The sequence below is a fragment of the Triturus cristatus genome, chromosome 2_1 (assembly GCF_964204655.1).
Source record: "Triturus cristatus chromosome 2_1, aTriCri1.1, whole genome shotgun sequence".
In the NCBI taxonomy this organism is placed as follows: Eukaryota; Metazoa; Chordata; class Amphibia; order Caudata; family Salamandridae; genus Triturus; species Triturus cristatus.
The window spans coordinates 69,271,153-69,343,241 of NC_140581.1; the positions used below are offsets into that span (position 1 = coordinate 69,271,153).

General features: G+C 45.2%; 1 protein-coding gene across 1 annotated transcript; it reads right to left on the reverse strand.

The window, feature by feature from the left end:
- Window positions 1-3,170: 3,170 nt before the first annotated feature.
- LOC146863755 (uncharacterized) lies at window positions 3,171-55,614 on the reverse strand. Its single transcript, XM_085627902.1, has 4 exons — window positions 55,480-55,614; window positions 16,352-16,437; window positions 11,148-11,654; window positions 3,171-6,556 (listed from the first exon to the last, which is right to left on the reverse strand). The coding sequence occupies exons 2-4, from the start codon at window positions 16,395-16,397 to the stop codon at window positions 6,063-6,065; spliced, it is 1,047 nt and encodes a 348-aa protein (XP_085484028.1). The 5' UTR covers window positions 16,398-16,437; window positions 55,480-55,614; the 3' UTR covers window positions 3,171-6,062.
- Between the last annotated feature and the right edge of the window lie 16,475 nt (window positions 55,615-72,089).

Genomic DNA, 72,089 nt, shown 5'->3' on the forward strand with positions numbered 1-72,089 from the left:
CAATAACCCTAAGCTCCGGACTGGTGGCCTGAAGAAGTGGGAATGCTCCCAGCCCCTACTATGAAAGCCAAGAACCTGGGGGTGATTATGGACAACAAACTTACCTTTGGAAATCAGGTCAGCAGGGTTGTCTCTACGAGCTTCTTTCTCCTCAGAATTTTGAGGAAAATAATGTTCTTTCTACCAAAGGCAGCTTTAGGACAGCAGTCACAGTGCTCATTCTGTCTCGGCTGGATTATTGCAATAGTCTGTACTTGAACATTCAAATGAAACATTTGACCAGACTCCAGCTCGTGCAAAATGATACAGCTAGGCTGATTACGGGCACACCAAGGTTTGTCTCAGTGAGAAAGTGACTTCGACATCTTCACTGGCTCCCAGTAAAACAGCATGCACAATTCAAAGAGCTTTGCACGGTCTCTAAGTCCTTGAAGGGCAAGGGCCCTGACTACCTGAGACAATGCCTACAATGGTATGTCCCCAGAAGAATGCTGTGTTTTTCGGTAGCAAAGCAATTGACCGTCCCCCGAGTGAAAAAAGCCAACTGGGGTGATGGTAGTTTCATCGTCTGTGCTGCAAATGCTTGGAACAACCTACCAATGCATCTTAGGAAATCTACCAAGCTCCTTTCCGGCTGAAAACCTGGCTGTTTTGTGCATAGCCTTCTTCTCTCCGGCAACCATTTAGGCAGTGCTCAGGCATTCACAAGTAAGTGGTCTACACCAACGAGCAACTCTTGCCCTGGATGCGGTGCGATTAAGGAGGATGAACTAAACATGCTCTTTTTTTGCCCTGCTTACAGAAAAGCCAGAAAGTACTGGTTGGTACCCTTGTGCAAGAACATGGGCTTTGATAAATGTTCTTTTGCAATGAGAGTCCTTAAAACTGACACCTCACTGCACATAGTTTTCGCACTCTCAAAGTTCCTGCTAGCTATGTGGTCCAAGAGATGTTCTCTCATCACAGTGGCACCCAGGGGTGATTGTATATCATGACTGCATACCCTGCTTGATAATCTGATTTTATGAAATGTTTATTTTATCTCCTGTGGTTTTATACATGTTTTAACCGTTTTAACTGTAATCTTTTATGACTGAAAAAATGTCGAAATAAAGATTAAATGAGGATCCATTTCATGTAGCAAAATAACCATCTGTAGGCTTTAATATAGAGAAATAAAAATTGTTTCTAAAATGTGTATTTACTATAACATATACTGTCCATAATAAACAGATCTAACCTATGTCATGTGAAATATTGTTCACCTGGTGAACCTGGCAGGCTTCTAGCTGTTATAAGTGGCTTCTCACCATAAACAACCGAGGACTCATGTACTAAGCTTAGGTTTTCCGCAAGCCAATAATGAGTTACTAAATAACAGTTGGCAAAGTTAAGTACTATTTCTCCCATGGGGGCTTACAGGGCAAATCTTCCATACCCACTGTCTGTCGATGGGGTAACCAGCATCAAAATAATTGCCACTATGGTAAACTGTGAGATTCCATGTAACAACATATCTATATGTAGGTTTAAATAGAGAGTTCTACCCCTTAAAGCCTTTTAACTTTAACATATGCTTTCTACAATCAATATTTCAGACCTACAATCTTTTCATTATAAACATTCAAGCCAATAATTTTATCATTGGCTTGTCACCATGCCAACTCAAGCCTACTATAGTTCTTCATTCTCCGTATTGTCCAGATCCACACTATTTATATTTTTGTTGCACTTAAACAAAGTACTTTTCAGGGGTGGCTCCTCCTTTTGAGCGGAAGAGCGTCACCCCACTGAAATGCCTCCAGAGAAGAAAATGGATTCGCAATGAAGTTAATTCATTACCATTGTATTTTTTTCACCCCGTCCTGAACCAAGCATCAGGACTGGGGAGGGGCTGACTGGCAGCAGTACACGGGCAGGGCACATTCAGTTTAAAGTTTGCATGCCTTTTTGGCCAGCCATCTTGCGACGGCCAGCCACACGTGTACTTTAAACCTCTATAACCCATCTGTCTTAAGGCAGCTAGGTTAGAGAAAGCCAAAGCGTCCTGAGTGCTGTAGAGCGCAGAGCAAGGTTGCTCCCACCAATCCTAGCACAGCTCTAATGCTGGTGAAAGAAGCACTAGGATTGGTTTGCTAGTTTGGATCCTGCATGCCTACCTCGAGGAGAGAAGACCATTGAGGAGAACATCACGCCGTGCTCGCAGATAAGTGCTTTTAATCTTTTTTTTTTATGCCCCATCCGCCCTACCAACCTCGGGCCAGGCCGTCCGCTACTGGTACTCTCGCCTCCTTTATAGTTGTAAGCAAAATGTCCTTTAACACTGCATCTTCTGCATGATTGAGTGTGATCTGGACATTCATTATCTGAGGCTAAATTGCCTAGTCAACACATCTAAAGCAAAACATTTCTTTTACATCTTCTGTAAGCTTTATACAAGCCAACTCTCTGGCATTCAGTCATACATGTACACGTGTAAAGGAAATCACAGTTGGTAAAGGACAAGACAATCATTCCGAAGAGAGCCTAACAAGGATCATTGAATTCACAGTGGTTTTTCGGGTGGATCGCCAACACCAAAACCATTGCCTACTACCAAATCTGTGAAATGTATATCTATCAATATACCTGCTTATAGGCTGCACACAGTATACTAATATAAGGCAAGCGCTCATAAACTTGCAACCATCATGCATACAGATATAAAATTACAATTACGTAATGAAATACTCAATCTCTCTAGATGGGGTCTATAAAGAATTATCACATCAGCCTTTGCCAGAGTGGGCGGCCAATGCAATAACTTTTGCCCACTATTGTAATCTGTGAGATTACATGTAACTAAAAATCAGTCTATAGCCTGTAACACCATTAAATAACCAAGTATGACAAGCTTGCTGTCTTTAACATATGATTTTCACAATTAATAAGTTAGACCATCTGCCTTTGTCATAATGTTTAATAATAGGAGCACCAGACCAAAGTCATGGAACATAACATTTCCAGTGCACCAAACAGGCGTATAGCTTGTCACCCTAACCATCTAAGGCTTACAGTTTTGAGAGTAAGCTTTTCCGAAAGACAACCATCAGACATACAGTCATAAAATTAAAAAGGTTTACAAAATACTGTCTATCCAGATATGGACTAATAAAGATTCTTACAGAGCATGCCTTTGATATCCATGATTTATTATATTGAGTGACAAATACATGGTAAATGTGTGAGAATCCATATTACATATATGTAAGCTTTAAAATAGACCAGTAACATTCCAACCTTAAATGTCTAGAGACCTAAAAACATGATTTTCATAATATATATGTCAGGCCTAGTGCCTTCATCATAACATTTAATCATTGACAGTTCAGGCCACTAGTCATAATCACTGGTTTGTCACTATGAACTGCCCAGTCCTGCTTTATCCAGTGTACATTTTGCCACAAGCCAAAACGTGGAATAAAAGTAGTGTTTTAGTCGAAGAACACAAATTTGGCCTATTCACATCCAGTAGCCATAAAAACCAAGATGTGGGTTGAGTCCCTCTCTCAGTAAGACTTCCAATTTCATTTTCACAATGGAAAGAAATTCCATGTAGATTAGTGAAGCAGTCTTGTCACGTTGCAGCTGGGGACACTGCAGCTTTTGCACACGTTACTACATGCCTTTATCTTTGCACAACTCTGTTTATGCGTTTCACATGAGAAATGTCGGATGTGTTCATTCTCTGCTTGTTCCTGGAGTTTAGTCTGAACATTGTGACCAAGGTCAATAAAAAAAGCCCCTTGTTAATAAGTTCTGGTCAGGTCTTAGCACCTAGTTAAAACATGCCAATGCAGCTGCTGCTGGAAACCCGTACTTTTGATATTATGGGTATGTATGTTTAGGTAACACACACTTGGAGAGAGGCCTTTCCAGGGAGAAGAGCAACACACACCTGTAATGTAGAAATGCAATCTATGTCCTAAGGTACGGGGTCTGCTGACAAAGCCCAGAGATCTTCTATTATATAATAATACTTCTTCTTACCATCGGGAGGGAGCATAGGCACTGTAGTCCTTTCTCCATAGTCTTTGTATAATGACTTCTCCCTTTATGATGTATGGCCTTGCTGCAATGGTAACTATATTTGTGTTATGCATTTTTACACCTGTTGTGGCACGTATACTGCATTTTAATGCACGTTAGTTAAAGATAAATATTTTAAACTACCTTCTTGACTTTGTCAGATCTTATTGTGGACAGGTACAAGAATGTGAGCAAAAGGTATGTCTTGTTACAGCGATTCCTGAGAGATCCGGGAGTGTTGCTTCCTGGGGTGTCTAATCATTTGTTTTCTGTATGTGAGGAGGGGCGCGAGTGAGACTCTATAGCTAGTTGGTCCTGAGCTTATGGGCTCTAAGGTGATAGGAAGGCACAGCCCTTATGCACCGAGGTCCCATAATCATGCGCATAGTTCTGTGTATGTGCAGAATCCCTGCAACAGTCTGAAGTGCAAAGGTAATAACCACACTCCTCTCATCTGTGCTACTGCCACTGCTAATTATCATTATCTAAGACAGTGTCATATGTGTGCACATGAAGGTTTACGCTTGGGCAGCTTTCTAAATTAACAAAATGAGCACCTCCATGTGTAGGGTAAGCATTTTGTTTGTAGGAGCCCATACATTTTGCCTAATCAAAATAGGTGCTCCTTAGGTGACCAATATGAGAACGGAGCCAAAGCCTCTCACCAGTAAGTGCTCCTTAAAGTATGTTTTTAGATAAATCTCATAATGACAACAGCTGCAGTATCAGCTAGATCTAACAGGTTTGAAGATGAATGGTATGTAAGTGATGGGATGATACTTGCTGAGGTCATCAGGATCAGGTGTAGGGTTCTTTAGGAGTGGGAGTATGTGGTTTTTCTTGAGAGATTCTTAGAAGATGCTTTGAGTGAGGAAGGTATTAGAAATGGAGAGTACGGGTGAAAGGGAGTTCCCTGAGGGAGCTTTGATGAAGGGTGAGGGTAAGACATTATGGGCCTCATTTACAAAGGCCCTGCCCCACCGGGGTGTCACTTTTAATGATGCTCCAGTGGTGCACATTGCAGTGCCAAATCTACAAGGCTATGTAAAGCCACCTTGCGTGGCTTTTCATGGCCTTGTAGATATGGTGTGAGGCAATGTAACACAAGTCACTGTGTTGACTCACACTGCGATAGAGAGGCGTGCAATGGGTGTTACTGCGAGTGTTACCACGTAACACCCATTGCATTTGACAAATTCCCAGATTTACAATGTTCGGAAAAACAGAGAACACATCAAAAGCTGATGAGAAATAACTTTGTTTCTCCTCATTTTTTCCTGTTTCCATGGGTGCTGCATTTAGAAAAATACAGAATGAGGAAATCGCCTACATTGATTGTTTTTTTGTAGATTGGTGTCCCTTCCTTCACAAAAACAAAATCATTCTCACAATGCAGACACCCTTGCACCATGGTGCAAGGTGCCTGTGTTAGCGCTTGCAGTCCATTGAGCGGCAGCGCAGGGAAAGAGGACAGGAATGAGCCGTAGCTAATAGATACAGCACACTTCTGACCTTTTCTTTTGCTGTAGGGCAGCCCAGCAGGAAGGCTTTCAAAGCTGCTCTATGGCAAAAATATTGTAAATGAGGCCTTATCTTTATAAGAAGTGGCTTTGAGGGGGTTCAATTTGATGGTGAGATCTGACAGAGATAGGAATTTGAGTGTTGCTGGATTTTATGAGAAGGTGCAGGTGCAAGAGATGAAGCAGGGTTGGTGTTGTTGATGGGCTGTTGGATGTTCTGTATTCATTGACTGAAGAATAGGTCAATGGGATTGCATTTTTCTGTGGGATGAGGAACAGGTGGGTCTGGCAGGGTATTAATGCTGTGCTTGATTTTATGCCTTCTTTAGGCTATAGGATCTGGTCAGCTAGCAGCACATTCACAATTAAGGGGAGCAGTTTAGGAGATGTGAGAACCCCACCCAAAGGTATTGCAAGAAAATAAGCTGATTAGAGGGATTGCCACACACTGCAGTGTTTTAGGAACACACCGCCTTAGGATGCTGCAGCTTTCTTCAACCTACGGTTAGCCTTCTCCAGCTTACGTATGATGGTTGGTATTTTAGCAGAGATTAGGAGTGAGTACTCTGTACTACTTTCAGCCAGGGGGCGAACAGTCACTACGATTTCATCCAAGACTCCCGGCAGACCATCAAGCACTCCACTAAGCTCCAGGTACATATTGGCTGCACTGGTCTTGCCAGTAACAATGCTCAGCAAACTGGTGCATTTCCTCAATGAGATGAGGAATTTTTGTAACTTTTTATTCAGCGTCCTTTCTGATTTTAAGTCCTGTTGAAGCTCTTGAATTTCTGCTTTGTTATCCATAATCTTCTGCTCCATGGAACGGATTTCCTTCTTGTGGTATTCAAGTACAGATTCATATGTGAGCGCATGGAGCAGGTATGTATGATACATTTTTGAAGCTTTGCCACCTGCAATTTTTGCATTTCGAATAGCTTCATTTGCTTGACTCATCGCGATCCCACCTAACAGAAATAGAAAAAAGACTACATGTGTATTTGCACACTATAACACTGAAGTGTGTGATTGCATATGAACTATGAGATTATTCAGGCCATGCACTTACCAGTAGACAAAGCATGTAATTGTAGTTTTTAAAAATTTGGCTAAGAGGCACCTTTTAAAAAAAAATTCATATTTTGCTACTAGAATAGCATGCTAAATATTAATATTATAGCAAGCACAAGGAGATGATGGACGGAGTGCTGAAACTTTTCAGACACTCATCCCCAGTCACAGATCTGGGTTGAATCCATCATCGTTCTTTAGCTCACTTCACCACCCCAGTTCAGACATAACTTTGCCTCATGGGAACAGTCCAGCCCAAACTGCCAAGCCATGTCTTCCCTGGACCGGAAACAAGCATCCTGGGACCGGTTTCGGGCTAACAACACTCATCAGCCAGGCTAGCTTGAATCCAGAGGCAAAGTGAGCCAGTGACCCATGTTTGGGCATACCCTGACAAGATGTTTTAATGTCGCAGGTATAATTTGGCAATTCTACGTTACTCTTGTTATGCAGAATTACTTAACAATTCCACAGCTGCACTGGCGGAATTCATCTGCAGTGGAAGGTTTCTATACAGGGCTGGAAGAGGGATGCAAGTTTAATATGCAAAGTTTTTTAAACATAGAGGGTTGGCTCCTGTTTCCAGCCTGTTTAGAAACCACTTATTTACCCGCAGTGATTAGTGCAGAGTATGTAAGGGGTGCGAGGGGAGTGCACTGCTGTGATTTCAAAACAGGGCATGAAGGATGAAGCAGCACCTATCTGTCTGAAAATCACTGCAGATTAACCTGTTTAGAAACCACTGTCCATCGATGCATACCCCTCAGCGCCCGTACATACTCTGCAGTAAACACTGTAGAGTATGTTATGGTGCCAAGGGTTATGCAATGCAGTGCAGCAAGTCTTAGCCCAAATGCATCCTTACAGCCATTGTTTGGACATAAGGGTGCATTTTGAGTTATGAAAATAGTGCCAAAAGCCTATTCTGCCCAGTAGGAATTCTGCGGAATCTTGTGAAATGTTAATGTAATTCTACAGAATCAAACTCTGCCAATTTCAACCACCAATTGCAGGGAGATCTTAGGGATTGTGGGTGCCCTGGGCCAAACATATTTTGTGGGCCCGTCTTCAGGACAGCTTTGGATTAATGATCCAATTTCAGCTCGTTCATGCCCACTTGGCCAGGTCACTGACAGTGCACAGGCACCTCCATCCAGATTCTAAATGTGTTTACAGCTAATATTCAGGGATAGTGGTGTGTATTCTCAATATTGTAACACAACAGCAGCTCACTAATATCAATGCAAATAATCTCTATGACTCCTCCTCCCATTTCTCATTTGTGAGGACTCGTTTTCATATTCAAGAAGCTTTTTTGTAAAGCTGTTGCATGAAACACAAACACATTTCTCTGCAAAATTATGGATTACTGACCTTAGTAAATATTGGATTGTGGAAAACGTCCATAGGTGGACCAATGGAATGCCTTCTCAATTCAGCGCAATGCAAGGCACTGATTTGGGCTAAGCCATCCAGAGCCACTCAAAGCAGGTTTGCCTGGCTTAGGAAACCCCATTTAAAGGTTTGTGTTTCCTTCTGTCGCCTTGGTGTCTTTCTATAGTTATGCCTGGAGAGTTGGTATTTGTCCAGTGTGTGTGTGAGTGTGTGTGGGGGTGTGTGGGTGTGTGGGTGTGTGTGGTTGTGTGTGCATATGTTTGTGAGTTATGTCTTTGCATCTTTGCAGCTGAATATCTGAATGTGTATGTATGTGTTTGAGTATGACCACTGGCTGTGAATATGTCTTCCAGTGTGATCTGCCTGTTTATATGAACGTGTGAGTTTGAAACCAGAGCCCATATTTGGATGGACTTTGCATCTTGTTTGTGTTACTTTTTAAACTCAAATTCAAGATGGCATTTTTAAACTAACACAAATGATGAGTTGTGTTGGCATATGAACAAAGCAATGCTATGCAGTGCAACACTCTGACTCGCATTAATTTGCAATAAATGAGTGATTAATGGAGGGTGCATGTGCATTCCTGTGCATCCACCCCTGGATTCAGAAGCAAATTTGTATCTATCAAGACTTGTAAACATGAATTTACACCTTCTTGAGGATGGCAAATTTAGATCATTATATTTATGTTTCTTCCTTTCTTCCTCTCTGCATCTGTGCTGCATTCTGTGGCACCAAAAACACAGGAAATTCAATTAAGCAAAACATTTGTGCAGGAATGAAATCCTTTCTGCACAAAAACTATAGTACCCACAGCTCACTAACCCTTGATCTAGGGTGCAAGGGTGCCTGCCTTGACGCAATGCTGCAGAAAGGGTGCCTGCCTTGACGCAATGCTGCAGAAAGGGTGCCAGCCTTGACGCAATGCTGCAGAAAGGGTGCCTGCCTTGACGCAATGCTGCAGAAAGGGTGCCTGCCTTGACGCAAGGCTGCAGAAAGGGTGCCTGCCTTGACGCAATGCTGCAGAAAGGGTGCCTGCCTTGACGCAAGGCTGCAGAAAGGGTGCCTGCCTTGACGCAAGGCTGCAGAAAGGGTGCCTGCCTTGACGCAATGCTGCAGAAAGGGTGCCTGCCTTGACGCAAGGCTGCAGAAAGGGTGCCTGCCTTGACGCAAGGCTGCAGAAAGGGTGCCTGCCTTGACGCAAGGCTGCAGAAAGGGTGCCTGCCTTGACGCAAGGCTGCAGAAAGGGTGCCTGCCTTGACGCAAGGCTGCAGAAAGGGTGCAAGCCTTGACGCAATGCTGCAGAAAGGGTGCCTGCCTTGACGCAATGCTGCAGAAAGGGTGCCTGCCTTGAGGCAATGCTGCAGAAAGGGTGCCAGCCTTGACGCAATGCTGCAGAAAGGGTGCCTGCCTTGACGCAATGCTGCAGAAAGGGTGCCTGCCTTGACGCAATGCTGCAGAAAGGGTGCCTGCCTTGACGCAAGGCTGCAGAAAGGGTGCCTGCCTTGACGCAAGGCTGCAGAAAGGGTGCCTGCCTTGACGCAAGGCTGCAGAAAGGGTGCCTGCCTTGACGCAATGCTGCAGAAAGGGTGCCTGCCTTGACGCAAGGCTGCAGAAAGGGTGCCTGCCTTGACGCAATGCTGCAGAAAGGGTGCCTGCCTTGACGCAAGGCTGCAGAAAGGGTGCCTGCCTTGACGCAAGGCTGCAGAAAGGGTGCCTGCCTTGACGCAAGGCTGCAGAAAGGGTGCCTGCCTTGACGCAATGCTGCAGAAAGGGTGCCTGCCTTGACGCAAGGCTGCAGAAAGGGTGCCTGCCTTGACGCAATGCTGCAGAAAGGGTGCCTGCCTTGACGCAAGGCTGCAGAAAGGGTGCCTGCCTTGACGCAAGGCTGCAGAAAGGGTGCCTGCCTTGACGCAATGCTGCAGAAAGGGTGCCTGCCTTGACGCAATGCTGCAGAAAGGGTGCCTGCCTTGACGCAAGGCTGCAGAAAGGGTGCCTGCCTTGACGCAATGCTGCAGAAAGGGTGCCAGCCTTGACGCAATGCTGCAGAAAGGGTGCCTGCCTTGACGCAATGCTGCAGAAAGGGTGCCTGCCTTGACGCAATGCTGCAGAAAGGGTGCCTGCCTTGACGCAAGGCTGCAGAAAGGGTGCCTGCCTTGACGCAATGCTGCAGAAAGGGTGCCTGCCTTGACGCAAGGCTGCAGAAAGGGTGCCTGCCTTGACGCAAGGCTGCAGAAAGGGTGCCTGCCTTGACGCAATGCTGCAGAAAGGGTGCCTGCCTTGACGCAATGCTGCAGAAAGGGTGCCTGCCTTGACGCAAGGCTGCAGAAAGGGTGCCAGCCTTGACGCAATGCTGCAGAAAGGGTGCCTGCCTTGACGCAGTGCTGCAGAAAGGGTGCCTGCCTTGACGCAAGGCTGCAGAAAGGGTGCCTGCCTTGACGCAATGCTGCAGAAAGGGTGCCTGCCTTGACGCAATGCTGCAGAAAGGGTGCCAGCCTTGACGCAATGCTGCAGAAAGGGTGCCTGCCTTGACGCAATGCTGCAGAAAGGGTGCCTGCCTTGACGCAATGCTGCAGAAAGGGTGCCTGCCTTGACGCAATGCTGCAGAAAGGGTGCCTGCCTTGACGCAATGCTGCAGAAAGGGTGCCTGCCTTGACGCAATGCTGCAGAAAGGGTGCCTGCCTTGACGCAAGGCTGCAGAAAGGGTGCCTGCCTTGACGCAAGGCTGCAGAAAGGGTGCCTGCCTTGACGCAATGCTGCAGAAAGGGTGCCTGCCTTGACGCAATGCTGCAGAAAGGGTGCCTGCCTTGACGCAATGCTGCAGAAAGGGTGCCAGCCTTGACGCAATGCTGCAGAAAGGGTGCCAGCACATGAGAGCATTATTGTGCTAGGTATTTTTAGATGTGGCAAGTTAACCTCTTGCCAGTTGCCACAACAACAGCACAACAACCTTTTCTTTCGTTCCATCTGTTGTATAAAATCTTTGTAAATCGGGCCCCGGTGTTTATCCAGGAGTTGTCTGCGACTATGTGATATGAATGTGGGTAATTTCTTTTATGACATTCAATAGGATCCAAGATCAATAAATACCTAAATATAGTCCAGCGAAAGGGATTAACAGCTTGGCTAAGCCCGCCCTCCAGGCGGCCTCTCCATCCTCCTCTGCTTGACCCGCTCTCTTAATAGCATCTTCTGCATTCTTGACGGCTTCCCTTGCTTCTTGCAGTTGTTGTCTGACGAGGGACTCCTGCTCCTGCTGTCCCGAGAGTTTCACTTTGAGAATTCGTTCCCAAGCTCGTAGCAACTTCCTGTAATCGGTCATACGGTTTACTTTCTCTAAGCGCTCTTCCGCATCTCCGCTCAATGCTTTCAATTGTGCCAGGGCCGACTGCTCCGCCTTTGACAGACTTTTGTAGGATGACTCCAGGAGTTCACCGACCTTTTGAATGCCTTGAGGAAGGTCGGTGCTGGCCAGTAAGGTATCAGCAACAGACGACAAGGAATTCAAGCCCCCCACAAAGGCCGGAAGAACAGCCTGCTCATAACTCTCTTGTGTAACAGGAATGGCGCCCAGAATGTGACCCGGAAGCACTGTCCCTAAAAGGGGAGGAGAGAAGAAAAAAGGTTTGAGTCCTATTCAGGAGGAGGATGTTGTGTTGTACAATATTTTTAGATAAGGAGGATGTCAAAATACAAAGGTACTAGTCTACAGCTTGACAACATTTTACAACTAACAAAGCTAGGGCTTTTCGGGCTTCAAAACAGTGCTGGAAATGCAGGGCTCCATCTGGATATGGCAGCTATTGCAAAGCAAGATCCAGTACCCCCGGTAAAATGTGTCACCTTTGTCCTGGTTCTGACACCAGGGCACCTTCAGCAGAGCAGAGAGACTTCTGCATTCAGAGCATTAATTTCCATGGGTGTGGAAGGCCTCTTGATTTCAGCTCCATCTAGGCCCCACATATATTCCTTAATTTAAAGGTCAGCGCCACTCCTTTTGTGTGAGTCTTAGGGCCACATGTACAATGCATTTTAGCAGTTGGAAATAGTTGATCAGACTGTTTCTGACCGCAAAATGTTTTTTCATGAGTTCAAAACACAAACACATTACTGAATCGCAATTTGCATTTGCAATTCGGTATTTGGAAGGGGCGTGTTTAACGCGTCCCTTTCAAATAATGAATCTGAATGGGATATATGAATATTTTCTTACAAAAATTACAGCCGCAAAACGTTCCTATTTTACCAACACCTTAAAGGAGGTGGTAACCATATGCAAATCGGAAAGGGTCCCCAGAGGACCATTTTTCCTTTGAAAACTGTTTTTTTAAATAAGAGCAGGCAGTGGTCCCACAGACCACTGCCGGCTCTTAAAATAATGAATCTGCAAAGTTTCATGCTTCACTTTTTTTAAAGCATCCTGTTTTCCTTTATTTTTCCCTGTGATGGCTGTGATTGTTAATGGGTCACAAATTGCGACCTACCGCTTTAATATACTCAAGAGTTTCATACATAAGGAAAACAAACATCCTAATTGTGATTGGAATGGTATCGCAATTAGGAAATCAGTATTCCTAATTTTGATACATCTGGCCATAAGTCTTGGCTGGGGGCTCACTGGAGCTTTAATATCTTTAACATCTTGATGCCAGGAAGCAAACACAATCAGCTACTCTTTTCACAGGTAGTGAAGAGATAAACTGTGATTTGGGAGCATCTTTTGTGTTTTCAAAGCTTGATGTGAACATTTATGCATGCAGTTTAAGACTGTCAGATAAAACTATGATTGGGGCATATTTTCAATTTTCAAAGCTGTGTATGAAAGTTATGGATGATCTATAAGGATGTCAGATAAGCATTTACCATTAAGGGCCTGATTACAATGTCGTTTGGAAACCGTCTCGAACAAATTGGTTCCGGACTTGTTACCAAATGAATCGGGTCCCGTGAATCCGGCTGACCGATTACGATGCCTTCCAACATCGTTTGGTTGGACTTGCATTGACTTCAATGGGAGTCTGTGTCCCGAATGCAAACACAGGCTTCCAATGAGAAACGTAGTGATAGGGGAAAACCTTGTACCCTGTGGCAGGCACCCCATGGTGCCTGGCACATTTTGCATGGTTGGGAAGAGGGGTCCCTTGGGTACCCCCACGGGCCACATTCGGAAGCCTTCGGGTAAAGGGGAACCCAGAACAAACCCTCACAGTCTGATTCCGAAAGCCGTTTTGGATTGGGCAAACCAAATCGGAATCGCTGTCTGAATTGGTCAACGTAATTGCTCGTCTGGAAACCGTGTCAATAGAGCTGTACGATTCGGCTCTGGTAGACTCGGGCTGTCTGGTTGCCTTTCGGAACCGATTCAGTTTGCTCAAACGGTTTTCATGCATCGTAATCAGTCGTTGGGAAAACTGTACAATTTGGTAGAAAACAAGGGTTTAGAATAGGATTCGACAATACCAAATCCCATCAGGAGCCCTTCCTAACAACATCATAGTCGGCCCCTGAGTCTTTATAACTCTCCAAAGGAGTTCATTTTAGCAACAGTGAAATAGCAAAACATTGAGAAAAAATGAGAAGTCTCCAAAGCTATGATTTGCTTTTTAAATGTAGCTCATAGAGACCAGTCCATAAAAATCAATAACTGGTGGAACTTGTGTCACACAAGGATTTCTGCTACAGAGCCAGTAACTTGCTAAGCTTTCTGCATAAAACGCAAATATGTGTCCTATATACTAAATGATGGTTCTTTCAATTTTGTGATGAGTTAAACTGGTTATCAGACTGCGTACTGATTTCGGCAATAATGGCATTAAACACCACAGGTATCTTATTAATTTCATTCCACATAACTTGCATGGGACCCAAAGTTCTTTGCAGCAGATGAATTAGTCCCACATGCTATTTAAAAATGCAGCAGGTTTTTGACAATTATACAAGCCTGAGCAGGTTAACTATCGCAATTTTCCTTTTTTTTCAAAAATAATAATAATAATTGGAAATCAGGTAATACAAATTTACATTATCCAATTATTCTTACATTTGTTTTGCATTTGAACCATTATTCTCGTTGTTAAATTCCTCTAAATTGACATTTCTATTTACATCTTTACACATTTACACATATTTACATCTATCTACACAGCGTTCTATTCTACTATCATTTGCTTCCAAGTCATTAGTGGATCCCATATTTTCATTCCTTTCTGCTTAGTTCAATATCCTATGGACCCATTGATGATACATAGGTGGTTCCTTATCCTTCCAGACCCTGGCAACCAACAATCTTGCTACTGCAACCGTTATAAATAGGAAATCCCTCTGTGGAGTATCTGATTCCATCCTATTATCGTAACCTAACAGCATCTGTGTTGCTGTAATTTGCATTCCTATATTCATCACTTGAAGCCAGAACTTCTCTATATCTGTTTTAAGTTCATCTAGTTTCCCACAATAATAAAACATATGGATACTGTCTACCGGACTATTTTAGCACCTTGGGCATTAATCTGTCTCGCTCATACCCCAACCGAACAAATTCGCTGGCGTATAATAAAGATCGTACAAGGTTTTATATTGTTGCGCTTTTAAGTTTAATGACAGCAAAACCCTGTTCCCTATTTCTAATATCCTATCCACGTCTACCTCCCCATCTACAAGTTTTTCCGCCCATTTCTTCTCTATTTTTTCCATGTCATCTGCTAATTTCGGTGACAATTCCAAGTAAAAATCCCTAATCCTGCTGTTTCAACATCTCATTGATCTCAGCATAGGTACCTCATCCACATAAAAAGTTCCCCTAGCAAAGCCCGTAATACGATGGTGTATCTGTATATATTTGAAGCAGGAACTTCTGCTTAGGCCAAACCCTTGAACAAGCTCCAGAAAGGTTAGTTGTTCGTGATTGTTAAACAAATCTGCCGCCTTCACGATCCCCGCCTGTTCCCATTGCCTGGCCACTACATCATGAAATGCATATGGAAGAAAATCTGAGTGCCACACTGAAGTATATTTATTATATCTAGGGATTTGACAGTGCTCCATCACCCTTTCCCAAATTTGTATTGCCCCCTGAAAAACACTTATATCGAATTCTCTTACTGTAAATAGGTTTAGATTGTCTTTGGAAAAGACCTTCTGACTCTTTCCCCAGCGCCAGCCGATATATGTTAGGTAGCTTAAATCTTTCATCCCGACCAATTTCGGAAAAATAAAGCGTGCCAAGATGCCAGCCCAGAGAATATGTCCTATGGATTAGACAGTAATATACCAGGAAATGCTTGTTTGGTACAACTTTCTAGGTGTACTACTAGTTCATGCGAGGAATACATCTCTGAACATGAGGGATTATGCATGAGATGTCATTGCAGTGCAGCGCAGCAAGGTATCTTGCTGCACTACACTGTGTGACAGGGAAATGGCAGGAATGTGCCATATTTAAGGCTATATGGTACATTGTTGTACATTCCCTTTTCACAGACTAGCACCACCTCAGGCATCCTTGCACCATGGCATAAGGGTGTCTGTGTTACATGCATGATTGTTTTTGCTCAGAAAGGGACACCTTCCTGAGCAAAAACAATCCTGGGAGGCAGATTCCTCGTTCTATGTGTGCTGGACACATAGAAAGAGGTAGAAACAAGGAGAAATAGAGATAGTTCTCCTTGTTACGCCTCTCCTGAGAAGGTGTCAGATTTTGGTGCAGCCCCAGGTTTACAAGTTCTTATAAATCTAGAGATGCGTCAAAATCTATGGGAGTTGTATAGAAAAACCCATGCAATGCCCTTGGAGTGCCTACCCAGTGAAAAGTAATGCAACACAGAAATTTGCTCTGTATTGAGTTACTCCAGATTTCTGAAGTCACTCAGATGCACACAAAATGGCTTTGTGTGGTTTCAGAAATTTGACTTAGAGGTTTGCATCAAACATGTACTGCGTTGCATGGTGCAAATGTAACACAACCCTCCCATATATAAGTAATATCGTTTTTTTGTAAATTTGACCAGTGTATTTACCACTGACAATTTATGAACTCATATTCAGTCAAATTCTTTTCATTTATTAAATAAAGCATATTACCATAAAGAAATGCGGGAACCCAATTTAAAGTAGCTACACAAGAGTACAGATATGTAGAATGAGTGGTTAGGTGGAGCTTTCAAAGGGTCTATGATGCACAGAGTTGGACTGTCTAGCTCAATTGTCAGTATAACATAATTAATTACCTGGTATTTAATCCCTGAGGTGAACCTTCATAGAGTATTTATGCACATTTGACATGTGAAGTCACTAACCTGTGATCACGGTTAGAAGAAAGGAACAGAGTTGTGTGGAATCCATGCCTTTACTTGGTTTCACGCAGCTGGTGAAATATCAGCATCTGAAAGAAATCAAGAACATTATTTTTGTCAATGAGGTCAAGAATTCATGCAGTGGCATCTTAGGGGTAAGTATTTCTATACATTATAACATTATAGAAATATATATATATATACAGTTATATATATATATATATATATATATATATATATTCACTGAAAAAACCATAGGTTTCAGGGGTGTTATAGTTAGCTGGACTTTTCACTTGTACAAAACCATTGAAATTCCCCCGTTATAGTTAGTTCAGCTAACTATAACTCGCGCGCCCGCAATGCACTGCTGATGACATCACATATTACATCACTCATGACATGGTCAGTGACATCACTCATGACATCACTGATGACATCTCAAATGACATCACTGATGACATCACTGATGACATCATCCAGTGAATGTGTGTTTTTCTGAAAATTAAATATGTTTTATATATGTATATCTCAAGGTCGATGGAAGAATAAATGGGTATATAAGTGTCTAAATGGATGATTTGTTTTTGAAAAATTGATTGTGTAACTGACTGATTAAGTGTATCATAGTGAATACATGGCTTAGTGAGTAATGTTTAAATATGTAAATATCTGTATCAGTCTCTCACTTTGTGTATAAGTGGCTGCATGGGTTGGTGAGTAGCTACATGGGTGTCTATATAGGTTATTAGTTGGTTTTTTGAGTATCAGTCTGAGTGTCTGCATGGTTCGGTGGGGGGTATTACGTAGTGCATAGGTGCATGAATGAGTGACTCACTGTTTGTATGTGTTGAACACAGCATGTGTGCAGGACTGTATGGGTTGATGAGTGTGTGTATGGGTGTGTTAGTGAGTGAATGACTGTCTCAATAGTGTCTTTATGAGTAACTACATATGTTTTAAACTAGTATATGTGACTATTGGTGTATATATGTGAGTATATGTGAGAGTGAGAGATTGAAAGAGTTCCTGTATGAATAAGTATGTGTTTCTATAAGTGATTGTTTAAAAGACTAAGTATGTGTAAGTTTCCGTAGAAGTAAGTATGGTGGTGTGTGTATAACTGTATATGCAAGTAAATGTATGTTTGATTCTTTATTAGCATGAGTGACTATGTGTGTGAGTAACTCTATGGATGAGTGGCATTGTGTAACAGGATGTATAGGTGTATGAGTACATATGATGAGTGAGTACATGTATGAGTGACTGTATAGGACTGTTGGTGAATGAGTGGATGTGTATGTGGATCTTAGAATTACTGAAGAGGTTGTTGTAACTGGTATTGGTATGTCCATTGTTTTGAAAATTTTAGTCTCTATTTTTGAATGTGTGTATCAAAGGTTATATTAGGGTGAGAGGAGGTCTGCCACTCTATCACAAGGATGATGTCATCAGTGATGTCATGAGTGATGTCATTTGAGATGTCATGAGTGATGTCACTGAACATGTCATGAGTGATGTAATATGTGACGTCATCAGCAGTGCATTGCGGGCGCGCGAGTTATAGTTAGCTGAACTAACTATAACGGGGGAATTTCAATGGTTTTGTACAAGTGAAAAGTCCAGCTAACTATAACACCCCTGAAACCTATGGTTTTTTCAGTGAATTTCTGAGGTTTTTTAAATGCTAATTCCTAACTATAACGTGCCTGAAACCTATGGTTTTTTCTGTGAATTTCAAAGGTTTTTTAAATGCTAATTTCTAACTATGCCTACAGAGATAGGACATGTGAAGAAAGAAGAAAAAATGCACAGAAAGAAACAAAAGAAGTGCAGAAAGAAGCAACAGAAGTCCTCAAATACGAAGATAAGTGCAGGAAGAAGGATAACGTGCAGAAAGAACAAAAAGAAGAGCAGAAAGAAGCCTTGTTGCAAAATCATCCTGTACCCTCAACTTTTTCAGACGGATACTGGTGGTAACTGAGTCTGACTAACCAGTCCTAGAGCCAGTGCTATGTTAAAAGACACTTAGAATACAGTGAAAACACCTACATACACTAGGGAACATTATGCGTTGGGGTCCCCCTGTGATTAGCATGACCTCCTCTGTAAGCCCCTAGTGTATAATAGGGCATGGGGATTAAAACTACCTCTTAAAACAGGCCACAGGGCGTTTTTGCACACGTTAACTCAGGCCCCGTCCCCTCCCTTCACCACTGTGTAAACACGCCCTGTGTCCATTTTTAGTTGGGAGATTAAGTTCATTTGAATCCTGAGGGTCCCTAGGGTCCAACTAGCCCACTAGGTACCTCCAGTAAGTGCCACAGAGCTGCGTTGCAGAGAGGTGTAAAAAGTGGCACGGCCTGGACCACCTCTCTGCAATGCAGCTCAGTGGCGCTTACTGGAAGCACTTGGTGGGCTAGTTAGCCCCCAGGGGCCCTCAGTATTGAAGGGAAATTATATCCCCAATTTAAAACGTGCCATAGTGCGTGTTTGCACACGTCACCTCAGGCCCCGTCCCCTCCCTTCACCACTGTGTAAACGCACCCTGTGGCTGTTCTAAGTTGAGAGATTACGTCCCCCTGAATCCTAAGGGTCCCTAGGGTCAAACTAGACCACTAGGTACCTCCAGTAAGCGCCACAGAGCTGCGTTGCAGAGAGGTGTAAAAAGGGGCTTGGCCTCAGAACACCTGGCTGCAGCGCAGCTCCCTGGCGCATACTGGAGATGCCTGTTGGGGGCGCGTTTGCAGAGTGCTGCACGGAGGGGGCATGGCCTCCGGCACGATGCCAGTCTTTTATTTATTTTAGTTTTTTAAGAAGGGGGGCTGTTTGGTTCCCCTTCTTATTCTAATTTATTGGCCCTGATGACCCCATCCCCCAGGGCCAGTCTCCTAATTATATTTTTTGGACCCCAATCCCCAGGGCCGGCCACTGTTTTTTATTATTTTTAAAAAATATATATTTATAGACACACCTAGGACATGCTGGACAAACCGTACGTACCTATCACCATGACGATTTGCGTGATATTCATTAAAAGGCGACTATGCATGCAATGAATCCACGTGGAATGTATTTACACCACTAGTGAAGCTCTGACATGTCTGATGCCCTACCGTGCCTAATCCTGGTAGACACCCTTGTCGTTTATTTATACAAACATGGGTAGCTATTGACGGGCACATTTAATACACATGCACACCAAGCCATTCAAAGGGGATTCGACAAAAATTCGACCAAAACTATGCAAGAAACCCCCCTCAAGGGTAATAAAACACACATCCACTGCCGGATGTGTAATACTTTTTATTTTACTCTCTGGAAAGGGGACGAACATCACTTGAGAGTCACAGCGTGCTCCTGACAGAGCCCAATGCTGTGTTACACCCACCATTGCCTGCCGAGTGCCACACACCTCTGTGTTGTATTCCACTAGCTAGTGCATATGCTATGACACTCTCTAGCCCATGTGCACTGTAACACCACCCCGTGAATATGTCATGCCACACTTGTCTTCGCACGGGTTATATTGCCCCATCTAACGTGCCTTTCTCGATGCCTATGTTATAACGCACAGTGCTATGCCATACATATTACAATCTGGGATCCATATCTTTGTCACTGTGCATATGCAACGTTACACTCCCCAGCACATATTTTATATTACAACTTTAGAGACTAGTTAGGTTACACAACACTGCCCTGTGCATATTACACTCCAAGGCGCATATCGCATAGCACGCGCTAGTGCCTGTGCTATCTCGCGCTCTCCAATGAATCTGTCATTGCGCACAATGTATTGCATATTATATTTCACGCCCGGTTCATCTTATATCACACTTTTTGGTGCATAGACTATATCTAGTTTTCATTTTCAATCGTGCTCTCAGGACTATGTTCTATATAACACTGTGTTCACCTACCCTTTTCACGGGCATTACATTTTGCGATAGGGGGTGGAGGGTCAGGGGGTGTTTCTGCCAAGTGAGCCCGGAGTCACAGTCACAAACGTCCTCTTCTTCCTGAATAAAAGTGAGATTATGCTGCATACTTGTTCATATTTTAAGTAGTTCGCACAGACACAATGTTTTAAAAACAATAAAGTTCCTAATACCCGCCTTCTCTGAACAGTTAGCTTGCTGCCCCATCCCCTTCCTCCCTATCCTCTGTTGTGTGAATCCATGGACTAGCCTCCTCCCTCCTGCCATGCATGGTCTGATGTGCTGCCACTGCCCTCAATTTAGTATGATGTACCAGTCCACTCCTCCTGCCCTCCATTGCCCAATTCTATGCCCCATCATTGACCTCCTGCTTAAACTCTGTGCTTAGCTTGCTGCCCCTATTCTCCTTCCCCCTGCCCTCCGATGTCTTTGTGCATGCCCCTGCTCCATCCTTTTTGCCCACCATGTCCCATGGACCTGCCACTCCTATCTACTCTGAGTGTTCGGTTGAGCTGCCACTCCCCTCCCACCTGCCTAGCATTGTCAGATGACTGTAACCTGTCCCTGCCACCTCCACCCTGCCTGTCCACATGCCATGCCCCTATCCTCTTCCTCCTGTCCTACATGGTCCATTGTACTGCCACACCCTTCTGCCCTCCCTGGTCTGTTGTGCTGCAACTGCTCCTCCTGCCTGCCCCGTGTGGTCTGTTGTGAGGTCCCTTCCCCTGAACTTTCTTGTCTGTGCAGAGGTCCTGACCCTCCCTTCTATCCTCCATCGTCCTTTGTGCATGCCCCTCCACCCTCCTTCTTGCCCATCATAGCCATTGTGCTGCCACTAACCCTCCCACTTGCCATGCATGGTCTTCTGTGCTGCCATGGCCCCTCCCACCTTCCCTGTGTGGTCAGTTAGCTGCCCCTGACCCCCTCCCACCTCCCTCCATGGTCTGTGTGTATGCCATCACAGTCTCACTGTTGCTCTTCATGGTGTGTCTTGCTTCTAGTGCCCATCCTGCCTGACCTCCATGGCTATCTTGCTGCTCCTGCCCTGCCCCCTTGCCCCCAGCCCTACTCCCTCCCTCCTGGCTTGTCTGTTCCATTGTAATGCCCCTGATCCGTCCCTCCTGCCCATTATGGTCTGTTATGCTGCAGCTTTCTCTCCTGTCTGTCTATTATGGTCAGCTAGCTACCATTGCCTCTTGCCCCTCTGTTCTCTGTTGTCCATGTGCATGGTCCTGTCCCCTCCCTCTTGCTTTCTATGGATTGTTGTGCTGCACTCCCGTCCTGCATGCCCTGTGTGGTGTATTGTGCTGCTGCAAACCCTGATGCCTGCCCTGCAGGGTCAGTTTGGTGCACCTCTCCATGTCCCTCCTGTCCTCTGTTATCCAAGTCCATGTCCCTATCCCATTTCCTTCCATGATCCAATGTACCATACTTGCGAACATTTTGAACTTGGTAAGAGGGAGATTTTGAAAAAAAACTGGGGTATTGATTTTCCCCTTTGAGTTACATTGAAAAAGAGGATATTGTAGACAGGAGACAGATCAAATAAAGCTTAAAAACATTGGACGTTTCCTGGCTGAATCGGGTCTGTTGGCATGTATGGTTGTACTACCATTGCCTCTTCCTTCTGCCCACAATGGTCTATTACATTGCCACAGCCTTGAAGGAGGGTAGATTTTGTATCACAGGGGGCCCCTGACCCGTTCTGTCCACACCTGAAGTATGAGACCCTTGTCCTTGCCCTGCCAGCTGCATTTGTAGGCCGTATTAAATTGACCAGCGGGTCCTGTGTTGCTATATAATTATCCTGAGACATCCTTACCACTCAGCCAGCATAGAACCCCTGTGTAGGCCCTTCTGTTCAATATGTAGGCCTCTTTGTTAAATTGACCATATCTCTGCAATTTTAGTGTATAGCAGTCTGAAGGCAGGTCTGCGAGGCCTTCTGATCCAAACTAGTAGCCCCCACCCTACCCGAGTGCTCCGTGCTCGGTATCAAAGTTCAACATCCCCCTGAAGCTGTCGACATACAGTAGGCTGCATCCTGGACTGGTACTTGCTTCCTGGGCAGGTTTCCCGCTTTTAAGGAAGTGGCAACCGCAGAGCGTCAAGTTAGGAGAACTGAGGAGATTTTATACATGAATATATTGAATTCCCGTACAATACCCATTATTTTCTGCTTGCTCTATGGAACTTACGATAAGCGATTGGCCTGAGAGACTGACCTTTTCACCCAGTCCATTGTCAGCATTAAGTGGGTAAATGACGAAATGTCTGGTAAAATCTGCAGACGAAGCTTTTGGGTAGCATACGTAGGTAGATGTAGCGTGCAAAGGAGCCCACAAAATGATATAAAAAGGGAGCACCCACAGATATCGACGGACTACCTCGCCGTCTGTATGTAGGTTAACAGGCAGTGCAGGTTTTCCCCAAGAGCTGGGAGCTCTTGTCTTCCTTTGCTTAAAATGTCTTGCTCTGCTTTGCTTGAAGTATCTTATTCTATTTTACCTATATGAAATGTCATGTTATGTTTAACCATTGTTCTCTTTACTTTTGCATTTAAAAGATTTTGTATTGTAATTGCAGGAATGCTTGCTCTAAGAGTAAACGTGAGTGTTCCTAGGTAACATTTTCCTTGGTGTAACTTGTTTCTCATGATGCATTTATAGATGTGTTTTCTCTCTCTCTCTGTCAGTACATTAATTGAGATACAGAGAATATTATGACAGCTGTATGATTATCTGGATTCTGTATTTTGTACTTTATGTCTCTATTCTGCGGTTTCTTTGAAGTTGCATCTTCTCATTAAACTGCCATTGTATTCTGCCTCCAATTCCATGTCTCATATGTCTGTTTTCTTCATTTTTGGAGCAAGCGTTCCTAGGCACCCCGGCTCAAATTAAGGTGCCCCTTTTGTCCCTGACTCATTCTCCTGCTCAGTTCTGTGGTGGCTCCCGGGGATCTGGGGACCGCCCCTAGCTTCCTTGACCCGTAATAGATCTTCCCTCCAACAGCCTCTCTTGCAAGTCCTGTATTGTTGGTTTGTTGCCCCTGCCCCCCTTTCCACTGCCCTCCATAGTCTGTTGTGCTTCCACGGCCCTTCCTGCCTGCTCAGTGTGGTTAAATTGTTGCCTTTGCACCCTCCTACCTGCCTTCAATTTTCAGAGTCCGTGCCCCTGGCCTCTGCCTCTCAACAGTATCCTAATGAACAACTAGATTGCTAACATTCTATATTTATTACAAAAGTGTGGAACGCCTGACATCATCTTGATGTAATCAAAACTGTAATACCTAGAGCATTTCCTTTAGAAATTACATATATGAGAGGGTCTTATTGGCATCAAAATTATGGTTAGTGCTCTAAAAGACTAAAATAAGGACATATTTTCTGAGTTTTCAAATAGCGACAAAGCACTTTTAAATTATTTGTTATCTTTATGTTTTTTTATCCAGTTGACCACTTGATTAAATGTTGCACTTAGGGGAGAGGATGTGGTGTTACTTCCTGAACTGCAGACTTTGCAACTGGGGAACCAGGTTGAAGTTTCTGCTTCAGATCGACATTCTGTGATTCTGGTCAAATCACTTAGTCTCCCCATGTCTACAACCAAAATGAATTTGTTCTTGTGTGATGTAACCAATGCTCATGTAAAGCACTCCAATACCTGACAAGTCTGCACTATATAACACTGCAAAAACACAAAATAATAAGTGTTTTGCACACACCTGTCATTGGGCTATATTTGGGCTACATCTGGGTGATTTTGGGCTACATTTGGGCTCTTTTGTCTCCGGTGGCCATCTTGGGAGATTTATTTGTTATGAAGTTTCCTAATTTCCTCATGTACTGCAGTCTCCTCAGTAGGAAATGCTTTCAGTTTTTTACTTTGATTCCATCATGAAGGTATTCAGATATGTCACACATTTGCCATAAATTCTGAATGTTAGCACTCTAGTTGCTCATTAGATCACTGTAGTAAAACTACTGCACCATGGAAGTCTGCTCCTGGTATTAAAAGTGCATGTTTCAGTCTGCATGTCAGAATTTTTTAATGAAATAGAAGAGGATTTGAGAAGTCACTCAAAATGTGCCCTCATTTTCTTTCTTCAGCATTAATCATAATTTCTATGGCAAAATGAACCTCCTCATTGTGTTCCTTTTTAAATTAAATGTTTTAAGTGTTACCAGTTTATTCCAATCAAGATGGCTTCAGGTGTGCCATACTTTTGTCATAATGAAGACAGTAAGCGCTCTAGTTGTTTTTAAGAACATTCTGGGACATTCTGTCATTGGGCTATACCTCGGCTACATCTGGGTGATATTTGGGCTACATTTGGGCTCTTTTGTCTCTGGTGGCCATCTTGGGAGACTTATTTGTTATGAAGTTTCCTAATTTCCTCATTTACTGCAGTCTTCTCAATAGGAAATACTTTCAGTTTTTTACTTTGATTCCATCAAGAAGGCATTCAGATGTGTCACACATTTGCCATAAATTCAGAATGTTAGCACTCTTTTTGCTCATTAGATCACTGTAGTAAAGCTACTGCTCACCAGGGAAAACTGCTGCTAGTATTTAAAGTGCATGTTTCAGTCTGCATGTCAGAATTTTTTAATGAAATAGAAGAGGATTTGAGAAGTCACTCAAAATGAGCCCTAATTTTTCTTTCTGCAGCACTAATCATACTTTTTATGGAAAAATGAACCCCCTCATTTTGTTCCTTTTTAAATTAAATGTTTTAAGAGTTACCACTTTAATCCAAGCAAGATGGCTTCAGGTGTGCCATACGTTTATCATAAGTAGGACTGTTAGCGCTCTAGTAGTTCTTTGGAACACTCTGGGAAGCTGCAGTAGAACACAAAGGAATCAACTGACAGTCTCTGCCCTTGTTGGATGTACATGTTTTACTGAGAATATCAGACTTCATTCTCACATGACTGAGAAAGATAATGTGAATTTACAGAAAATAAGCTCTCAGTTTAGCCTATAGATCACCTTCCAAACCTCTGTGGGAAAAGCATGAGAAAATATTTTTCTCTCAATCATGATATCCCAGCAGAAGGCTTTTTCACATGGTGAAATCACCTTAGAACATACCACAATTCCTAAAATGAGTATGGTACCATCAACAAATGATTTATAATGTAACTAAAGTCTTAAAACCTTCTATTAACTGCAATGCTTTTTAATGAGGTGCTATCATGTATATTGGTCCCAAGATGGCTGCCAACACTTCTTGGATGAAGTGCTGACAGCCAATCAGATCTCAGGATGAGATGTGTGGTTAGGCTCCGCCCACATATATATATGCTTTTAAATGCTATTTTCTCAGGAAATACTGAACAGATTTACACCAGACCTGCAAAAGGCACTTCCTTGACCTTATGGCTACCTCTCTGCCAAATTTCAAGTAATTCTGTTCAGCCGTTCGGGCTGTAGCTGTGTCTAAAGGTCCTATGGAAAAATGCATGGGGAAAACGCGTTTTGGGACCCCCCTTTTTTCTCGGCCCCTGCTTGACGAATCCCCCCGAGACTTTCAGGATAGGAGCGGAGCGTAGCGCCCCACCTATTTTGAAAATTTCGCGAGGATTCGTCGACCGGCACCAAAGTTATTCCAAATAGAATGTTGCGGATTTCCTATGGAAACAGGGTCCTAACTATAACTACCTACTGGCGACCGCCAGTAGGTAATATATATTACTTCAACTCCCTTTTCCACGCACTCGTTTCACCGCTGCAGGTAGGAGCCCAGACCACAATTTGGTGCTTAAAAGTTATTTATTTGTCCGCTCACAAGTTTTGCACAGCCATTACGCGTTTCGAGCCCGTGGGCCCTTGATCACAATATCATATATATATATATATATATATATATATATTCACTGAAAAATCCATAGGTTTCAGGGGTGTTAAAGTTAGCTGGACTTTTCACTTGTACAAAACATTTAATTTTCAGAAAAACACACATTCACTGGATGATGTCATCAGTGATGTCATTTGAGATGTCATCAGTGATGTCATGAGTGATGTCACTGACCATGTCATGAGTGATGTAATATGTGACGTCATCAGCAGTGCATTGCTGGCGCGCGAGTTATAGTTAGCTGAACTAACTATAACGGGGGAATTTCAATGGTTTTGTACAAGTGAAAAGTCCAGCTAACTATAACACCCCTGAAACCTATGTTTTTTTCAGTGAATTTCTGAGGTTTTTTAAATGCTAATTTCTAACTATAACGTGCCTGAAACCTAGGGTTTTTTCTGTGAATTTCAAAGGTTTTTTAAATTCTAATTTCTAACTATGCCTACAGAGATAGGACATGTGAAGAAAGAAGAAAAAATGCACAGAAAGAAAAAAAAGAAGTGCAGAAAGAAGCAACAGAAGTCCTCAAAGACGAAGAAAAGTGCAGGAAGAAGGATAACGTGCAGAAAGAACAAAAAGAAGAGCAGAAAGAAGCCTTGTTGCAAAATCATCCTGTACCCTCAACATTTTCAGACGGATACTGGTGGTAACTGAGTCTGACTAACCAGTCCTAGAGCCAGTGCTATGTTAAAAGACACTTAGAATACAGTGAAAACACCTACATACACTAGGGAACATTATGCGTTGGGGTCCCCCTGTGATTAGCATGACCTCCTCTGTAAGCCCCTAGTATATAATAGGCCAGGGGGATTAAAACTACCTCTTAAAACAGGCCACAGGGCGTTTTTGCACACGTTAACTCAGGCCACGTCCCCTCACTTCACCACTGTGTAAACACACCCTGTGTCCGTTTTTAGTTGGGAGATTAAGTTCATTTGAATCCTGAGGGTCCCTAGGGTCCAACTAGCCCACTAGGTACCTCCAGTAAGTGCCACAGAGCTGCGTTGCAGAGAGGTGTAAAAAGTGGCACGGCCTGGACCACCTCTCTGCAATGCAGCTCAGTGGCGCTTACTGGAAGCACTTGGTGGGCTAGTTAGCCCCCAGGGGCCATCAGTATTGAAGGGAAATTATATCCCCAATTTAAAACGTGCCATAGTGTGTGTTTGCACACGTCACCTCAGGCCCCGTCCCCTCCCTTCACCACTGTGTAAACGCGCCCTGTGGCTGTTCTAAGTTGAGAGATTAAGTCCCCTTGAATCCTAAGGGTCCCTAGGGTCAAACTAGACCACTAGGTACCTCCAGTAAGCGCCACAGAGCTGCGTTGCAGAGAGGTGTAAAAAGGGGCTTGGCCTCAGAACACCTGTCTGCAGCGCAGCTCCCTGGCGCATACTGGAGATGCCTGTTGGGCTAGTTGGTCCTCAGGGACCCTCAGTATTGAAGAGGAATTAATTCCCCAACTTACAATTCGCCAGGGGGCGCGTGTGCAGAGTGCTGCAAGGAGGGGGCGTGGCCTCTGGCACGATGCCAGTCTTTTATTTATTTTAATTTTTTAAGAAGGGGGGCTGTGTGGTTCCCCTTCTTATTGTAATTTATTGGCCCTGATGACCCCATCCCCCAGGGCCTGTCTCCTAATTATATTTTTTTGACCCCAATCCCCAGGGCCGGCCACTGTTTTTTAATATTTGTAAAAAATATATATTTATAGACACACCTAGGACATGCTGGACAAACCGTACGTACCTATCACCATGAAAATTTGCGTGATATTCATTAAAAGGCGACTATGCATACAATGAATCCACGTGGAATGTATTTACACCACTAGTGAAGCTCTGACATGTCTGATGCCCTACCGTGCCTAATCCCGGTAGACACCCTTGTCGTTTATTTATACAAACATGGGTAGCTATTGACGGGCACATTTAATACACATGCACACCAAGCCATTCAAAGGGGATTCGACAAAAATTCGACCAAAACTATGCAAGAAACCCCCCTCACGGTTAATAAAACACACATCCACTGCCAGATGTGTAATACTTTTTATTTTACTGTCTGGAAAGGGGACGAACATCACTTGAGAGTCACAGCGCACTCCTGGCAGAGCCCAATGCTGTGTTACACCCACCATTGCCTGCTGAGTGCCACACACCTCTGTGTTGTATTCCACTAGCTAGTGCATATGCTATGACACTCTCTAGCCCATGTGCACTGTAACACCACACCGTGAATATGTCATGCCACACTTGTCTTCGCACAGGTTATATTGCCCCATCTAACGTGCCTTCCTCGATGCCTATGTTATAATGCACATTGCTATGCCATACATATTACAATCTGGGATCCATATCTTTGTCACAGTGCATATGCAACGTTACACTCCCCAGCACATATTTTATATTACAACTTTAGAGACTAGTTAGGTTACACAACACTGCCCTGTGAATATTACACTCCAAGGCACATATTGCATAGCACGCGCTAGTGCCTGTGCTATCTCGCGCTCTCCAATGAATCTGTAATATCACACTTTTTGGTACATAGTTTATACCATATACTATATCTAGTTTTCATTTTCAATCTTGCTCTCAGGTCTATGTTCTGTATAACACTGCGTCCACCTACCATTTTCACGGGCATTACATTTTGCGATGGGGGTGGAGGGTTAGGGGGTGTTTCTGCCAAGTGAGCCCGGAGTCACAGTGACAAACGTCCTCTTCTTCCTGAATAAAAGTGAGAATATGCTGCATACTTGTTCATATTTTAAGAAGTTCGCACAGACACACTTTAAAAACAATAAAGTTCCTAATACCCACCTTCTCTGAACAGTTAGCTTGCTGCCCCATCCACCTCCTCCCTATCCTCTGTTGTCTGAATCCATGGACTAGCCTCCTCCCTCCTGCCATGCATGGTCTGATGTGCTGCCACTGCCCTCCATTTAGCATGATGTACCAGTCCACTCCTCCTGCCCTCCATTGCCCAATTCTATGCCCCATCATTGACCTCCTGCTTACCCTCTGAGCTTAGCTTGCTGCCCCTATTCTCCTTCCCCCTGCCCTCCGATGTCTTTGTGCATGCCTCTGCTCCATCCTTTTTGCCCACCATGTTCCATGGACCTGCCACTCCTATCTACTCTGAGTGTTCTGTTGAGCTGCCACTCCCCTCCTACCTGCCTAGCATTGTCAGATGACTGTAACCTGTCCATGTCACCTCCACCCTGCCTGTCCACATGACATGCCCCTATCCCCTTCCTCCTATCCTCCATGGTCCATTTTACTGCCACACCCTTCTGCCCTCCCTAGTCTGTTGTGCTGCAACTGCTCCACCTGCCTGCCCCGCGCGGTCTGTTGTGAGGCCCCTTCCCCTGAACTCTCTTGTCTGTGCCCAGGTCCTGACCCTCCCTTCTATCCTCCATGGTCCTTTGTGCATGCCCCTGCACCCTCCTTCTTGCCCATCATAGCCATTGTGCTGCCACTAACCCTCCCGCTTGCCATGCATGGTCTTCTGTGGTGCCATGGCCCCTCCCACCTTCCCTGTGTGGTCATCTAGCTGCCCCTGACCCCCTCCCACCTTCCCTCCATGGTCTGTGTGTATGCCATCATAGTCTCACTGTTGCTCTCCATGGTGTGTCTTGTTTCTAGTGCCCATCCTGCCTGACCTCCATGGTCATCTTGCTGCTCCTGCCCTGCCCCCTCTGTTTCCATGTGCAGACAGTGTCTCCTGTCTGTCCATTATGGTCAGCTATCTACCGTTGCCTCTTTCCCCTCTGTTCTCTGTTGTCCATGATCATGGTCCTGTCCCCTCCCTTTTGCTTTCTATGGATTGTAGTGCTGCACTCCTGTCCCGCATGCCCTGTGTGGTGTATGTTGCTGCTGAAAACCCTGATGCCTGCCCTGCAGGGTCAGTTTGGTGCATCTCTCCATGTCCCTCCTGTCCTCTGTTATCCGAGTCCATGTCCCTACCCCAATTCCTCCTGCCTACCATGATCCAATGTACCATACTTGCGAACATTTTGAACTTGGTAAGAGGGAGATTTTGAACAAAAACTGGGGTATTGATTTTCCCCTTTGAGTTACATTGAAAAAGAGGAGATTGTAGACAGGAGACAGATTAAATAAATCCAATTTGAGCTTAAAAACATTGGACGTTTCCTGGCTGAAACGGGTCTGTTGGCATGTATGGTTGTACTACCACTGCCTCTTCCTTCTGCCCACAATGGTCTATTATATTGCCACAGCCTCTCTTGCCAGTCCTGTATTGTTGGTTTGTTGCCCCTGCCCCCCTATCCACTGCCCTCCATAGTCTGTTGTGCTGCCACTGCCCTTCCTGCCTGCCCAGTGTGGTCAAATTGTTGCCTCTGCACTCTCCTACCTGCCTTCAATTTTCAGTCTGTGCCCCTGGCCTCTGCCTCTCAACAGTATCCCAATGAACAACTAGATTGCTAACATTCTATATTTATTACAAAAGTGTGGAACGCCTGACGTCATCTTGATGTAATCAAACTGTAATACCTAGAGCATTTCCTTTAGAAATTACATATATGAGAGGGTCTTATTTGCATCAACATTATGGTTAGTGCTCTAAAAAACTAAAATGAGGACATATTTTCTGAGTTTTCAAATAGACAAAGAAATTTTAAATTATTTGTAATCTTTATGTTTTTTTATCCAGTTGACCACTTGATTATATTTTGCACCTAGGGGAGAGGATGTGGTGTTACTTCCAGAGCTGCAGACTTTGCAACTGGTGGCCATCTTAGGAGATGTATTTGTTATGAAGTTTCCTAATTTCCTCATTTATTGCAGTCTCCTCAGTAGGAAATGCGTTCAGTTTTTTACTTTGATTCTATCAAGAAGGTATTCAGATATGTCACACATTTGTCATAAATTCTGAATGTTAGCACTCTAGTTGCTCATTAGATCACTGTAGTAAAGCTACTGCTCACCAGGGAAGTCTGCTGCTGGTATTCAAAGTGCATGTTTCAATCTGCATATCAGAATTTTTTAATGAAATAGAAGAGGTTTTGAGAAGTCAAAATGTGCCCTAATTTTTCTTTCTGCAGCACTAATCATAATTTCTATGGCAAAATGAACCCCCTCATTTTGTTCCTTTGTAAATTAAATGTTTTAAGTGTTACCACTTTATTCCAATCAAGATGGCTTTAGGTGTGCCATACTTTTGTCATAAGTAAGACTGTTAGCGCTCTAGTTGTTCGTTAGAACACTCTGGGACATTCTGTCATTGGGCTATACTTGGGCTACATCTGGGTGATATTTGGGCTACATTTGGGCTCTTTTGTCTCTGGTGGCCATCTTGGGAGATTTATTTGTTATGAAGTTTCCTAATTTCCTCATTTACTGCAGTCTCTTCAGTAGAAAATACTTTCAGTTTTTTACTTTGGTTCCATCAAGAAGGCATTCAGATGTGTCACACATTTGCCATAAATTCCGAATGTAAGCGCTCTAGTTGCTCATTAGATCACTGTAGTAAAGCTACTGCTCACCAGGGAAGTCTGCTGCTGGTAATCAAAGTGCATGTTTCAGTCCACATGTCAGAGTTTTTTTATGAAATAGAAGAGGATTTTATGAAGTCAAAATGTGCCCTAATTTTTCTTTCTGAAGCACTAAACATAATTTCTATGGCAAAATGAACCCCCTCATTGTGTTCCTTTGTAAATTAAATGTTTTAAGTTTTACCACTTTATTCTAATCAAGATGGCTTCAGGTGTGCCATACTTTTGTTATAAGTAAGACTGTTATCGCTCTTGTTGTTTGCTAGGACACTCTTTGACATTCTGTCATTGGGCTATACTTGGCCTACATCTGGGTGATATTTGGGCTACATTTGGGCTCTTTTGTCTCTGGTGGCCATTTTGGGAGACTTTTTTGTTACGAAGTTTCCTAATTTCCTCATTTACTACAGTCTCTTCAGTAGGAAATACTTTCAGTTTTTTACATTGATTCCATCAAGAAGGCATTCAGATGTGTCACACATTTGCCATAAAATCAGAATGTTAGCGCTCTAGTTGCTTATTAGATCACTGTAGTAAAGCTACTGCTCACCAGGGAAGTCTGCTGCTGGTATTGAAAGTGCATGTTTCAGTCTGCATGTCAGAATTCTTTAATGAAATAGAAGAGGATTTGAGAAGTCACTCAAAGAGTGCCCTAATTTTTCTTTCTGCAGCACTAATCATACTTTTTATGGAAAAATGAACCCCCTCATTTTGTTCCTTTTTAAATTAAATGTTTTAAGAGTTACCACTTTAATCCAAGCAAGATGGCTTCAGGTGTGCCATATGTTTATCATAAGTAGGACTGTTAGCGCTCTAGTTGTTCTTTGGAACACTCTGGGAAGCTGCAGTAGAACACAAAGGAATCAACTGACAGTCTCTGCCCTTGTTGGATGTACATGTTTTACTGAGAATGTGAGACTTCATTCTCACATGACTGAGAAAGATAATGTGAATTTACAGAAAATATGCTCTCAGTTTAGCTTATAGATCACCTTCCAAACCTCTGTGGGAAAAGCATGAGAAAATAGGTTTCTCTCAAACATGATTCATGATATCACAGCAGAAGGCTTTTTCACATGGTAAAATCACCTTAGAACAATTCCTAAAATGAGTATGGTATCATCAACAAATGATTTATAATGTAACTAAAGTCTTAAAACCTTCTATTAACTGCAATGCTTTTAAATGAGGTGCTATCATGTATATTGGTCCCAAGATGGCTGCCAACACTTCTTGGATGAAGTACTGACAGCCAATCAGATCTCACGATGAGATGTGTGGTTAGGCTCCGCCCAGATATATCTATCTTTTTAACTCTAATTTTCTCAGGAACTACTGAACGGATTTACACCATTTAAGCAAAAGGCAGGAGTCTGAACTCAGGACTACCTCTTTGCCAAATTTGGTGTAATTCTGTTCAGCAGTTCGGGCTGTAGCTGCGTCAACAGGTTCTATGGGAAAATGCATGGGGAAAATGCGTTTTCGGACCCCCTTTTTTCTCGGCCCCCGCTTGACGAATCACTGTGAAACTTTCAGCACAGGAGCAGACCGGAGCTGGCCAAAAGTTTGACAAATTTCGGGAAGATTTGTCAATCGGCGCTGACGTTATTCCAAATAGAATGTTGCGGATTTCCTATGGAAAATAGGTCCTAACTATAACTACCTACTGGCGACTGCCAGTAGGTAATATATATATACATATACATATATATATATATATATATATATATATTCACTGAAAAAACCATAGGTTTCACACATGTTATAGTTAGCTGGACATTTTACTGATAAAAAACCAATGAAATTCCCCCGTTATAGTTAGTGCAGGCAACTATAACTCACGCGACCGCAATCCTCTGCTGATGCTAATACTGTATTTAGACACTTATTTGCCCAAGTCTTCTTCCATTAAATTTTAGCTATACATATATTACAAATATTTTTTTTTCATAAAGACACATATGTCATCAGCAGAGGATTGCGGTCGCGTGAGTTATAGTTGCCTGCACTAACTATAACGGGGGAATTTCATTGGTTTTTTATCAGTAAAATGTCCAGCTAACTATAACATGTGTGAAACCTATGGTTTTTTCAGTGAATTTGCAAGGTTTTTTAAATGCTAATTCCTAACTATAACGTGTTTGAAACCTATGGTTTTTTCAGTGAATTTGTACGTTTTTTTAAATGCTAAGTTACTTTACGCCATTCGTGGCATGCGCGCCCACTTAACGCAGTTCGTTCCGTGCGCGCACGGTGCGCTTCGCGCACCGCGCGCCCACTTTACGCAGTTAGTGCCGTGGATGGGCCATGTACGCACGATGCGCTTCGCGCACCGTGCGCACATGGAGGACATATTATGCGCTTCGTTGTGAAAGGTAAGCTTTTAAATGTTCTATATTTGTAATATGCCATGCACAAATTGTGCCCTTCGGGCACCATTTGCACATGAGGGGTGGGGAGAGTGTGGTTAATTATTATTTTTTTTTTTTTTAACGTACGCGTACGATAAGCGTAATCGGCAATTTTTCATAAAAAAATAAAAATGAATTTTTGACCTTGGGGGAACTTTGGGGACACATTAATCATGGCTAGGTGGTTAGGAGCTGTCTAAACAGTCCCATTACATGTTTTTTGCCTTTATTATTCTTCCTCCCTTAAGAGTGCGAGAGAGAAAATGGTGGCCGCCGCTTCCTGGTTTCGAACGATTCGAATGTTTACTAAGATCTAACAACCAATCAGAATCGCGCTCGCGCACGTCACCGTACGCGTACGGTAAGCTTACCGTAAGCGCACCGTAAGCTGGCTCAGATATATATATTGATTTAAATGCTATTTTCTCAGGAACTACTGAACAGATTTACACCAGACCTACAAAAGGCACTTCCTTGACCTGAGGACTACCTCTCTGCCAAATTTCAAGTAACTCTGTTCAGCCGTTCGGGCTGTAGCTGTGTCTAAAGGTCCTATGGAAAAATGCATGGGAAAAACGCGTTTTGGGACCCCCCTTTTATCTCAGCCCCCGCTTGACGAATCCCCCCGAGACTTTCAGGGTAGGAGCGGAGCGTAGCGCCCCACCTATTTTGAAAATGTCGCGAGGATTCGTCGACCGGCGCCAAAGTTATTCCAAATAGAATGTTGCGGATTTCCTATGGAAACAGGGTCCTAACTATAACTACCTACTGGCGACCGCCAGTAGGTAATATATATATACGCATATATATATAGCTCAATATAGATATAGATATATATATAGAGCGAGAGATATAGCTAGATAGCATATAGATATATTATCTACTGGCAGTCGCCAGTAGGTAGTTATAGTTAGGACCTACTTTCTATTGGAAAAACGTTTTTTGTTTTCTCAATATCTCTGGCACCGGTTGACGGATCTTCGTAAAAGTTTCAAAACTAGTGGCCCGCTCCGATCAGCTCCTGTCTTGAAAGTTTGTGGGTGATTTGACAAGCAGGGGCTGAGAAAAAACTCTGTAGAACCGAGTCACAAGAAAACAGGGAAACAAAGGTGAAAAACAAGAAAAGGGGGCAGGGTAGAACTAGGGTCGCGAATCCCGCCAAAATTATTTTAAAAAATGAAGCGCAGGCGCCTGCGCTTCATTTAAATGTGGCCCCCGGGTGGGCCAGGTCCCGGGGTCATTGCCCAATTCCTAATTTCAAAATTGTGGGGGCCCATGGGGGCCCCCGCAGTCCTGGGGACTGACAACTCCCCGGAGCTAAGTTAATAAAGCTATGGGGTAGGGCTCGTGGCCCTCCCACAGCCCCAGGGACTTGATTTTTAATGTGTGGGGGGCCTCCGAGGCCCCCCAAGCCCCAGGCACCACCACCCCCGGGGCTTTTCTAAAATATTCACGGGGGCCCACGGCCCCCGCGCAGCCCCGGGGACTACAACACCCCGGGGCTAGGCAAATAATACTATGCAGGAGGGCACTCGGCCCTCCCAAAGCCCCGGGGACTGCCACCCCCCTGGGCTTCCTTTTTAATGTGTGGGGGGCCTCCAAGGCTCCCCCAAACCCCGGGGACAGCCATGCCCCAGGGCTTATATAAAATATTTGCATTTGCACATGGGACCACCACAACCCAGGGCTTGTTTGGTTTTTTAAAATAAAATAGGCCTGTGAGGGTGGGCTCAAAGGAAATGGGTGCAGCCACCCCTCTTTCCTGACTCTCCCATAGGTGGGTCCCCAGAGTATGTCCAACCCCTTCCTTGGGTATAAGAAAGGAACCCCTGGCTACAGGACTTTAGATTACCCCTGGACGAAACTATGCTACAGGAATCCCGGAACTTCGATGATCTACACGACTAGATGACTGAAGAATCTCCCTTGGAGTAAAGGAGCTACTCCCCTGCTTGGCAGGCACCAAAGACACATTTGTCCAGTCTGCATCTCAGAAGCTCCCTCCGGACGCGGAACACTTTGCAACACAGGAGGTGGGTTTCTGGACTTCCCAGAGGCTGACAAGTGTCCCCAGCAAAGCTGAGACCTGTATCCCTCATGGGTACCGTGGAACCGGAATCCCTTGACACTGTGCACATTTTCAAGTGCATCAGCTTTTCGACGTCCTTTGAGACTGTGCATTGGGTTTCTTATAGCCTAGACCCCGAGCACCTTTTCCACTGAAGATTGCTGGCCTACACTCCACGAGTGTTCCGTGAGCCCACCTTTTGTGTGTTCGCTCGAGGTTCCTTCACGATCCCTGGTCCGTTGACTGGTGGGTCCCTATGAAGGCAACTCTTACTTTAATTGGGCTTCCTGGTTGCTCCAGACATTCCCTGACTCTCTATTGCTTGGGGAGTTCATAGGACCTTGCTTGTTCGCACCGAAGCATTTCTTCTTTTTCTGTGTGGGTTGCTGTTGCCAATGCTTGTTGAATTCAATCCAGGCACCGATGCCGCAGCACTCGACATCCTTTATGGGATAGCTTGAATCCAGCTCCTGGTCATCCTTGATGCCTCCTGGTCCTGGTCACTGGCAAGTGACCTGGACTCTGCCCCCTCTGCTTTCAGGTTCTTCACATCTTTGATCCAGGCTTGGATCTCTTTGGACACTTTTCCTCTTCCCGGCATCAGCACTTTACAGTCTCCTGCCATTGAAAACGACAACGTGACCCAACACCATTTGACACCTATGCACCCGGCTTCCCTGGGTGAGGTAGCATGAATACACAGGTGCTCCCGTGGGTGTTGGCCCTAGAACCATCTAAGTCCAAAAGGGTTTGTTCCTAGTCCACTCCTAAATGTCCTTAAACTTTAAAATTCTAACCGCGACTTTCCCCATAGAAGCTAACGGGAACTCGTGGCTTTGTTCCCACACAGCGCACGTCCCCCGTGGGTCCCCAGTGTCACTACCTTGTGTTGTTCCTTGGGTTCCCAGCGATTCTACAGGCTCTAGGCCTTGCGTCTAGTCAAGGCATGGTTCTTATACCACTCTCTTAATATATGGTTTGGTTCGCCCCTAGGGCCTAACGTATATTGTGCTAATTTACTGTGATATTTGAAGTGTAACTTATGTGCTTTTGCCTCTAGCCTCATAAAGAGACTAGAGGGGTGTGTTTAGTAATACATACATATATTTTATATATATACCTGGTGTGGTCTACTTTCATTTAGCCACTCAAGAGATTATAGACTGGTAAAACAAGCTGCTTTACATCCCTTCAAGAATTAGCATGAAAGCTGCTCTCCATAGCTACCACTAGGATAGCTTTCAATAAAGTTTGTATTTAACCTATCATCAATAAGGGGTTGTTTGGACTGGTGCAAGGTGCCCTCTATAACTAGTGGACAGCATATACCAGGCCAACTTCTCACATTGGTGTGCAGTAGATGGGATTCAAGCTTGCCATTCTTTTACCATATAATCTCAAGTGAGTGACTAACTGAAAACCACTAAAGGTACGTGAGGTACATATAATACAAGCTTAAACTACAGTAAGTTCTACTGAACTTAGAGTTGTGTGTCAAGGGCTTAGCACACCCTTTCTACAACTCAAGAGAGTTTAGTAGGCCACACTAGACTAGGTAGTGCATACACCGCACCTCACTTGTGATGTCTTCAGGGCCAGGAACCAGTGGGTCCCTGCCAGAAGCCAGTGGGCTTCTAGCCTCCAAGTATGACTAACTCCTATTCTTGGAATTGAGAGCTTTGTGTAGTACAAGGAAGTTGAAGACAGGCAAAAGTGCAAACACCCAACGCCTCATAGAGGTACTGCTGTTGGATGATCTCAGAAAGACATCAGGGGCTGAAGGGGTAGGCAGAGTGGGTGGAGCAGCAGAGGAGGAAGAGCCCAGGGGTACAGACACCCTTGACCTGACCTCTGGAGCTGGCCAGGAAGATGACAATGATCTTGACCTGGACAACCCCTTCTGAAGATGAGGAAGATGGCCATGATGGCCCTCTCTTTACTCCACTAGGAAGTGTTGGGAGTGTGCCTAGAAGGTCCAGATCTCCTTCTCAGGAATCCAACCATTCTGACACATAAATAGGGACCTCTGTTTCTTCTGATAGGAGGGAATCCTCTCATGAGAGGAAAAAGACACTGCTCAAGTATGAGGAAACTCACCTTAGGATCAGAAGAGAGCAGATAGCCCTAGAAAGGGAGTCCCTAGAGCTTCAGAAAGCTAGCAGAAAATTGGGACTAAAGTGCCATGGTGGGAGAAACGTCCCTATTGTTAGGGAGAGGTCTCATAACCATAGAAACCTAAACAAGAGTGTCCCCCCTACCACAGTGGGGATGACATCCACAAATGGATTACTGCACTGAAAAGGGTGTGTAAAGTACAGAGGGTCCCCCAGGAGCAGTGGGCAGTAATCGTATGGCTCTCCTTTGCAGACAAAGTTAGAGATAAGCTCTTCACTGCAAGAGAAGAGGATGTTGATGATTACCAAAGCTTGAAGAGTGCACTGATTGAAGGGTTTGGCCTAACCACTGAACAATATAGGTTAAAGTTCAGAGATATCCAAAAGGCACAGAATCAAGACTGGGTGGACTTTGTAGATTGTGCTACTCAGGCTCTGGAGGGCTGGTTACCTGGCAGTAAGGTGTGCAATTTCAAAGGATTGTACAACTTAATTATGAGGGAGTAGATCCTTCATAATTGTCAAAAACAGCTGTTGCATCAGTACTTGGTGGACTCTGATCTGACCTCTCCCCAAGAATTGGGAAAGAAGGCAGACAAATGGGTCAGAACCAGGGTGAGGCAGAAGGTTCAGAACCAAGGTGGTGACCTAAAGAAGCAAGATTCTAAGAACTCTGACATGGGTGGGGAAAAAGGTAAAGACCAGACGTCTTCTCAAGGTCACCACAAATCTTCATCTGGGGGGGAGTCCCAATCTAACAAAGGTAAAGGCCAAAAGAAACCATGGTGTAACATCTGTAAACAGAAACCCATTGGACTAGTGATTGTACAAAGTCCAAAGACTCAACTCCAGCCTCCATTGCCCCTAGGGCAACTGTTCCCCCTAGTGCAGCTACAATTGGTGGTACTCAGAATAAGGCTGTAGTAGGGTTAATCCTGGGTTCTGAGATGGACTCTGGCCTAGTCAGGGTTCTAACACAGGCTGTCCTGATCTGTGATGGAGGCATGGATATGTCCTCCTTTGTGAGTCCCAGTAACTTGGGCAAATACAGACAGCAGCCTTTGATTAATGGAAAAGAGGCTTTGGCGTCCAGGGACAGATGAGCAAGTGTCACAATGGTGGCAAAAGATCTTGTGGATCCTGGGCAGATTATACTTGGTGAAATGTACCAAGTGACCAATGCTAGCAATGTCAGGACATGCCATTCCTTGGCAGTTGGTAATTTCTCCTGGGGAGGGGTAAATGGCCTCAAAAAGGTTGTGGTAAGTTCAGACCTCCCTGTTGAATGCTTGCTTGGCAATGATCTAGAAAATTCAGCTTGGGCAGAAGTGTAGCTCAGGACAAATGTAGAAATGCTAGGGATCCCTTCACATGTGTTTGCTGTGACCAGGTCACAGGCCAAAATATCTAACACTGAACACACCCAGGATTCTGGAAGAATGGACCAGGTGCCTCCCAAGAGGAGGAGCAGTAGGGTTAAGGCAGTGCCTTCCCCCCTGACTCAGAATACAGATCAGCCTCCTGAGGGAGATGATCTTGGACCTGAAGATGGAACTGTCCCAGAGGAGCTTGAGCCTGACCAGGTTGCGTTCTTGGGGACAGGGGGCCCTTCCAGGGCAGATCTGAGCCAGGAGCAGTTAAACCAACCCTCTTGAAAACCTCAGAAAGCAAGCTGTTGATGAGGCTGCAGGGAATGCTAGTGGCACCCATAAAATGTATTGGGATGATGGACTCCCATATTCAGAGAGTAGAGACCCCAAGCCTGGTGCTTTCAGGAGGTTGGTAATACCTTTGAGGTTTAGGGGCTTCCTATAGACACTAGCCCATGATATTCCTCTAGCAGGTCACCTGGGCCAAAACAAGACTTGGGAAATAATTGTTCCTCACTTTCATTGGCCCCACATGTCTGAAGACACCAAGGAGTTTTGTCTCTCCTGTGTCACCTGTCAAGCCAGTGGGAAGGCAGGTGGAACCACAAAGGCCCCCCTGATACCATTACCTTTGGTGCGGGTTCCCTTTGAGAGGGTAGGGATTGACATAGTTGGTTCCATGGATCCTCAGACAGCATCTGGGCACAGATTTATCCTGGTGGTGGTGGACCATGCCACTAGGTACCCAGAAGCCATTCCACTTAGGACCACTACAGCACCTGTGGTGGCAAGAGCCCTCTTGGGTATATTCTCAAGAGTGGGTTTTCCTAAGGAGGTAGTATCGGGCAGGGATGCAAACTTCATGTGTAGTTACTTGACTGTAATGTGGAAGGAGTGTGGAGTGAATTAGAAATTCACCACACCCTCTCATCCACAATGCAATAGTTTGGTTGAAAGGTTCAGCAAAACCTTAAAGGGCATGATCAAGGGTCTCCCAGAAAAGCTTAGTTGCAGATGGAACATCCTTTTGCCCTGCCTTTTATTTGCCTACAGGGTGGTGCCTCAAAAGCGGGTTGGTTACAGCACTTTTGAACTTTTGTTTGGCCATCCTGTTAGGGGTCGTTTGTGTCTGGTGAAGGAGGGATGGGAGTTACCTTTCAAACCCCCTAAACAGGACATAGTGGACTATGTACTTGGTCTCAGCTCCAGGATGGCAGAGTATATGAAAAAGGCAACTAAAAACCTTGAGGCTAGCCAGGAATTTCAAAAGGCCTGGCATGACCAAAAGGCTATGCTGACTGTTTACCAGCCAGGGCAAAAAGAGTGTGTGTTGGAGCCTGTGGCCCAAGAAGCCCTACAAGATAAGTGGAGTGGCCCACATACAATTATTGAACAGAAGAGGGAGGTTACCTATTTGGTAGACCTTGGAACCCCCAGGAGTCCCCATAGGGTACTCCATGTCAAGACTGAAACCATATGTTGACAGGGCAGACATGGGCATGCTCATGGCTACTGATGATGGGCAGGAGGAAGAGGGTGACCCACTCCCTGACCTGCTATCTCAGAACCCTGAAGATGGATCAGTAGATGGTGTAAGCTTAGCAGGCAGCCTCACTGTCCAGCAGCAAATTGACTGCAGAAAAGTTCTCAGCCAGTTCAGACATATATTTTCTCTGAACCCTCAGATAGCCCTTGGGCTAGTCTAGTAGTCCTTGTGCCTAAACCTCACACCAAAGATGGAAAGAGAGAGATAAGGTTTTGTGTGGATTACAGGGGTCTCAATGCAGTCACTAGGACTGATGCCCATCCCATCCCAAGGGCAGATGAGATGATAGATACTTTGGCCTAAGACACGTTTCTGAGGACATTTGACTTGACAGCTGGCTACTGGCAGATCAGACTAGGAGATGATGCAAAGCCAAAGACAGCATTTTCTACCCCAAGTGGGCATTATCAATTTGTGGTAATGCCCTTTGGCTTGAAGATTGCACCTGCCACTTTCCAAAGGTTGGTGAATAAAGTCCTTACAGGCCTGGAAGACTATAAAGCAGATTATCTAGATGATACTGCTGTCTTTAGCTCCAACTGGGAGGATCGCCTGGTCCACCTAAGGAATGTTTTGGAGGCCCTGCAAAAAGCAGGTCTAACTATCAAGGCTACTAAGTGCCAGATAGGACAGAGTCAGGTTGTCTACCTGGGCCACCTTGTAGGTGGAGGCCAGGTTCAACCATTGCAGAGCAATATCCAGACCATAATGGACTGGGTTGCTCCAACTACCCAGACTCAGGTCAGAGCTTTCTTGGGCCTGACTAGGTACTACAGAAGATTTGTAAAAGGTTATGGACCCATTGTGACTCCATTGAATGACCCTACTTCTAAGAAAATGCCCAAGAACGTTCAGTGGACAGTTAGATGTCAAAAGGCATTTGAGGACATGAAGCAGGCCATGTGCACTGCTCCCATTCTGCAAAGTCCTGATTACTCTAAAATGTTCATTGTGCAAACAGATGCATCTGAGTTGGGGGTAGGGGTTGTACTGTCACAGTTCAATGATGAAGGTCAGGATCAACCAGTAGCTTTCATAAGCAGACGGTTGACCCCCAGAGAGAAATGTTGGACAGCCATTGAGAGGGAGGCCTTTGCTGTGGTTTGGACTCTGAAGAAGTTGGGGCCATACTTGTTTGGTACTCACTTCATTTTTCAGACAGACCATAAGCCCCTCTTATAGCTGAAACAGATGAAGGGTGAAAACCCTCAAATTTCTCAGGTGGTCCATTTCCCTACAGGGGATGGACTATACAGTGGAACATAGACCGGGAGTAACCATGCCAATGCAGATGGACTCTCCAGATATTTCCACTTAGAACATGAAGACTCAACTGGTCAAGGTTAGTATAATGTCCCTGCGTTTGGGGGGGGGTTGTGTAGGAGAGTAGGAAATGCTTCTTATGGTTACCCCCACTTTTTGCTGATGTTTCGCTGTTTTTCGACTTTAGTCTGGCTGGGGCCCTGCTATTCAGGACCCCAGCCTAGCTGCTTCCTCTCTAAATTGATTCCATGTACCTTAGGTACACCAACGATTGGATTCTGGTGTGCCCTTATAAGTCCCTTGTATATGGTATACTATGTACCCAGGGCATAGGTATCCCAGAGTCCTGCCAGGGTCTGCAGCATGTATTATGCCACCCCTAGGAAGCCCTCCAAAATGACACCACAGATCTGCTACTGCAGCCTTGGTAAGGTGGTGCATGAACCCCTTACTGAGATATAGGTTCACTATATCTCACCTATCACTGCACATATAAACCTATCAGTCACCCCTAAGGCAGGCCTTATCAGTCCTGAAGGCAGGGTGCTTGGTTTTGTGTGAGAGTGTGCTCTGCTCATGAGAGCCCCTCTGCAGCCTTCGGAATCTCTTCTCCAGGGTCCTGCATACATGGCTCCTAGTAAACTGTGCTACAAGAGGTATGCAGTTCCTAGGGGGGACCGGGAAGAGAAGTCTTTCTTCGTAATGCCCTCACACACCCCGAAGGATGTCATGCTTCATCATTGGGCTTTACTTCTCATCGGGCCGGTGCTGCAATGCCTGATGGGCTCACCATAAATGGGGCTCTTTGTCGGAGATTTTTTTTTAAGAAGCCGTAGGGTGCGTGAAGGTAAGAGGGCAAGGGTAGTGCAAGGAAGGTGAAGGTAAAAAAAAGTCTGGAGCAGTCCTAATCCAAAAACCTTTTAATGTTAAAGGTAGTTCCAGCTTGGTTAAAAGTATGTGGATGCCCTATGTGGATGCAATGTTTCTAGAGGGCTATCACTGTGAAGTGGGTCGACATGTTTTGTGCCTCTATTGCTTCTAACGAGTCATGTGGCACTTCGTCAGGACCTAAGTAAATAGCGTGGTGCACTACTAGAAGTCTGGCTCCTTAGTGGTGGAGTGGTAACCAGACAAAATAGAGTAACACCCTAGTAGACCTATACTGGGCGGTAGCGAAAGACCTGTCGGGGTCAAAAGAAGGGGGAGAAGGAACAGACAACACAATGGCAATTAAAAATCTGAATAATACAGGACGTGTGTCTCTGTAATGACTGAGACCTAGCACATAGTTGATTGGTGCTGTGTTTTGCCGTGCACTAGTTGTAGATGTATCTAGCATGCAGGGGATAAAGTGGCGGTAATGGCCATACTTGTGGGCCGTGCTAACTAACTTATTCTGAGCGACATGTGATGTTATCCAGGGTTAAGGGTGTCCATCACCGTGCGTGGACGTTGCAGGTCCCCACCGAAGTATCTTTCCTCTTCCTGTGTGGGTTGCTGTTGCCAAGGCTTGTTGTGTCCAATCAGGGCACCGATACTGCAGCACTCGACATCCTTCGTGGGACAGCTAGAATCCAGCTCCTGTTTGTCCTCCACGCCTTTTGGTCCTCGTGGCGGAAGAGTCAAGCTTCCCCTCTTCGTACCTGAAGCACCCGACATCGGTGGGGATTCGTCTATCGTGCCCTTGGTCACTGACACTGCTTTCAGGTTCTTCATATCTTCGATCCAGGCTTGGATCTCTTCGGACAATTCTTCTCTTCTTCCTGGCCGGAGCACTTTTCAGTCTTCTGACATTTAAAACGACAACGCGACCCAACACCATTTGACATCTATGCACCCGGCTTCCCTGCGTGAGGTAACACAAGTACTCCGGTGCTCCCGTAGGTGTTGGCCATAGAGCCGTCTAAGTCCAAAAGGGTTTGTTCCTAGTCCACCTCTAATTGTCCATAAACTTTAAAATTCCAACCGTGACTTTCCCTATAGAAGCTAACGGAGCTTGCGGCTGTGTTCTCACACTGCACCTGTCCCCGTGGGTCCCCTGTGTCACTACCTTGAGTGGTTCCTTGGGGTTCCAGCGATTCTACAGGCTCTAGGCCTTGTGTCTAGTCAAGTCGTAGTTCTTACACCACTTTCTTAGTATATGGTTTGGTTCACCCCTAGGGCCTAGCGTATATTGTGCTAATTTACCGTGATATATTAAGTGTAACGTAGCCCCTAGCCTCATAAAGAGACTAGTGAGGTGTGTTTAGTAATAAATACATATACTTTATTTATATATACCTGATGTGGTTCTCTTTAATTTAGCCATTCAAGAGATTATAGACTGGTAAAACAAGCTGCTTTACATTCCTTCAAGACTTAGCCTGTAGGCTGCTCCCCATAGCTACCACTAGAATAGCTTTCAAATAAGGTTGTCTTTAACCTATTACCTCTAAGGGGTTGTTTGGACTGGTGCAAGGTGCCCACTATAAAGAGTGGACAGCAAATACCAGGACAACTTCTCACTCCTTTGCTAACCCAACTCCAAGTTCAGTAGAACTTACTTTATTCTAGACTTGATTTATACGTACCTATAGTGGTTTTCAGTTAGTCACTCAAAGAGATTATCTGGTAAAGCAATAGCAAGCTTGAATCCAACCGCTGCACACCAATGTGAGAAGATGGCCTGGCATATGCTGTCCACTAGTTATAGTGGGCACCTAGCACCAATCCAAACAATCCTTATTGATGATAGGTTTAAAGACAACCTTTATTGAAAGCTATCCAAGTGGTAGCCATGGAGAGCAGCCTTCAGGCTAAGTCTTGAAGTAGTGTAAAGCAGCTTGGTTTACCAGATTATAACCTCTTGAATTCCTAAATGAAAGGAGAACCACACAAGATATATATAAAATATATGTATTTATTTCTAAACACTCACTACTAATCTCTTTATCAGGTTAGAGTCCAAGATACACAATAATGCAGTTCCAAAACGACAGTATACAGCACAATATACAATGGGCCCTAGGGGTGGACCAAACTATATATTAAGAAAGTGGTATAAGAACCACGACTTGACTAGACACAAGGCCTAGAGCACGTAGAATCGCTGGGACCCCAAGGAACCACCCAAGGCAGTGACACAGGAGACTCACGGGGGATGCATGCAGTGTGAGCCCCGTACTATTATATGGGAAAGTCACGGTTGGAATTTTAGTAGTTAAGGACACTTAGGAGAGGACTTTGAGCAAACCCCTTTAGACTTAGTGGGTTCTAGGGCCAGCACCCACAGGAGCACTGGAGTACTCAAGTTACCTCACCCAGGGAAGCCGGGTGCATAGGTGTCAAATGGTGTCGGGAATCGTCGTTGATTTCAATGGCAAGTGCTGCTTCCGGGGAGGAGAAAAGTGTCCGGTGTGATCTAAGCCTGGATTGAAGATCAGAAGAACCTGAAAGCAGAGGGGACAGAGTCTGGGTCACTTGCCAGTGACCAGGGGGATGATAGACGAATGCCCACCGATGTCGGGTGTTTCAGGTGCGAAGAGGGGAAGCTTGACTCTGCAGCCACGAGGACCAGGAGGCGTCGACGATGACCAGGAGCTGGATTCAAGATGTCCCACAAAGGATGTTGAGTGCTGTGGTGTCGGTGTCTGGATTGTCAACAGCAACCCACGCAGGAAGAGAAAAGAAGCTTTGGTGCGGACAAGCAAGGTCCTGGGGACTCCCCAGGCAATGGAGAGTCAGGGACCTTCTGGAGCAACCAGGTAAGCCAATTAGAGTTAGAGTTGCCTTCACAGGGACCCACCAGTCGATAGACTAGAGATCGCGAAGGGAACTTTAGAGAAACACCAAAGGGCCAGCTCACTGAATACTCGTGAAGTGTAGGCAGGCAATCTTCAGTGAAAATGCTGCTTGCGGTCAGGGCTACGAGTAACTCAAAGCTCAGCAGCAGGATTCATTGGAAGGCTGATGCTGCTGCAAAGTGACGCGGTGTCCAGGGGTTCAGGTTGCACGGTCGCCAAAAGGGATAGAGGTCTCAGGCTTGCCGTGGGCACTGATCAACCTCTCAGACCACGGAAACCCACCTCCTGTGTTGCAAAATTCTTCGGAGTCCGGTGGGAACTTCGGAGATGCAAACTGGTTAGATGCATCTTTTGGTGCCTGCCTTGCAGAGGAGTAACTCCTTTACTCCAAGGGAGATTTTTCAGTCATCTAGTTCAATGTAGATCGTCGAAGTTCCAGGATTCAGTGTCAGAGTTTCGTCCAGGTGTAGTCTAAAGTCCTGTAGCCAGGGGTTTCTATCTTATTCCCAAGGAAGGGGTTGGACAAACTCTAGGGACCCATCTATGGGAGGGTCAGGAAAGAAGGGTGGCTACACCCATTTCCTTTGTCCAGTTTCATGCCAGAGCAGGGGCTGATAGCCCCTGCAACTGGTTTGAGCTGGACTATGCACAGGGACACCAAATCTGCCCCCAGTGCAGACTTCAAAGTACTCTTGGAGTGCTCCCACCTAGCCCCAACACACTAAAGCCTGTCTGGGAGGTGGTGACACCTCCCTGTGACAGGAAACCTATTGTCCAGGCCTCCCCTGCTGGAGTTTCATCCAGCAGCAGGAGGGCAGGCTCGTGTCTGTGGCTGGCAGCATCCATTTTGTGATGCCAGGGCTCTGTTAGCTGGTACCAGGTATACCGGTGCTGTCATGTCTCTCCCTCTAGAAGGGTGGGATCATACTCCCACACCAGTTACTGGTGTGGGGGTAGGATTCCAAGGTGTTTGACACCAAACACCTCATGTTTTAGTGCAGCCATCCCAAAGTTAGCATTTACTGTTCGATTATAATGCACTTAAGAGTATATGGTTTGGCTGCATCACAAACAACCCCGGAATAAAGGTTCCGAAGGCAGCAGAGGGGCTCTGCTCATGCATGGGCACCCTCTCACATAAAACCAAGCGCCCTTCCTTCAGGATTGGTAAGGCCTGCCGTAGGGGTGACTGATAGGTTTATATGTGCAGTGATATGGAGAGATATAGTGAACCTATATCTCAGTAAGGGGTGCATGCACCACCTTACCCAGGCTGCAGTAGCAGTCCTGTGCGTGACATTTTGGAAGGCTCCTCAGGGGTGGCATAATACATGCTGCAGCTCCTGGTAGGCCTCTTCGGTACCTATGCCCTGGGTACACAGTATACCATATACGAGGGATTTATAAGGGTACCCGAGAATCCAATCTGGACACCGGGAAAAAAGTGGGGGCAACCATGAAGTCAGATTCCACCTTCCTACAACATGCACACAGAGATACTCTTGAATACAAATATTTATAACATGTTCAAAACCTCTACACACCAATGGTGCATTAGGGGCACATGTCTTTTGTAAACATTTACATGATTAGCTGGACCCAGACTCTAAATGAATATGTAGAAAAGTAATATGGTAGTCACTTGCCACTATAGAAATATATAAAACAAGCTCACACACTCATTGCATGATGCCATCAGTGATGTCAGAAATGATGTAATTTGAAATGGCATCAGTGATTTCATTAATGATGTCATGAGTGAGGTAATATTTAAAGTCATAAGCAGTGCATGGCGGGGCGTAAAGTATAGCTAGTGCTCCTAACTATAACTGGTGAATTTGTGTAGTTCTAAGAGTTAATGTTGTCACTGGTATATTGACCTAACTATAATGTTACTTTAACCTTTGGTTTTTCAAGTGAATGAGCAAGTTTTAAAAAAAAAGTATTTTTATCATACCTAACTAAAACAATACTTTAACTTTTGTTTCATGCAGAGAATTGCAAGTTTTTTTTAAAGTAAAGTAATATTTAATTATTATACGTAAATACACCCCCATGCGAAGCATGGCCAAAGTGCCTACAGCGAAACCTCCACATACTGACACCTCTCTCCTTGATGACAGGAGTGCAAAGTAGGGTGTGGGCAGGGGCTGATATTAACTGTGAGATCTGTCTCTGCATGACAGAATTGCATAGTAGGATATGGGGAGGGATTACCCTCTGTCGTCAGACCCTCTTTTAGATGACGGGTGTGGGTAGTAGGCTGTGAGGATTGACTGACCCCTCATTTCAGACCTCTCTCTCAGATGAATGGTGAGCATAGTATATTGTAGGGAATGAGTGGCCCTCTCTCAGATAACAGATATGAATGGCAGGGTGTGGCAATGGAAAGCCTCTCCTTTGAGAACTCTCTCTCACATGACATTTGTGCTTAGTAGTGAGTGGGTAAAGATGGGCCCTTTCTCAGATGAACAGTGTGCATAGTAGTGTGTTGGTAGGGGCTGGCCTCTCCTTTCAGACCTCTCTCAGAGGTAACTGGTGTGCATAGTAGAGCATGCAGAGGGACTTGCCTCTCCACTGACATTCCTGTCTTAGATAACAGGTGTGCATTAGTGTGTTGGGAGGGGCTGGCCTCTCCTTTCAGACCTCTCTCTCAGATAACAGGTGTGCATGGTAGAGCATGCAGAGGGACAGGCCTCTCCACTGACATTCCTGTCTTAGATAACAGGTGTGCATTAGTGTGTTGGGAGGGGCTGGCCTCTCCTTTCAGACCTCTCTCAGAGGTAACTGGTGTGCATGGTAGAGCATGCAGAGGGACTGGCCTCTCCACTGACATTCCTGTCTTAGATAACAGGTGTGCATTAGTGTGTTGGGAGGGGCTGGCCTCTCCTTTCAGACCTCTCTCTCAGATAACAGGTGTGCATAGTAGAGCATGCAGAGGGACGGGCCTCTCCACTGACATTCCTGTCTTAGATAACAGGTGTGCATTAGTGTGTTGGGAGGGACTGGCCTCTCCACTGACATTCCTGTCTTAGATAACAGGTGTGCATTAGTGTGTTGGGAGGGGCTGGCCTCTCCTTTCAGACCTCTCTCTCAGATAACAGGTGTGCATGGTAGAGCATGCAGAGGGACTGGCCTCTCCACTGACATTCCTGTCTTAGATAACAGGTGTGCATGGTAGAGCATGCAGAGGGACTGGCCTCTCCACTGACATTCCTGTCTTAGATAACAGGTGTGCATTAGTGTGTTGGGAGGGACTGGCCTCTCCACTGACATTCCTGTCTTAGATAACAGGTGTGCTTTAGTGTGTTGGGAGGGGCTGGCCTCTCCTTTCAGACCTCTCTCTCAGATAACAGGTGTGCATGGTAGAGCATGCAGAGGGACTGGCCTCTCCACTGACATTCCTGTCTTAGATAACAGGTGTGCATTAGTGTGTTGGGAGGGACTGGCCTCTCCTTTCAGACCTCTCTCTCAGATAACAGGTGTGCATGGTAGAGCATGCAGAGGGACGGGCCTCTCCACTGACATTCCTGTCTTAGATAACAGGTGTGCATTAGTGTGTTGGGAGGGGCTGGCCTCTCCTTTCAGACCTCTCTCAGAGGTAACTGGTGTGCATGGTAGAGCATGCAGAGGGACTGGCCTCTCCACTGACATTCCTGTCTTAGATAACAGGTGTGCATTAGTGCGTTGGGAGGGGCTGGCCTCTCCTTTCAGACCTCTCTCTCAGATAACAGGTGTGCATGGTAGAGCATGCAGAGGGACGGGCCTCTCCACTGACATTCCTGTCTTAGATAACAGGTGTGCATGGTAGAGCATGCAGAGGGACTGGCCTCTCCTTTCAGACCTCTCTCAGAGGTAACTGGTGTGCATGGTAGAGCATGCAGAGGGACTGGCCTCTCCACTGACATTCCTGTCTTAGATAACAGGTGTGCATTAGTGTGTTGGGAGGGGCTGGCCTCTCCTTTCAGACCTCTCTCAGAGGTAACTGGTGTGCATGGTAGAGCATGCAGAGGGACTGGCCTCTCCACTGACATTCCTGTCTTAGATAACAAGTGTGCATTAGTGTGTTGGGAGGGACTGGCCTCTCCACTGACATTCCTGTCTTAGATAACAGGTGTGCATTAGTGTGTTGGGAGGGGCTGGCCTCTCCTTTCAGACCTCTCTCTCAGATAACAGGTGTGCATGGTAGAGCATGCAGAGGGACGGGCCTCTCCACTGACATTCCTGTCTTAGATAACAGGTGTGCATTAGTGTGTTGGGAGGGGCTGGCCTCTCCACTGACATTCCTGTCTTAGATAACAGGTGTGCATGGTAGAGCATGCAGAGGGACTGGCCTCTCCACTGACATTCCTGTCTTAGATAACAGGTGAGCATTAGTGTGTTGGGAGGGGCTGGCCTCTCCTTTCAGACCTCTCTCTCAGATAACAGGTGTGCATGGTAGAGCATGCAGAGGGACTGGCCTCTCCACTGACATTCCTGTCTTAGATAACAGGTGTGCATGGTAGAGCATGCAGAGGGACTGGCCTCTCCACTGACATTCCTGTCTTAGATAACAGGTGTGCATTAGTGTGTTGGGAGGGACTGGCCTCTCCACTGACATTCCTGTCTTAGATAACAGGTGTGCTTTAGTGTGTTGGGAGGGGCTGGCCTCTCCTTTCAGACCTCTCTCTCAGATAACAGGTGTGCATGGTAGAGCATGCAGAGGGACTGGCCTCTCCACTGACATTCCTGTCTTAGATAACAGGTGTGCATTAGTGTGTTGGGAGGGACTGGCCTCTCCTTTCAGACCTCTCTCTCAGATAACAGGTGTGCATGGTAGAGCATGCAGAGGGACGGGCCTCTCCACTGACATTCCTGTCTTAGATAACAGGTGTGCATTAGTGTGTTGGGAGGGGCTGGCCTCTCCTTTCAGACCTCTCTCAGAGGTAACTGGTGTGCATGGTAGAGCATGCAGAGGGACTGGCCTCTCCACTGACATTCCTGTCTTAGATAACAGGTGTGCATTAGTGCGTTGGGAGGGGCTGGCCTCTCCTTTCAGACCTCTCTCTCAGATAACAGGTGTGCATGGTAGAGCATGCAGAGGGACGGGCCTCTCCACTGACATTCCTGTCTTAGATAACAGGTGTGCATGGTAGAGCATGCAGAGGGACTGGCCTCTCCTTTCAGACCTCTCTCAGAGGTAACTGGTGTGCATGGTAGAGCATGCAGAGGGACTGGCCTCTCCACTGACATTCCTGTCTTAGATAACAGGTGTGCATTAGTGTGTTGGGAGGGGCTGGCCTCTCCTTTCAGACCTCTCTCAGAGGTAACTGGTGTGCATGGTAGAGCATGCAGAGGGACTGGCCTCTCCACTGACATTCCTGTCTTAGATAACAAGTGTGCATTAGTGTGTTGGGAGGGACTGGCCTCTCCACTGACATTCCTGTCTTAGATAACAGGTGTGCATTAGTGTGTTGGGAGGGGCTGGCCTCTCCTTTCAGACCTCTCTCTCAGATAACAGGTGTGCATGGTAGAGCATGCAGAGGGACGGGCCTCTCCACTGACATTCCTGTCTTAGATAACAGGTGTGCATTAGTGTGTTGGGAGGGGCTGGCCTCTCCACTGACATTCCTGTCTTAGATAACAGGTGTGCATGGTAGAGCATGCAGAGGGACTGGCCTCTCCACTGACATTCCTGTCTTAGATAACAGGTGAGCATTAGTGTGTTGGGAGGGGCTGGCCTCTCCTTTCAGACCTCTCTCTCAGATAACAGGTGTGCATGGTAGAGCATGCAGAGGGACTGGCCTCTCCACTGACATTCCTGTCTTAGATAACAGGTGTGCATTAGTGTGTTGGGAGGGGCTGGCCTCTCCTTTCAGACCTCTCTCAGAGGTAACTGGTGTGCATGGTAGAGCATGCAGAGGGACGGGCCTCTCCACTGACATTCCTGTCTTAGATAACAGGTGTGCATTAGTGTGTTGGGAGGGGCTGGCCTCTCCTTTCAGACCTCTCTCTCAGAGAACAGGTGTGCATGGTAGAGCATGCAGAGGGACAGGCCTCTCCACTGACATTCCTGTCTTAGATAACAGGTGTGCATTAGTGTGTTGGGAGGGACTGGCCTCTCCTTTCAGACCTCTCTCTCAGAGAACAGGTGTGCATTGTAGAGTGCATGGGAAACTGACCTCTTTGATGACAGCTTTTCCCAGGATGTCAGATGTATGTTGTAGGGTATAGGGAGGAACTAACCTCTCCACTAACCCCCCTTCACAGGTACAATAAGAAGGAGTATAGAAGTGCTGAAGTAAGTCTTAATTCGCAGAATCTGTTAATTATATTTCTAAACGTATCCCTCACTTAATAGCATGAGATAGCCCTGATGGACCGAATTTCTTTTCTGAGCCAGAAAACACTCTTTAACAGTGATATGGAATTTGGAAACTGAACATTGTTGCCAAGTTTGGTTGGGCATTGACCTCCAGTTTTAGACAGAGTTAAATCCACAGTGCGTACTTCAAAATAAGATATTAATGGACAGAAGTGGCAAACTTCATACTATTATGTTTGTTTGACATATTTTCTTTGTTCCATTTAGAACACTGTATGCACGTTTGATATATTTGCTTTGCTCTGTTTATACCATTAATTTTACCCAAAAATTTTGAAATGAAAACTAAGGCTCCACACATTTCGATAAAAGAAAACGAACGGCGCTCGCCGCCGCTTAAAGTGCCATGTATATACACTCTCTTTACAGTAAAAACAATGAGATTCTCAAATGCCTTGCAAAGGCAGTCAAAGCTCCACGCCCACTCCCACGATTAGTTGAGTGATAATATGAAAATAATTGGATTTTTTCTCTAGGCACCTGCTGCGCGTCATTCAGAGACGAACAGGCGACAAATTAAACCCTCGAATCTATACTGGCATTTTTCACTTTAGTCTACACGTTATAAATACCCATCACCGATGTTGTCAGAATAATTCAAAGTTTCGCCCGTAACAACCCTGCCGCAGCAGGTGCGGTGCGATGTCCCCAAAAGCTGTTCTTACCTCTCGTCGTCCGATAAAGAGCATCTTAAAAATCCGACAACAGGTACGCCTTGCTTATGACTCTGACGTGTTCTCTCCCCTTCCACTCGTTCTACCTCTGTTCACCCCCTTACTTCTTTTAGTGCCTTACATCTTTCTCAATATCTCTACTTCTTTTCCTCTTCAGTAACATCTGTGGCACATCTCTGCACTTCCATTATATCAACGCACCACTCTACCTCACCTGTCTACCTCAGTCTTTATTATTCCCTCTTCCTCAGCTGTCTCTACATGTCTATGACACACCTCTCCCTCTCTCTACCTGGCCCCCTCACGTTCTACGACTGCGTTATTCTCCCCTCTCCAGCTTTGATTTACCTGTCGCTGCTCCTGAATCTTTTTCTTCTACACCTCACTTCTTTGTCTACCCTTCACCCCTCGCTACCCTTCTGTTTGCCTTACTACGGTCTTTACCCGACCCACCTTTCAGTGCCTCTTCCCATTTCGCCTCACTCCCTCACAGCGCTCTCCTAGCATGCATCTGTTTCTCCCCTCACCACCATGCCTGTCTCTACCCCTCCTTATCTTTCTAACCAGCCTAACTTTCTACCTTCCTGTTATTCCTGGTAGCGAACCTTTCATTTCACCCCTCCGGTTGTATTACCTATGCATTCAAATTGAGTAGGTCATTGCTGTGCTCCCAACCAGACATCGAGACCCAGTCCCCTAGCCTCTCAACATGCCCAGATATAACAACAAGCATTGGCATAGCCAATTGGTCTCGACTTTGGGACCTGCTGCAGAACTAAATACTTATACTGCCGGCATCATACTTACCCAGCGCCAAGACGCCTCGGCAAAAGTGAGCTATATAAGTTCTTCAGTCAGTGAGTCAGTCATAAGGTCCCAAAGGCGAGACCTATTGGCTATGCCAATGCTTGTTTTTCTCAGGTTGGCCTGAACATTACCCGATCCTGATTGTCTGCCATTTTAGCCCCGCCCCCATTGATTAACATTAGCCACGCCCCTTCATTTGCCAGGTTCGCCCCCCCCTGGAAAAATTTCTGCGGACGCCCATGCTCTGACCCACTTCGATAGACGAAGAACTTTAACCGACTTTAAATAAGTGAAGACAGGTCGAGGAAATTGGAAAGCTAGTTTACACTGAATGACAGGGCAGGGGCGGTACTAGGAGGGAATGGGAGGTTGCACTGCCCCATAAAACAGTGCGATTGTTCAGCAAAAAACAGGCACGCCCCGGTAAAGATGGCCCACAGACCAACGAAGAAACCACCCGCTGCTGCCCCGGAACCGATTGCTCAGTAGATCCCGGACTGTCGGTGCTTGCTTGTGTTGTATTTTATTATGTTGTAATATTTATGTTGGCTTTCTACTGCCAGGAGGGCACTGAAACCCGAGCTTACGTGAGCTGTAGGCTACGGCGTGTAGGCTGTGTGGTTGGGAGTGCGCTGCTTTTACTCCGTACAGTCTGTTGTATATGTTTTTTTATTTGGGCGCTAAAGTCTTCATGAAGGCTGCATTTGGACAAATGGTCCGAATTCTGTCCACCATCTTAAAAGACGAGAGTAGCTTTTCCCATAGTGCGAGGCAGGTATTGGGGTCAGTAACATGCATGATACAGCGCTCACAAAAGAGGGTGAAGGGAGAATCCGCTGCCGCATCTTTTGAGATGCAGGAGAGCAGTGCTTTAAATGGAAAGGACAGGTACTCATTAAAATGACTCATTCCTAATCCCAAGCTCATGTTTTTTGCCGTCATCCCCCTTTTGCCACCCTAGGCAGCCGCCTAGTCTTGCCTAATGGTGGAAACGGCCCTGGCTAGGTCCCTGATACACAAATTCCACAAACAAGCCCAGATATTTACGTGTTCAGTCACTGACTCTAGCATTTACTCACTCACAATCCATAATTAGTCCAACTGCAGTTCATCAACATAAATGGACATGTGACAACCCCGTCAGAAAAGAAGGAGTAGTCGAAATCTTACTGTTTCGTAGAGTTATCTCTACATAGAAAAAGATTGTTCTTGGTGGAGAAAAAAAGAAAAAAAAAGTGCATTCAAGTGCATATTTTCACACCTCTAAATCCCTAAATAAATCACAAGATAAGAGTCAGGTCTGACCCTGGTTAGCTTTGTTACCTCAGACAGGGCCAGTCCATTGCATTAGTTACTGGTCTGGGTTAGTACCTGCAGCAGGGGCGCTGGTTTGGATTCACACACATTGCTTGTCCCTTACCTGGTGTCTGAAGAGGTCACTGCAGTTATAGGTGCTTGAGTCTGTGCTCAAAGGATCCCTCTGCGCAGTGGATGCCTCCACGCGCAGACACTCTTCTTTTAAAGATCCTGGAATGCAACTGTAGGAGGAAACAGAAGGTGGGATGTCCCACTGCACAATGACCCCTCCCATGCAGCTCTCTCCCCAGCCTGCCAAATGTCTTCACCTGCTGCATCCCCAGCAAAAAGTAATTTAGATATTCACCAACGTACATAGTTTCACATATGGCACATACCCAAATAATTTTGTCACAAGTCAAACGCACAATGAACGCTTAAGCTTGTGGGATAAATCAACAAAGGGCTGAGGAGAGGAAAATGGACAGGTACACAAGAGAAATATGTGGCATTAATTCAAGGCAAAGACGAAACACTAGGAAGTTTATCGCTGAAACACAGCAAGGAGTGATAAAAGCAAGACATGTCTCTTACCACTTTTTTACCTTCACTCACTAACCATGTAGTTTATCTTCATTCACACATGCACACCACCTGCACCGTCAACTGTCCTCACACCCCCTCTTTCAGGCACAGAGTTATCAAGATTTTACAATGGAGCAAAGTCATGCAGCGTCACGCAAAGCTGCACCCACTCTTTTAAATGATTTAGGGCTAGATATATGTACTGTAAGCTAAAAGTTCAACCTAAAACTTAGCAAGTAATCTTGGCCTCACGCTGTACCACATTAAAGGACATTGTATTTTAAAAGCAAGCACAATGGTCTAGATACAACGTCCTACTCTAATGGACTCAGAGACATCTGAGTGCACAGAATCGCCACGCTGGCACACTTGGAGCACAAATAATAATAAATATTGCAAGCAGTCCTTCTCGCTGTTCTACAGATATTGGAATCATGTGGACTGTATGAGGATAATAAGGCACAAATAAGCAGCCTTGTCCATAGCTGTACCCACTATTAACCACAGGGACGAAAACAAGTGTCAGAAGTACCAAATCCAACTTTGTACAAACTATAAAAAAGGTTTCATGAGACAACTCAATTATTATCCGATCCCTTGGGGATCATGGTTCTATCAGGGCTGGACTTAGAGACCGAATTGACAACAGCAAAACTGTAATAAACATTGGAAAAGAGACAGTGAAAATATTTACGGCAGTAAGAGAAAAGGGTGAGGAAACCCCCTCATAAGGCGGAATAACCGAGTTAAGCCCAGGCCACACTTCCCTTCAGGATACTCCCAATAAGGACAAGCTCAGCTCAGCAAGGTGGAGCCCCCTCAGAATTAATCAGATGAATCAAACTTTCCTCCGAAAGATCCTAAAACCATTCCTGTGAGCATAGAACTCTATCATATTGCATCATTAATGTCTATAGCCATCAATAATTCCCAGGAAGGACTCATCAGGGACCTTAAGGAATAGATAACCATAACAGAGCATGACGGTGAGATGAAGCTGCATTCTGCTAACATGGAAAATTCACCAATAAAAAGTCAGCAATTCACATTTTAACTGTAAAACTAAATTAACAGACTAAGAAAAGAGGAAAAAATATCCAAGGAAAATACGATCCCAGACGTTTTGAATGACACATCCGTCTATTCTATTTTTAAAACCAGAAGCATCAGTTTTGAACATTAAAGGATAAACACATCGATCCACAACATTGACGGCACTTCCCACCCATTCAAAATTAAAAGGCTTCAATTTACAGCCCAAATATCAAAATCAGCAAACCTTCAGGAATAGAGGCAGTAAGGAATCTGGCAGCTGTGAAAAAACAATCTATTGGTTGCCAATGTTTATTTTAGATGCAAGTAAAGAACAACGTGGACGGACCCACAGATAAGTAGTACCACTTATGTTGACTCAGTATAATGTTGCAGAGAACAAATATTCAGTGGATTTGTAACAAGACCCCCAACCCACCAACCTAGTTGGTGGCAGGCTTCATCATTGGGGTCCCAGCTGGGCTGCCGAATGGAACCCATCTGTGCTACGGCACCTGATTACAGCGGAGTGGTTTAGGTGAATCACTGAGGTGAGTGCTCAGAAAGTGGTGAGGTTAAAAATGTCTCTAAGAAATGCCCAATCAAAATTGTAATGAAAGGATCTTAGGACATGTTTAAAAATGAACTCGGAATACAGTGAAGATAACAATGTTACTTCAATATCCCTTAGGTGTAGGTCAACATGTTTCAGCCTATTACGTTAGTCGTAAGGCTTTCGTCAGGACCAAAGTGTTAAAAAATAGAAGATATGGCTACAAAAGTGGAGGTGCCATTCTCAGCACACTAGGCCTGTGCGGTAAATTCCGTTCCGCTCGCGGAATTTGCGGAATTTGGTTAACTTCGCGTTCCGCAGAGAACACGGACTTGCCCAAAATTCTGCGTTCCGTAGCTTCGCGGAATTTTTTGCTTGTTCGTGTTCTCAAAAGGCGTAAGAGATACAAAGAGATATTTCCCCCCAAGCCCGCAAACAGTGATCGCAAACAGGAAAAAAGCATTGCGAACAAGCAATTCAGCGTGTTTGCCGAATTTCTGCGTGTTTGCAGAGATTTTTTACCATTTAGTGGAGTTTTGCGTAGTGTAACTAAGCTAATTCCGCCCACCCCTACAAAACACTCCCTAAGGTGTGCTGTGAATGTAGTGGAAGCACCGTACTTACGGTTCCTCTTAATGGTTGAAATCTGTAAAATAAAACACACACATAAAGGACATACAAACAGATAAAACAAATGCATTGAACACGTGGCTGTCCATACTTGCATGCTGCACGTATTTGCGATGCTCTGAGGCATCTGGTGAGTCAAAACTTTTCGTAGTAATGATCCTGTTATGGGTGTTGCATGCGATGAACAAGGGAATACCTTTGTTGAGAATGTCATGCATGCAAATAGTTTTAGCATGCATGTGCAAAGCACATGTGAATGCCATGCGTGGTCACAAGCATGTGCAAGACAATGCGTATGTGCTACACAATCAGCCATCAGTATTGATGTTAATGGGCTGAGACTAGTCAGTGCATGAAACATATTAGATCTAAAAGAATGAGCGCTTACAATTATTGCACCTATGCTAGCTGAGCAGGCATAATGTTGCTGGCTGATTAATGAGTGAGACCTATAAGGTCTGTGCCGGTTAAGCACAAAACTAATAATGCGCTTATACCTGCAAGCAATGCGTGTAATGCAACTAGAAGAATCATGGATGATTGGGTCCAGGGAAGACCAGGTTAACTAGGAAGAAATGAAAAAGTGTCTTACTTCAGCCAAGATTATAAGGATCAGAGGGATACTGTAAGGGGGAGCCTCCTGTAGTCAAACACTGCGGGTGGTAAAAGTGAAGTAAGTATCAGCAAATCGGGCAGGGTGACGGGTGTCAGTCCTGTGGCGATATCGCTCTAGAATTAGGATGCTGCTTGTGTTATTGGCAGGATGCCCACTATTGTGGGTGATGTAAAAAATGATGATTCACGTACTAGGAATGCAAAAATCTCATGTAATGACATTTACACTCTTTGGAGTGAATTCCATGGGATGTTATCGTTCAGACCGTTTAGGAGTGTAGATAGGCAATAGACCCAAAGTTGTTCCTTTTCTAAGAGATGGCTTTGTAGATTAGTGATGCCCTCTTTCAAATCGTTCAATTATCACCCATCTCATGCCGTTAGTGGTATGGTCCAGTTCGTGGAAATGCTCTTTCATTTTCCTAGTGCTGCACTTGCAGCGGATGTTACTTCTATGCTCACATATCCGTATTTGTATTTTTTGGCTTGTCATCCCCCAAAATGTAGTCCGCATGGGCAGGTGATGAGGTAGACAACATTGTATGAGTTGCAGTTGGTGTGCTTTCTGATCTTATATATGAGACTGAGAGAGACCCCTTGGGAAACTCAAGGGAATTGAGTACTCTTCACAAGTATAAGATAACAATCCCTTAACTGAACCAACACTTGAATGATCCTATATCACAATATATCAATATTCAATTACATATTTACACCTTAGAGTCTTTCTACATTTATTGTATAAAAAGCATGCATAATGTCACATTAAAAACATATCCCATTCGAGACCCTCAATTGGGCTCTTAAAAACAAATCCACAAAATAATAGAAGAAATGAATTGTACACAAATGATAACAAGCTGTTATGAGCCAGCATAACAGCGAAAACAACATAAAAGACAATGCACTTTGTCATGTGTTGCACATCATATTGGACCATCAATCTAAAAACACAGTTTGTGATATATCTGACACACTTCTATCTCCAAAACTGTGACAATCCCTTTGATTGTGCTCTCAAATGCGTTGACGCGTTTCAATGGATTTTCTTTATATCACCATCTTTCTCAAGACAAATAATAGGCGTTTTCTCAATTGTGATGTCTGTTTTGTTCAATCCTATACAAAATAAATATAAATATTTAACAACCCTTAAACTTAAAAGGCATTGTCATCAGTGAATTTATCATGTTAAGTTTCTGGTACATCGTTATAGCATGCCACATGTTGTTATTTTATTGTCATGTATTTACCTCATCTCTGACCATTTAATATTGTCGTATACTGCGAAATCCTGCTACATATAAAAATCTAAATCTTGTTACTTCAGATGTCATGATCATATTCCTTTCCCTTATCCTTTTACATCAATATTTATTTGTAATCTCGACGCACGACTAAAGCTACTTTTATCCCCGCTCCCTCTTGCTAAACCCCTCAAAATCACATTTATTAACCAGGACTCAAACAGAGGCTCACCACTTCACTTTTCCCACCTTCAATCGATTTGCCACTCTTTCTGGTTTGGATGATATAGACTGACTCTCAAATCTTGAGATTGTGGTCGGTAATCCTTCTAACACGAGTCCCTTGCAGATCATCTTGGACACTGATCATCTTAACCCAAAGAAAAACACCACGAACCTCGGTGAGCTCGAGTCGAAGTCAACTCATGCCACCGATTGTCACTCTTCACCCCCTGAATCTGATAGTCCAATTGGTAGCTTAACATCCAACTCCTTTCCAACCCAATTTCCAACGAGGGATATTTCACCTCCATTAATTCTCCCTCCATCTCAGGAAATCTCTGAGATCTTGAATGACACTGTGAACGGTAACATCTGTAAAAAAAAACCCTCACTGGGAGACAGTCTATTGTCTTGGAACGTGGCAGGTCTACTTGACAAACTGACTGACCCCCTATGGATTCAAATTGTTTCCCGACACAGTATCATTTGCTTGCAGGAAACCTGGACTATTACTGAACTTCATCTTTTAGGGTACAGGACCTTACTTACCCCAGCTTCTCCTAGTCCACATGGCAGAAGTAAGGGGAGGCTCTCGACCTACATTTCCGTGGAATGCGGATTAAAACCAGCAAATTTTACAGGGACCGAAAACTATCAGATTATTACTTTAACAGGTGGACCCTCTAATAATATCATTTTGGTTAATCTTTATAATAACATTCCAAGCCCCCGTTATGATTTGGTTCTCAATGGGTTAAAGGTTGACCTAATAAAAATAGAGAACCAGCTTAAAACTGATATGCTGATTATTTGGGTGGGCGACTTCAACTGCCCCTTGTGCCCTTTGAGTAACAAAGGCAGCTGTGGAATGGATACTGCTAGCGACGATTCCTCTACCCATTTTTTGCACACTAAATTAGGAGACCTTTTAAATGGTCTAACATCTCATTTTAATTTACCTTATGTAAATGAGTTGTGTCTTCCACCAAAGTGCTTTAAGCCAACTTGCAATGGGAGAGGCTGTCACACCACAATCGATTATACCCTGATATCCTGAAGGTATTCAGGGATTATACTCGATTGGGAGACCCTTGATACTACTATTAGCGACCATTATCCTATTGTGGTGACTTTAAAATTAACCCTGCACGTTAATCCCAATGCAAGGAAGAACCCCTCTTATACCCCGCCACTTAAGCTGGGAACTACCACTGGGCTCTATTTAAAATGGGACAAAGTAGTCCCCTCTGCCTTTCTTAACTCACTGGTCAAGAACACCTTCGAGCACATACTGATATGCTTGTCAACAATAGAAAATCCCCAGGCAATCAGCCATTCGTTCTCCATAATCTCGTTGGAGATCAAAAGATTACTTGCACGAGCTCCTAGGAAAACTCCATTGTGCAGTCAAGGCTGGTTTGATAGGACTTGCACTAAAGCTCTGAAATCTTTAAAAACTGCCCTAAAATCTAATCCGAGAAATCAGATAGAATTACGGCAAGCCAGACATAATTATCGTGCAGTCCGACTGGCCAGGAAAAAACAGCTGAAATCAGAGGTTTGGCAAGCCCTGCAGGATGCCTCTACTAAAAGGGATAATACCGCCTTTTGGAGGGCAGTTAATGCACCTTTCTTGCGATGGACTTAGCCATAACAGCCGAAACCTGGGTTAAACATTTTAGTACTTTATATAACCCATCAGATTCCATAGAACAGATGAGCGCGCGGGAAAGTCACCCTAATCCCCAGAGTCACACATTTCTAGTCTTTTTCCCCTGAACATCTTTTTTGACTGCGGAGAGGTACTCGTGGCACTAAAAGAAAGCCCTTCTGGGAAGGCCCCGGGTCCGGACTGTGTACCAATAGATGTTTTTAAATCACAGCCGGACTTGTGGGCTCCTTTGCTTACTAATGTTTTGAATTCCCTGAATGCCACAGGCTTCATTTCCACCTGGCCTGAGGCGGTCGTAGTCCCGATTTTTAAAAAAGGCGACAGGAACAATCCCTCCAATTACCGCCCAATCTCATTGCTCGATTCCCTTATGAAGGTCGCAGGGAGAATTATAGAATCCATGATTGGATAAGCGACCAAGACATCATCTCCAACCTACAATATGGTTTCAGACAAGGCAAAGGTACCATCGAGCAAAGCCTGAACTTGACCCTTATAATTGCCAAATACACCCAGGCAAAAAAAGGAAACCTTTTCGTAACCTTTGTAGATCTCAGTTCCGCATTTGACTGCATTGACCACGAGCTGCTCTGGGAATCTCTTGTAGAGATTGGATTAGAACCTTCCATTCTTGCATTCATTAAAGAGCTTTACAGGGGAGCATCAGCCCGTGTCAGATACGGTAGAAGTGGAGAATGCTCTGACAGGTTTTATATTAGGAGAGGTGTAAGACAGGGATGTATATTAGCCCCCTTACTTTTCACCCTCTATATAAATTCTGTCGGCCACTATCTAAACAGAACTTACCACGACTACCGTACCACTAATGGCAAATCCATACCCATACTTCTTTATGCGGATGACGCAGCAATAATGTCACAGACCCGCATAGGGCTACAAAGGGCAGTTGATGAATTTACCGATTTTATGTCACGGAGAGGTTTAAATGTTAATGCCTCTAAAACCTTTACCATGTCTTGCGGCCTAGGGATCAGAAAAAAACAATGTTCCATCTTTTTAAAAGGCAGGAAATTGGATAGTATTGACAGGTTTCCATATCTGGCGGGCTGCTGCCCAAGCTAGGGGCATTGCGTTTTCTAAAGCTACAGGTGCGCTGACCAACTTCTCCAAAAAGCTGGGGGGACGTCCGATTAACCCCTTATTACAGATCTATCGGGCCAAATGTATTTCGACTGGCACTTATGGATCTGGGATCTGGGGAATCGAGCACGCTGATCAAATTCAACGTTCCGATAACCTATTTTTGCGCTACCTTCTGGCCATCCCACGTGGTACATAAACCTACGTGGTGCACAATGAACTTGGCCTTACGCATATTGCGGACATCATAAACTCTTCCCCTATCATCTTATGGCAGAAAATCTGGACCAACCAAGAGACACTTTTTAACAGGGAAATTATCACAGATTGTCTTAGACTGAATGAGGTTAATAACATCAAGTGGCTGAACTATGTAAGAAACTTATCTTCCGACTTAGGGCATCCCGAATTTTTCTCTGAATCCTCAACTCTGAACAAAATATCGAGTTACATTAAAACTACTAGTCTTAAGTCATCTGACTAGCCGTCGTTGCTCATCCGAAAAATATAAGAGCACGGTAGTGGATTACCAACATTCCACTACAACCGAAGGGATTCAGCAATACCTATTCTTAATACCATCACCTTTTACCCGTATGCTCGTGACTCGTTTCCGCACTGATACCTTCTTCAGACTATTAACATTTCCCAATCAAAATTGTTGGTCCAGCGACCTGGAGAAATGCCCTTGTAATGGTTTGTCAACACAATCCAATATTCACTGTATTTTATTCTGTAGGTACTATCAACTGCCGAGGGCTACCCTTTTGAAACCTCTGCTCAAATCATGGGGACTACAATCCTGTAGAGCGGCTTTTTATAAATTAAAAACATTGGACACTCCTTTAACTATGGCCGCTGTCTCCTCTTACTCAAAAGTGATTGTGAGGGTGAGGGCATCAATGCAGCCTTAGACGATATATGATTTAATGTTTGTTGTGTCCCTTTATTCTAAATGACTCTGTGATAGCTGCTAAACAATTGTGATTACCCCCAGTGTACTCTTTTTAATGTTTTTATGACCCTTTGTGGTATTTTACTACTGAATTTCTATTGATTCTTTTTTAAATTCATTTGTGTGTACTTTTATGATATTGTTTTTTACATATCGAATAAAGTTTGCAATTGAATTGAATTGTATTTGTAATGTAACCCACTGTGTTTATATTGGGGTTTATCATTGTAACTCTCACCCCCATCATATCCACTTTAGTATTTATATCTATCCATTCAAAAATGGTATTATGTTTGTTATATATACACATGATTTAGGTTACTCCCCATCATACGAGCCATGCTGTTGACAACTATTTATATGATATTCCCTGTTATCTGTATGAGTTTCATTGCTGTTTATTTTATTCTCACCTTGGTATATAATATCCACTATCTTGACCTCGCTCAGTTCTTATTAAGTTTGTCCCAAATTTCTCTAATATTTACGATTTGGACAATATTCAAAATTTCAACATGTCCTTTTAATCTGTAACGAAAGAGAAATAATGTTGCCGACTTACATAAGTAAAAGCTCTACATATACTCTCGATATTGTGTCCTCCTGGATGCCTACCTTACGGTTGTATTCATGCGACCCCCTTATATGAAACGTGATTCACTCGATTTTCCAATTCTCAGAGGGAAATAGAGGTCTGTAACGATCCTCCCTATTTGTCTCGCCACCTGATCCAAAAATATAAAAACCATGGTGGCTGTGAGTTTTCTCCTATTTAGTCTAAAAACTAGAAAAGAAGATATAGCTCTAAGCTAGCGTAGTCGGCTGTTCTACCCCTTTACGATCTGCCATGTCCTCCCAGGTTCCAAATTTAGGGTTTTTGTTGGTTTCGTGAGATGGCAAAAACTGCGGTTACCGCAGGGGAAGTGATGCAAAACATTGTTGGGTGTGGTTGAGTGCTGTTGAGGGCAAGTGGGCACCAAACTGTCTCTAAGACTTTTGGAACTCCTGTATGAAAACAGTGGTTTGTCCCAGTTTAATTTGCCACTTGTGAGAATTCTCCAGTTCTTTTGGATGATTCGCATTACTCTGTTGGAAATGGAGTTGTTTTTCGTTACATATGTTAGACGTCTGCGTGTCATGCATACAAACTATTTGTATGCATTACATTCTCCACAAAAGTATTCCCTTGTTCATCGCATGCAACACCCTTAACAGAATCATTACTACGAAAAGTTTTGACTCACCAGATGCTCCAGAGCACGGCAAATACACGCAGCATGCAAGTATGGACAGTCATGTGTTCAATGCATTCGTTTTATCTGTTTGTATGTCCTTTATGTTGTCTATTTTCTTTTACAGATTTCAACCATTAAGTGGAACCATAAGTATGGTGCTTCCACTAGAAACACAGCGGTACAAAAGAGGGTGGTGATGGACGGAGCATCAGAACCAATCAAACACTCACACCCAGTCAACAGATCTGGGTTTGATCCATCACTGTTTCTTAGCCCACTCTGCCACCCCAGTTCAGACATGGCCATATGCAAATCAGTCTGAGCCTGTGCCTCATGGGAACAGTCCAGCCCGAACTGCCAAACCATGCCTTCCCTGGACCAGAAACAAGCTTCCTAGGACCGGTTTCTCGCATTTCAGCCGTCTTCAGCCAGGCTTGCTTGAATCCAGTGGCAAAGTGAGCAAGGGACTCACGTCTGAGCATACCCTGCCAACTTATGGTGAACAAAGCGGTACAAAAGAGGGAGGTGATGGACGGAGCATCAGAACCAATCAAACACTCGCACCCAGTCAACAGATCTGGGTTTGATCCATCACCGTTCTTTAGCCCACTCTGCCACCCCAGTTCAGACATGGCCATATGCAAATCAGTCTGACCCTGTGCCTCATGGGAACAGTCCAGCCCAAACTGCCAAGCCATGCCTTCCCTGGACCAGAAACAAGCTTCCTAGGACCGGTTTCTGGCATTTCAGCAGTCTTCAGCCAGGCTTGCTTGAATCCAGTGGCAAAGTGAGCAAGGGACTCACGTCCAAGCATACCCTGCCAACTTATGGCGAACAAAGCGGTACAAAAGAGGGTGGTGATGGGCGGAGCATCAGAACGAATCAAACACTCACACCCAGTCAACAGATCTGGGTTTGATCCATCACCGTTCTTTAGCCCACTCTGCCACCCCAGTTCAGACATGGCCATATGCAAATCAGTCTTACCCTGTGCCTCATGGGAACAGTACAGCCCGAACTGCCAAGCCATGCCTTCCCTGGACCAGAAACAAGCTTCCTAGGACCGGTTTCTGGCATTTCAGCTGTCTTCAGCCAGGCTTGCTTGAATCCAGTGGCAAAGTGAGCAAGGGACTCACGTCTGAGCATACCCTGCCAACTTATGTCGAACAAAGCGGTACAAAAGAGGGTGGTGATGGACGGAGCATCAGAACCAATCAAACACTCACACCCAGTCAACAGATCTGGGTTTGATCCATCACCATTCTTTAGCCCACTCTGACACCCCAGTTCAGACATGGCCATATGCAAATCAGTCTGGCCCTGTGCCTCATGGGAACAGTCCAGCCCGAACTGCCCAAGAAAAAAAGAAACGCTAGCCGGAAACACTGGTGTTAACTCCTCAAAGTCTGTTTGTTGGGAAACATTTTGCTGCAGGTTTATTTAATACAAGAAATATGTCAACGTGGTGGGTCAACTTACGGGCGATCCAAGGTCAGGCAGCAGTGACTAACCTAAGCTGCCCTGCCCGTCTGATGAGCCAACTGCACCATGGCCAACCCAATCGGTGCTACCATTTTGTGGGAATTGTCCCACTTAAATACCATGGACAACCAGTCCATTCCTTTACTCACGCCTTTTTAGGAGCGGAGCGTGTCAGGGCAAGCCCCCGGTTGCTCAGGCTTACAACCGCCGAAAGGACTAGCGGTTCTGCCATAAATACTCCTGGGGTTAGGCATACCCACCCCTATTGTGTTCCTGAAAAGTGTACCCCTATGTACCATTCAGCCTCCGGATCGTCCTGTAACTCAGCCACTGCTCCGGGTGTGGCAGCCGTCACATCCAGGGCCCCCCCACCAAGGCAGGCAACTTTCTTCACTTACAACCCGCTGTCTCCAAGGTTTTGCCCAGGTCCAACAAGAACAGGTCCATGCCCGTCTTTGACAGGTGAGCACCATCATCCTCCAAATACCCTGTGGTGCTGGCATATATGAGTCCTTGTCTAATGACGCCAAAACCCCTCTGCTCCGTGAACTTGCGCATGGCGCAGTCTGGTCTGGTGAACTCGCAGGGTTCTTTGCCTGTGGAGGTATGTGTGACTGTCAGGTGTCTGTGCCTGGGGAGGTCTGTGGGACTGGCAAGCCTCTCTACCGTGGGGAGGTCTGTGGGGCTTTCAGTTTTCTGTCCCTGGGGAGGTCTGTGAGACTGGCAGGATTATGTGCCTGGGGAGGTTTGTGGGGCTAGCAGGTTTCTGTGCCTGGGGAGGTCTGTAGGCCTGACTGTTTTTTCTGCCTGAGAAGGCCTGTGGGACTGGCAGGTTTCTGTACCGGGGGAGGTCTGTGGGACTGGCATGTGTCTGTGCCTGGGGAGGTCTGTGGGACTGGCAGGTTTCTGTGCCCGGGGAGGTCTGTGGGACTGGCAGCTTTCTCTGCCTGGAGAGGTCTGTGGGACTGGCAGGTTCCTGTTCCTGAGGAGGTCTGTGGGGCTGGCAGGTTTCTGTGCCTGAGGAGGCCTGTGGGACTGGCAGGTTTCTGTGCCTGGGTAGGTCTGTGGGATTGGTAGGTTTCTGTGCCTGAGGAGGCCTGTGGGACTGGTAGGTTTCTGTGTCTGGGGAGGTCTGTAGGATTGGCAGGTATCTGTGCCTGGTGAGGGCTGTGTGACTGGCAGGTTTCTGTGCTTGGAGAGGTCTGTGGGGTTGGCCGGTTTCTGTGCCCGGGGAGGTCTGTGGGACTGGCATGTGTCTGTGCCTGGGGAGCTCTGTGGGACTGGCAGGTTTCTCTGCCCGGGGAGGTCCATGAGGCTGGCAGGTTTCTTCGCCCTGGGAAGGCTGTGGAGCTGCTAGTTTCTCTGCTTGGAGATGTCTGTGGGACTGGCAGGTTTCTGTGCCCGGGGACGTCTGTGGGACTGGCAGGATTCTCTGCCTGGAACGGTCTGTGGGACTGGCAGTTTTCTGTACCTGGGGACGTCTGTTGGGCTGGCAGCTTTCTCTGCTTGGGGAGGTCTGTGTGACTGGCAGGGTTCTGTACCTGAGGAGGTCTGTGGGGCTGGCAGGTTTCTCTGCCTGGGGAGGTCTGTGTGACTGGCAGGTTTCTCTGTCTGGGGAGGTCTGTGTGACTGGCAGGTTTCTGTACCTGTGGAGGTCTGTCAGGCTGGCAGGTTTCTCTGCTTTGAGAGGTCTGTGGGGCTGGCAGGTTTCTGGGGTGTGATGATGGTTGATCCGATCTTGTCACACCCACAGAGTCAGGGATTTGGAGCCATTTATAAACCAGAAACATTGATCCTTTTACTGCAACTGAGCGGAGTACGATGGCTTCAAGGCAGAAAAGTGAACGGAGCGACCCACAGTTCAAAGGTCGCAAGTGAGGTAGGTTGTGTTGCTGGTAAAAAAAATAAATCCAGAAAAAAAAGAGAGTTACACGCGTTGTTGCCTGTTTCCGCTGAAGTCATGTGCAACCTCTCGTAGAACATGCTTCGCAATGGACAAAGGCTGTAAATGTTATTTATTTCCTTTCATATCAATGGGGTAGGATTGGTGGATATTTGCGACAGCAGTAAACAGAGGTACATAGTATGCAATGCCACAAGAATTATGTGGCAGGTACTCAATTATGCAGCAAGAAAAGGCAAATTATGCGGCCAATGTCGCACATTTTGTGATACTATTAATTAATTTTTGCACCTTTTAAGACTGTTCTGGCAAACGTTTCACTTCATTAGTATCAATTTAACAACCCAACACAGCAAAGAGTAACTGAAAGGTGGCTTGTCAATTTTAGCGAAGGGCATTCGACTGTGCAGCAATGCATGTTGCTGTGTTTTAGTAACTTTTTATCTGTTTCAGCTAGAAACCATTTTTTCTGCAAGCTGCAGCTTATGTAGATCCCCTGCCACAATCCTCATCCTTTCTGCCCCAACCTTCCCCCACTCCACCCACTCACACCCTAATTTCCAGTTCAGCTGGACCCGCCCCTCCAGAACTGAACTGACATCACTCGGCAACTAGAAATCAGCGAGAAGAAATCGGGTCAGTTTGGGGGGGAAAGTGGGTACCACTTTGCCTTGACAAAGTCGGGCGAAATAGGGGAAACTTCCCCCAAAGTCACAGACAAAGGGCAAATTCATAGGTGAAGGGTACATTTTCTTGCGCCCACAAACTTCAATGACGATTTTTGTCTTTTCTCTAAAATCTTTAAATCAAAATAAATTGCAGGTGAAACTGATGACACACACTTTTAATCCTTTATGTGTAAAATGACCCCCTCTCCCACCCCATTTCCAAGCAATCTTCATGTACCAAAGGAGCCTTTAACTAAATACCTTCACTCTAAACTGGAGACCTTATGCACACAAGTCATCATCGCAATGAATTTTTGGTGTGGTGCACTTGTCCGCGGGGGTGGGGGTGCTGCATAGACTGGGGGAACAGACAGACTCACCTGCACGGGTCGCAGAGACATCTGCACGCTGCGCAGTGTGCACCATTACCATTTTAAATTTTTTCCATATAATTTATGAAGACACGTCTGGAGCGAGCGTAAGATTGTTACATAACCTACCTTTTAATAAATTACCTATCCCAGACGGTCACAGATGGGTAGTGCTTGCTGGGGGGGCCCCAGGAGTGCCGGGCCCCCCCACGCAACGCGGGGGCTGCAGGAACTTGTGTTAACGCCCCTGGGTGACAGTGCATCTTAGCCTGTAATTTAGATATCTCTCTTCCCAAGGTAGTGTGATTCTCAGTCTAAATATACTCTTCTGTCTTCTCCCCCTTCTCTGCTAAACAGCCAGAATAAGCATCCTTCTTGCCATCACATACAGAGCAGCCATTTTGGAAACCTGCAGATGCATTCTGGGCCAGATTTTATAGTTTGCACACAGTTACTACCTTGTTTGTGTTGGTGGTAAACTGCTTATGCAAAATGGTGTATTTGCAACTAGTTACTGTTTACAAATGCGATAAATTTAAAAATTGCAGTTTGCTATTAATGATTTCTTAATAGCGATTCGCTATTTGGAGTCTGTAAAATATTGCTTCGTTATTAATTCACATTGCAAAATGTACAGCTCCGAATGCTTTTCAAACATAGCAAAATTTTGTTTTTGCAGTCAGTAACAAATGTGCACCTGATTACTGAGAAGCAAACTTTTTGTACATATGCCCCCTCGCCCCCTCATTCCCTGCGCATTGTACCAGTTCACATTGCTTGACCTCTAAGGGAATTTTACACACAATTGTAGGCAACGCTCATGGACTGACCTAAGCTTAAAGCTGGTTGCATTGTCCCAGACTTAAGTGTTTAACTCTTGAAAACAGAGAATCGCATCCATAGATAAACTCTCGCACAAGCATTGTTTGCCTCACATTTCCCCACTGTACATTTAGACAAATGAAGGGCCCGAGCCAGGTTTGGAAAGCTCCGGCAGATGATAAGTGGAATAAAGTGCACGAGGCAGAGGTAAAAGGAGCTGCCGGGACTGCACGAATGCCCCTTAAATTGCTGCTCTGGAAGAAGAAGCTGGGACTCTGCCAAGTAGGGCTGCACTCTCAGGACGTCCAGGGCATAATGCAAGGTATGTGTCCGACCAACAATGAGTGCCAGCATTTTTTCCTCAGCTGGAGTGTAACCCGAGGGTGCCCAGGAGACATTTTCCTCTAGCACAAACCACCTTTTGTCACACTATCCCGACCTATCCCAGACGGTCACGGATGGGTAGTGCTTGCTGGCTCTGCTGAGGGGGCCCCTGAAGTGCAGGGCTCCCAGCAATGTGGGGGCTGCAGGGGCCTGTGTTACGCCCCTTGCCTGGGATAATAGAGCAGACTTTATCCAAAATCGCCATGGAGGAGACAATACAAAACGCATCCCCCACCCGATAGACAAGGCCCATTGCATGAATATGAACGTGCTGTTGTTGCCAGTCGATGCAGAGAAAGCGTTCGATCAGTCTGGAGCACACGTTGATTCACTTTGGGCTGGGGGACCATTTTAGGGCCTGGATAGCGAGCTGCTACAGCTCCCCAACCACTTCCATCAAAGTCAACGGGACATCGTCTCGCCTCTTTCCCATTCAGAGGGTCACCATGCAGGGGGGCCCTCTGTCACCCCTCCCGTTCGCTCTCTGCATCAAGCTGCTGGCAAAGAGGGTGCGGGACAACCCGGCCATCACGGGCATACCATTCAGCGGGGAAAGACACACCATAAGTCTCTATGCTGATGACATTTGCAAATCAGTCTGGCCCTGTGCCTCATGGGAACAGTCCAGCCCGAACTGCCCAAGAAAAAAAGAAATGCTAGCCGGAAACACTGGTGTTAACTCCTCAAAGTCTGTTTGTTGGGAAACATTTTGCTGCAGGTTTATTTAATACAAGAAATATGTCAACGTGGTGGGTCAACTTACGGGCGATCCAAGGTCAGGCAGCAGTGACTAACCTAAGCTGCCCTGCCCGTCTGATGAGCCAACTGCACCATGGCCAACCCAATCGGTGCTACCATTTTGTGGGAATCCAGTGGCAAAGAAGATCCAGAACGGTCTGTCCCGGAGTTTTTAAAGGAACTAGAGGCCTTTGGCGAGGTATCTGGCTTCAAAACTAATGTAGGGAAATCACAGATCCTACATCTGACAGGGATACGATCAAACTCATAGGGGAGGGTGGGCCGCTTTGCTGGTATCCAAGTAACAAAGCCGATCCCTTATTTGGGGATGAAGCTGGCTGCAACAGTTCTCCTGACGGTCTCCATGAATTATGCAACACCTACTAAACAGATCATACATGACTTATAGACTTGGAAGCGCCATCAATTATCACTAAGGCACTCCAGAAAGAGATGCTCCACTTTGTATGGGCAGGGACGTGGCCTCGTATGCGCAGGGAACTGGGCTATCTGAGAGCG

Excerpts from the sequence above, each read along its gene's own strand:
- LOC146863755 (XM_085627902.1), bottom strand. The coding sequence starts at position 16,397 with ATGGATTCCACACAACTCTGTTCCTTTCTTCTAACCGTGATCACAG. Across the intron at positions 11,655-16,351 it reads TCTTCTAACCGTGATCACAG|GGACAGTGCTTCCGGGTCAC; the intron begins GTTAGTGACTTC and ends CTCCCCTTTTAG. Across the intron at positions 6,557-11,147 it reads TTTCGCTGGACTATATTTAG|GTGGGATCGCGATGAGTCAA; the intron begins GTATTTATTGAT and ends TATTTCTGTTAG.